General features: G+C 40.5%; 3 protein-coding genes across 3 annotated transcripts in view; 1 reads left to right on the forward strand and 2 right to left on the reverse strand.

Annotated features, from left to right (window-relative positions):
• The window catches only part of ammecr1 (AMMECR nuclear protein 1), a 20,366-nt gene extending 18,758 nt beyond the window's left edge, over nt 1-1,608 (reverse strand). The window contains exon 1 of the mRNA XM_062529018.1: nt 53-1,608. Within this exon, the coding sequence (XP_062385002.1) occupies nt 53-504 (452 nt within the window). The 5' untranslated portion in view covers nt 505-1,608. The remainder of the gene's footprint in view (nt 1-52) is intronic.
• Nucleotides 1,609-7,612: 6,004 nt separating this feature from the next.
• Nucleotides 7,613-16,625, forward strand: fabp3 (fatty acid binding protein 3, muscle and heart). The gene is made up of 4 exons (XM_062529021.1): nt 7,613-7,762; nt 8,853-9,025; nt 14,779-14,880; nt 16,416-16,625. The coding sequence occupies exons 1-4, from the start codon at nt 7,621-7,623 to the stop codon at nt 16,467-16,469; spliced, it is 471 nt and encodes a 156-aa protein (XP_062385005.1). The 5' UTR covers nt 7,613-7,620; the 3' UTR covers nt 16,470-16,625.
• Nucleotides 16,626-22,435: 5,810 nt separating this feature from the next.
• Nucleotides 22,436-51,811, reverse strand: slco2b1 (solute carrier organic anion transporter family, member 2B1). The gene is made up of 15 exons (XM_062529022.1): nt 51,728-51,811; nt 47,633-47,730; nt 45,305-45,442; nt 44,582-44,744; nt 44,099-44,323; nt 43,240-43,338; nt 39,160-39,290; nt 38,609-38,714; nt 36,401-36,565; nt 35,670-35,859; nt 33,525-33,675; nt 31,712-31,881; nt 31,007-31,071; nt 29,582-29,702; nt 22,436-26,443 (listed from the first exon to the last, which is right to left on the reverse strand). Exons 2-15 carry the CDS (start codon nt 47,717-47,719, stop codon nt 26,299-26,301), a joined length of 1,956 nt encoding a protein of 651 aa, XP_062385006.1. The 5' UTR covers nt 47,720-47,730; nt 51,728-51,811; the 3' UTR covers nt 22,436-26,298.
• Nucleotides 51,812-72,089: the final 20,278 nt, after the last annotated feature.

Below are 72,089 nucleotides of genomic sequence, written 5' to 3' on the forward strand. Positions count from 1 at the left end.
ACGTTAGTAAGCCTGCTATACAATTATTAGCTGATAGCTTAACGTTACTTACTAGGGGTCGTTTGTAAACCTGGGTGTCCGTGGAGGTTGGTATCCGTAGAGATGACAATAAAGGACGTCGAAACAGAAGCAACACATCTCAGCTGACACGACCATTTTCCTACCTCCGCTCCCAGATCCACTGGAGCCGGGGCTGAGATGAGGGGAGAGGGCAGTGGAGTTGTAGCTTCCCCCCGAGGAAGGGGACAGAGTGTTGCTGTTACTGCTACTACTACTACTCCCTGGCCCCCCTAGGCCGTTCACTCGGTTCACGTTCCCTGCCGCAACAGCAGCGGACGAGCCAATCCCCAAGTCCGATCCACAATGCCCGCTACCAGCTACCCCACTAGCCGCTCCGCCGGGACCTCCAGACCCAGGGGATCCCGACAACTTCTGCTTCTTCACCCCGCAGCACCCGGCCGCCATCTTGGAACAATCTGCACCGACACACCGCTTCCGACCCATCACCGTCACAGCGGGAAGGGCGGGAGGGAAGGCCGACCAGACGTACAAATCCCACTGCGTCAACACGTTCGACGGACAATGCTCCACCTTCCCCGTTGTGTCAAACACCTAGCTCAGTTTACGTGTTAATTCCAAATGTAGAAATGGGACTGCAGTGTCATCCAAACCAATATGCCCACCATACACGGAAAAATAAGCAATTGTCCTTGAGAGGCAACCGGTTACGAACGGCGAGGAGTCATACGTTTTAATGAATCCAAGATTTCACACTTCTTCAACCAAACTCGGAATCCAAAGGCCATCCGTTGTCATAATATATTTACCACGTAGGCCTTTACATGACCCTAAGATGAATATTTACACATTCTTTGTCAGATGCATTAATGCAAGACATAGGGACATCCGATAGGTAGCTACTCGTTGCAACACAAATCAGTCATCTAGTAAGGGAGTTGCAAACTAAACAACGTCTCAGCCTGCACAGGATGTTGCACCTTTGATAGCAGAGTATTAACGATTGTTGGCTCACATCCGACCTTAGTCAGATACGGAGATTGCTACAATGTCCGATTCTGAAGTCGACGCAGTCAAAATGGCTAGGGGCAATGCGGTTTAATTTTTGAATTACAGCATTTGCAAGTAACAAGTCACTCAAGCAAAGCTTGACAGGCTTTACGCCGCAGGTCGTGCTGTTCTTATTTCAGTCCCAATGCAAAAAGCAGTTCTGAAACTTTGTTGTCGATTTGTTTGGACGTTACCACTCGATAATAGGTAGACATATTTTCACAGTATATTAATCCATCTGTAGAGATCCACCGTTCCCCACCTTCGTTGCTAACTGCTAACATTCAGCTACGTTGGTTGGCGTAAAGACCTGGTTAACCCAAAGTCGCTGCTACCGTGTATCTGCCACGCAAATAGAGAATCCAGGACGCATTTTGTGATCAATTCTTCCCTGGATAACCGGATGATTCTGTGTGCATCCTACGTTAGCATGAGCTGTAGATTGCCCTTCCCAGGCAGTGTAGCCTATCCCGTAATCGCGGGCAGTTGTACTGATTAGTCCTCAGTCTGGAAGAAATAAAAGAGAGCGAATTCACCAACCGGAGGCTGCTGTCCTTTGACACTTCAGCACCACCGCCTTGCCAGGAACTTACAGCTGTCTGCAGATAGATGCTGCTGTACAATCATGCCCGTATGCCTTTAATTTAAGGAAAGATGTATACTATCTCATGACGTGTCACTCAACTCAAACTTATGGCCCTATCTCACACAAACACACACACACACACACAAGATATAATTCCAAAAGTTCCAAGTGTGTGCAAGTTGTCTTTGATGGCAACAAACATGTCTGATGTTTATTGTGATGTCATTAAAACTGTATTTTCATTCATCTATTATCTACCAGTAATTATTGAGGTGGCCATAGGCCTATACCCTAAATTGTTAGCCTATTTTGCAGATTAAACAAAAAGAAACAAAAATAATGCATTGAATGCAAACTAATTTTATTTAGCCAAAGTGTCACCTCGAACTGCAAACCGTACAGCTTTTGGTGATCGTTTGCCTGATTCTGAGGCCTACAGCATGGCTATCTGGTTGACAAGCCCAGTGTGTACAACATGCAAAAAAAAGTAGTAGAAGGAGGCATTTTTCTTGACTTTTCAGTCCATTCACACACAATTCAATGGGATGGGAAGGGTTTTCTGACCACGACATAATGTGTGCACCTTTTTGGGACGTGTGACAGTGAGCGAAGGGGGTCTATTAGAACTATGCTCACTTTACCTGGCAAGCACACTATTTGCTTAGAAGACATTCAAAACACAAACAGCTTGAGCTTCAAACATTTAACATTGCTACATATTTTGAATATAGAATTGCAGGAGAGAACTTTGCACTGTGTGGACTTTTGATTGTTTCCATGTGTAAATGGTGTAAAATGTCAATTAGATGATTTGCCAAAATGTGGCCCAATAGGTCTGTTTTCATTCAATGATAATAATAATACTCATAATAATAATAACTTTTGAGGAAATTACCAGAAAATGCAAAACATATATTAACATAAATTGTTAAACAACCTTTTATTTAGAAACAGTTGTGGGCAGAAGAAACAGTAGGCGGGAGTCGGGAGTCATAATTGATGACAATTGGAATGGCTGAATTTTTGTTGGCTTAAATAGTTGAGTAGTTTAAATACTTAAATTATTTAATAGTGAATTATTGTAGTGAGGACTTTTATTTTGAAACCGTTGTGGACAGAGGAAGTTGAAGAGGATATGTAGTCAAGACCCAGATTGTGTGCTTACAGCCTGAGACAGAGTTTAAAAGTTACATGTAGGTAGTGTAATGGATGTTGCAGGAAGTTTAATAGATGTTGACAGGCAGGCTTAATGGATGTCAATAGATAGTTGAATGGGTGGATAAGTGAGTGGTTTGAAGAAGATGAATGGATAGAAAGTTGGATGGAATGTGCCTTATATCCTTGTAGAATGGAGAGACACAGAGAGCTGACCTAGTTGAGCAGAAAGCAGTTGATACAGGTGCAATCAATTTAACTGGCTCTTTGATGGGGCCTAGTTGAGCAGCTAGTCATTGAAACAGGCGCAGATGAGCTTATTTAGCCCATTGTGATGTCATAGTGTCAATGCAAAGTCTATGGGGAAAAATAAGCTTGTTTTTTTTTTTTGGCAGACATGGGTCAAATGCTGAACAGGATCTGAAGAGTATATCAGACGATTGTTTTCAGAAAAACAAATTCAATTGGCCCCAGCACTGTACACCAGCGACCTGGGTTCAATTCACGCCTTTCCAGATCCCACCCCTGCTCTCTCTCCAGTTCGCTTCCTGTCACTCTCCTCTGTCCTATCATTAAAGGCATAAAACCCCCCGAAAAGCGGATGGAGTGCCTGTTTAATCCATATGGCATGACAAGGTAGTTGTAATGTCCTCTAGAGGTGACAAACTCGTTGCCCTCCCTAATTCTGATCAGATAATAGGTGCTGCGGAGATCAAGTTTTGTGTACAAGATATCTTTGTGTGTCTGCTCGAGTGCAACAGGGATCACAGGGAGCTGAAATACAGTTTTTTTAATTTGCTAACAAGCGCTTTCCCATACTTCAGATACTTTTTCTAAACTCTTAACACAGATTCACACCTACAAAACACAATTGGCCAAATGAATGATTTTCTTCTCAAAAACAAATTTAGTTAAATATACTATTAATACAAATTTCTCTAACTTTACAAAAAAAAACCCTAGAAATTTGACTCAAAATTAAATTCTGTCAAAGAATTAAACAGACAATCAAAGTACATGCAATCCACGTAGGCTACTAAATTTCCTGGTTGGGAACTGTATGTCCACATATTCACATTCAAAAGCATTAGTATTGCTTACAGTGCAAACAATATCCATGAAACACACAAGAGCATTCTGAACAAAAATACAGCAAAACGCCCAGATAAAAAGGGAGAGAAAAAAAACCACACAAAATTACTGTATCTAATCTCTGCACATGCTCCTCTCTCTGCTCTTGCACCTCTCACTGGGCCTGCTCTTCTCCCTGGGCCCCTTGCTCTTCCTCGGACAGACATGACAGTGTTTGTCTTTTTCTGTTTCTGTTTCCAAAAACATCTCTCCTTAAAGTAACTAAGTCTAAGCCACTGAGTCTAAGCCAGACTGGAATCAGCTGTGGTTGGCCCAATTTACCCAACATAAATTAGCGGTGTCAATTATTCAACATTTTTTTTATTATCAGCTGAGATATATTATTTTTGAACTGATATCATTGCAGCAGCAGAGGTTTTTATACTGTATCTAAGGTCTGGAATATTGTGTTTGCTATTGTGGGATGTTGTTAGCCTGATTACCATCGACTTTCAAAGGCTCTGCGAGACTTTAGTCTGACCAACAGCCTGTGCTAACACGGTTTCTTGCCAGCACTGGTTGACCCGCCTCCTTTAAGTGCCTCGATTTGCTACTGGTAGATGTCAGAAAGCGGATTGCCGAGTTTAAACCAATAACAACACTCTTTCCTCTGCCTTGAACACGCCTCTACCCAGAGCCGTTGGAGCTGCTCAAAGTTGATTGGTTCTCGACCAAAGAGGGCAGTTCCGCAGATTTCGGGAACTCAGAAATCAATAGCCGTGTTCAAGTTCAACTCCAAATGACCTTTTGCAGCAACGAGAGCTGCCGGTGGCAGCTGGGGAGGGGATACAAACGCTGCTATGAAGTTGTACACTCTCTACTTCCCGTAGTGTAGACTTGGCTAGACTTGACCATGTGACGAATCACGAGGCACGGACCCGCACGGACCCTTGTGGATATGAGGAGGCATATAAACACCTGCACATACGTCAGGGATGTAAAAGCCAATTAGGGCAAAGACCTGACGTCATGAAGGCAGGGTCTAGGCTCCGCTGCTCTCCGCAGTACCTCCAGACCGGCTGCTCTTTTGCGGAGCAGCCGCCTGGCCACGCCTTGCTCCCGCGATAAGTTGAGGCCATGTGATACCGACTGCCGAGTCGAAAACACGCCCATCTAGACCATCGTGGACAGATTTTTAACCACGTGCATCTTGTGCTGCGCAGTTTTTGTGCTGCGCAGCCAACTTGAACGCGCCTCTTCTCAATGAGCAGTTGACCAGACCAGCAGCAAAAGCCTGAAGGCGTTGCGTCACTGGGAGGGCGTGCCAGGCTAGGATGTTGTGTGGTAAATAATACAAAAATGATCCATCATCGTGTTGGGAGGTATAGCTTGTCTGTTAAGAAAATTATTCAACAGTTATTCAAGCAAATATTGAAATAATTGAACGAAATGTCCTTATTAAAGATGCTTTATTTTCTATAGTCCAGTAGTCTTTGAAAGTAATCGACTTCATGATCAAAGATGAGTTACTGTCATATCAACATACTCTATATTGCCAAAAGTGTTGGGTCACCTGCGATTCAGTCACATCCGTTTCTTAATCTATCGGGTTTATTATGATGTTGGTCCACTCTTTGCAGCTATAACAGCTTCAACTATTCTGGGAAGCCTTTCCACAAGGTTTAGGAGTGTGTTTATGGGAATGTTTGACCATTCTTTCAGAAGCGCATTGGTGAGATCACACTCTGATGTTGGACGAGGCGACTGCACTCAAATTAGAGCGAGTCTGTGCTCTAATTCATCCCAAAGTTGTTCTGTTGGGTTGAGGTCAGGACTCTGTGCAGGCCAGTCAAGTTCATCCACACCAAACTCTGTCACCCATGTCTGTATGGACCTTGCTTGGTGCACTGGTACACAGTCATGATGGAACAGGAAGTGGCTACCCCCCAAACTGTTCCACAAAGTTGGGAGCATGGAATTGTCCAAAATCTTAGTTAATGCTGAAGCATTTTTTAGTGTTCCCTTCACTGGAACTAGGCCAAGCCCAGCTCGGGAATGGGCCCTTCCTGTTCCAACATGACTGAAGGTCCATAAATATGACTTGCAATTGCACTGACCTCATCTAATAGCCTATTATGGTGAAGAAAACATGCTTCCCAAAATATGTAAATGGAAGAGTGAGTTATTATAGGACCATTTAAGGTTTTGGGCCCTATGGTGTCCCCTGTGTTGTTCATTGTGTTGTGCCATCTAAACTCATTAACAAACCACCTCATCAGTTGAAATATATTTAGCAGGATGTAGAGGCCCTGCGTTGTTAGGCTATGGTTAACATAGCTGAGGTGTTTTTTCCCCTGCTCCCACACTCCACAGGAGGATAATCTATCTGAGGGTTAGGCCTACTTCTTTTCTCTCCTCCCTCTCCTCATGTTATATAGGCCTAATGCATTTTCCTTCCTCTGCCCATCTACCTGTCCTGTCTGCCCCTCTTATCATATTATACGGACAGGTTTGGTGCTGAAATTTCGTTGTATGCTAGGCTACTTGAGCAATGACAACACTGTTTTGTCTTTATCACAAATAATATTAGCATGTGGAGTCGCTAACTTTTGCAACTTAGTTGTTTTGTTCTATTTGGTGATGCCAGCGATAGAGTAAGTGCCTAGTGTAGTCTACCCCTCAGTATATACCCACTTAGACAAGGAGACAATATTATAGGCTACCAGAGACACTTACATACCCACTGCACCCACTACAGCTACATCACAGCTAACTAGACAACACCATTGAGTAAGTGCCTTCATAAACGCCTCTTCAGGAATTTCATCCTCAGTCTTCTGGGGTTTCAAAGATAAACTAAATGATCAAATGAATAGAATCATAGCAAATGCCCGAACTGATGTCTGACTGTCTCCGCCATCTTTATTCAATGGGTAAATAACAAATAATAAACGTACTGTAAGGGACAGCAGTTTCCGGATTACCAGCCAATGAAAACAGCCAATGCTAAAGACCAATCATACTCGCGGTTCTGTCCCGTAGCTTCGGCATTTTTAATTTCTCTCTGGATGCGGAGCTCAACGTCGTAGTGTCTCGTTTACATTTTGTTGTCAATTTTGCCCGTAAATCTGCCAGAAATATAATTAATGATGATTACATGAAAGTGAGTGTCTGTGTTATCTGTAGGCTATTTCAGTCGGATTTGAAATACATTACATGCCCTCTAGTGTTCAATGCAATAAACTGCATTGCATTAGAGATTGGAAGCTTGCGGGCACTTGGGTCTCCGAAATTCATTGCAAAAGTTCAATTTTATACCCAAAGCTGAACCGCAAAAAACGGAAGGAGGAGCTTTCAGTGATGCTACAGGGTTCCAGAGGAATGGGTGGCGCGTTTCGGCAAATGCAGAGCACTAACCCAGTAGCCTAAAAAAGGCGTATCCTGAGGTTTTGCATCAAACATGTGTGTGTGTATTTGGGACCCCTCCTCTAGTGTTGCTTATGTGCTTGTATCAATGGATTGTCTGTGAAAAATCACCCCTCCTTCCAATATATGTCTGTGTTACCCTACTCTATTAAGACAACTCTCTGTACCATCCCCCAGTTTAGTGTTCTCCCTCATGCCTCTATCTGTTGTTCCCTTGTTCCTCTCTCTAGCTCCTCCTACTGTCTTACTCTGTGGCTGATGACATCATCAAACAGCCGGTATGAATCAACCAGTGGTGTTCAAGTATCTCTGTGATGCTGTCTACCCCCTCTCTCCTTTTTCTATCTCATTCTCCTCTCTCTGCTCTTGAAGTAAGTCACAACATGGCTGAAGCTTTTGTTGGCACATGGAACCTCAAGGAAAGCAAGAATTTTGATGATTACATGAAAGCCCTGGGTGAGTGTGTGTGTGTTATATGAGTGTGTGTGTGTGTGTGTGTTTGTGAGAGAGAGAGAGAATGAGAGAGGTCATGATAAATGATTGAACATGGGTGTGCCTGCTTGAGCACATGTGCTCAAAGTGTATATCTGCTAGCCAATCCTCTGTACTGTTTCTTATGAGAGAATGCTGAAGGTGAAGGGAGGTTCTCGTATACAAAACAAATTCAGTGCCTGGTAGTCAACATGCAGAACACACACATAGTGATTGCTTTTTGTTCCAGAGTGCCGTACCTACCTACATTGACTTTCGAATGTTTATTATACACCACAATGTTGTGCATGTGTGTATGTATGGACAAAGGCGTCTGCCAAATAGCATAACCATAACCAACCATAAATAAAGGGCAAACCTTAACATAAAGATGAAATGCAGTCAGAGTAAGGGAGCAAGCACTAACCTTCTCACCGGCCCTAATTTAATTTATGACCCACATCACCGAAAAAGTTCACTTTTGTCCGCTTCAAACAACAAGGTCATTTGTTCTATGTATCCACAATCTACATGGTATGCTCGAAGTGGGCCGGTATGACACTTTTGCATTTTACTCTCAAGAGTATCTGCACTTTTTCTTGCATACCGGCAGTTCTCCTAAGTTGCCGGTACTATTTTCTGCCATCTCCAAATCAGGTTCGGTGTGCTCTCTAGGACTAGTGGAGTAAACTACATTTCCCAGGAGTGTGGTGCTACGTAATGCTCACCTGCTCCCCCAAACTGTAGCATTTACTTGTGCAGCTACAGGGGTCTATAGTACTTTGCACATACTACTGTATATGTAGCATTGTTCAGCCCTTCTCATTTTACAGGTCTGTAAATAGGCCTAAGCAGTAAACACACTGTAATTCATCACCTATATCTCCTACCTATATAAAAATGTAGAATATATTAGCCTCTATACCATCTGATACATTCACTGATACCGATACACCATACGATACATGTGAATGATGAATACTGGCACCTTTTTTCCCCTCCACTTCAAGCACTGGTTATCATGTTTAAAAAGACAGCTTAGACAACTATGTGAGCCATTTCTTTTGTGTGTTAGGGGTGGGCTTTGCCACCCGGCAGGTTGGTGGCATGACCAAGCCTACCACCATCATCGCCCTGGAGAATGGCGTTATTACACTGAAGACTGTCAGCACCTTCAAGAACACAGAGATCAACTTTAAATTGGGAGAAGAATTTGATGAAACCACTGCAGATGACCGTAAAGTCAAGGTATGACTATGAACACAACATTATCCATATAGGACATAAATAAAGCAATGTATTCAAATGTTTTCAATTGTGGTAGGGCGTTTATCAGCTTCGGAGTCAAACAAGCCCGAACAGTGATGCGCATTGCAAAAACTGCATATCTAATAAAATCAAATCAAGTGTTATTAATCTTTTATCAAGGTTGAAAAATCTAGTTGGTATTATTTTCAGTATGAAGAGACTCACCTAGCGCTTTCTCATAAAATCATTTGACTTAAATTAAGAAGACTTGACTTCCTTCCAGATGGCCTGAATCATCCTGAAAACAAGCATATTTGTCCGCCCGGGTGTTAATAAATTTGCCCTCAAATCAAGCAAATATGCGTTGAGTAAATTTGTCTAGTTAAGACTTCTTAAAATAAGTCAAAGTCTTCTTAAATTAAGTCAAAATAATCTTTCGAGAGAACACTAGAGAAGTCTCTTAAAATAATACCAAATACCAGTAACTTTTCTGTTCTTAATATAAGATTAATAACACTTGATTAGATTTAATTTTTTTTTGCGGTGTACCTGGCAATAATACGATTACTACTAATGTATAAAGAAAAAAATGGCAAGTGCACTGTAGCAGGTTTGCCTTTTTTGGGTACAGAAATGAATGTGTTAGATTTACTTTTTACTTTTTTATTTTTTTATTTAGCACTTGTTAAAAGACAGAGAGTACAAAGAAGAAAACAAAGACAAATTCAGCGCAGGAAGAGGCAGTAAGCCCAGGCTGGCTTATATGAAGCCTCCACCTAAAAAATGACATGACAAACATAACAAAAGCCCCAACAAAAGTATATGAAAAAAAAAAACATTGTCAATTTAAAGAAATAAAAAAAGTGAAAAAAATAACAAACAGTGAGCACTAGAATAAGCTGCCTTTTTTTGGGTACAGAAATGAATGTGTTAGATAATGTTCCCATTAGTGTAGAATTCAGCACAAGCTCCTGCTGACTATAATAAATGTTGGGACAGAGCAGTGGTGCCTGCAGGTGTATCGCCATGTGGACTGTGCAAGCCAAAGATTCTAGAACAGAGCTCTGTAGATAGGAAGTGGTAGGGGGCCGGGCACCACTGCACTCTGAAACCCATTATTTTCAATGGCTTGTGTGGTTTACTGCTGCACTAGGGCAAAGCTCTGCGGAAATGGGGATTTTACCACTCTTGCATGTGCCGCAGTCAACGTTCAAACTAGCGCAACATACTGTAGCAGCAAGTGCAAGACATGCTGCTTCCTATCTGCAAATCCCTTAGGCTATGACAAGAAACAGAGCTTGAAAGGAAATTCAGAGGAGCTTATCAATCTTTGTACAGTAACAACGCCAGAAAACACTGAAGCTGGAGCAAGAGGAATGTACATATGTACAGTATATACAAGTAGACATTGTTTTCTGGCTGATGAAGTTTGCAAATGGGCTAATTTCATCAGTACTAGTACAGTGCCTGCTCAAACATTATATTCCTGCAGAAAACCCATAGCCCAAGTATGCCTGCAGGTAGGCCTGCTTTAAAAATAGGATGATAAGAGAATAATTCCAGCTAAGCATTCAATAATGAATACTGACTATTATATCATAATACATTATAATGAATGCAGCAAGCAGAATTTAAAGGAACCGTATGTAAGATTTTGACCAAAACTGGTTTTGCAATCACTTTCAAATGACTGTATCCCCTCCCCCCCGACTCGAGGTTGCCAGCTAGGATGCAGGATCCAACAGGAATGTAGGCTGCTACAAGAAGCTTCCCATGACAAGTGCTAATATTGTTTTCCTCAGCATAATGACAGAGAAACTGGCTCTGATAATGCATTGCTAATGTTAGCAATGACGACTCGCAGTTTTTATCTCCCAAACTATTCCTTAACTTTTCAATTCAATGATCCACCTTCTCCATATGCACTAATGTAACGTTACTTTGCACGAACATGCATAACTTTGTTCGACTGTCATGAATATTTGAAATGTCCATTTACATTAAGTACAAGTAAGTTAGTCAAACATAGATGAAACTTACCTGTCTAGGAGAAAATTAGCAACGTTCTTCAAAAAAGCCGTCTCCATCTTTCAAAGGCATCTCCTATACAAATCCTTGTTTTATTTCGGACTTTGTCACAACGTATTTCGGATTCATAATGAGATCTTTTAGGTTTCGTAACGTTAGACATTTTTTCTTATCAGACACGATTGTAGCTGCAGCTGTGGTAACTAGAGCTGGCAACCCGGATGCTGAAACAGCATCCCTGCCCAATATTCTTCTCCCTGGAGAGGGATAGCCCACCATAAGGGACGGACGCTCAAGGCCTGCTGTGTGCCTTTCCCCCTTTCAGCCTTCTCCACAGCCTCTTATGGAGGACCCAGTCCAAGAATGTGGTGGTGATATGTGGTGGTGATCTTGGTGACCCCAAATTGGCCTCACATGCCATGGTTCTCAGAGATCGCATCACTCTTGAACGGGACTCCTTGGGAGCTCCCTATTTGGAGAGCCCTCTTGTTGCAGGAATGAGGCACCTTGTTTCACCCCTTCCCACAAGGTCTGAAACTGTGGCCATGGCCCTTGACCGGGCAGAATTCAGGGCCCTGGGCTTCCTGGAGCCAGTCATCCAAACATTGGAAGTCGCCAAGTGCACCTTCTACCCGTGCAGCATAGACCTTTGCCACACTTGCCACATGCCAAGTATACCTCTTGGTGCGAAGTCCATCAGTTAAACCCCCTCGTTTCCACATCACAGCATATCCTGCAGTTCCTGCAAGAGCAGCTGGGCCAGGGTAAATCCACTGCCACCCCCAGAGGCATATGTAGGGAACTGTAGTCTGTCGGGACACTGCTGTACCCTCATTTTACAATTCTTGAAGGGCGCCCAGCGACAAACGGTGTGACCTACGTCACCAATGGTACCCCCATGGGACTTCTACACAGTGCTGGGGGCACTCCAGCATGCCCCATTCGAGGCAGTTGAGCTGAAGTGGCTACCACTAAGGACTGCTCTACTTCTAGCTCAGCAAGGAGAGTTGGGGAGCTGCATGCCTCATCTGCTCCAAAAGTCCTCTCTCACACCAATCTGAACCATACCATCAAGCTCAGCCCATTGCCCCCCACTCAGGGAGATGACAGAACTGGGTATAAGGCCTCAGCCCTATACCCTGTCAGCACACTGTTGTGTTATATGAAGTGCACAAAGACAGACCAGCTGTTTGTATGCCTCAAAACTTTGCAGTTGTTGATGGTTGTACAGGCCATCCAACAGGCCTACACAGAAACAGATGGACCAGCTCTACCAGGGCTCCATGCTCACTCGACAGGGAACATGGAAACCTCCTGGGCACTATGGTGAGGTGCTTCTTTACAGGAGATACTGCAAAGCAACCACTTGGTCAATGCCCTTAACCTTTGTGAAATACTATTCAATGAACATAACAGCTAGCCCATCCTTTAGAGAGTGGGTGCAAGCCACAACCTGGCCCTGAAAGGAGCCTTATTTTTGTGTTTGTGTTACTCTTGCTTCCAACACTGAGACTCAAGGGTCCCAGTTTATATTTCCTTCAACTCATGCAGCCTTGCTTCTGGCAGGTATCTGAGTTTCTTCACCCCTCCTCTACACCCTTGCATCTTGTGGGGTTGGAAGGCCCAGGTTGGCGTCTTGCCACTGGGCTTCAGGCAGGGAACACTTGTGTCTGGCAGTGCCATCAGGCCTGGGGGTTGTAAATAGCCTGCCTGTCTGCCTGCCTGCCTGCACAGCCTCCTCACTGTCTTAGGGTGCGTTCGTAAATTCAATCTGACACTCTGAAAAATAGAATAACGCTCTGAAGTTCAAAAAAGACGAGCATTCTAACTCCCAGTGAATTTACGAACGTTTATTTGTGTTAACGTTAACTATATGGACGCCACTATGGCACTTTTGAAACAGGGTTTGTGTATTATTCTGAACTCAATTCCACTGATGCAAGAGCTTCTTGACAGTGATGATGAAGAACACTGGGAGAGCAGTTATTTAAACCGTCTACATAATCTTGATAAGCAACGCTCGTAATGTCAACTCGGAGACGTTCATCTAGCACTAGCACTAACATGCTAACCTGTTAACGTTACGTAGGTAACTATTACCGTTAGTAGCTCACTGATTTGACGTCACGCTCTGCTACTCCGTCCTTTCAGCTGGAGTGCCCAGAGTACACTCTGGACGCTCCGAGAGTGTGACGCTCTGAATAAACGAACGATAATTCCATCCACACTCTGAATTTACGAACGGTTAAAAAGTTTCAGAGTGCTCGCCGCGCTCGGAGTGCAATTTACGAACGCACCCTTACAGAGGTTCCCCATACATATGGAATATGTAATGGATGGAGAGATAGAAAATGTTCAGTTATGGGTGTAAAGGCCAGCGCCCACCTGTCCGGCACTGTGGACCTGTTCAGCGGTGTGGGCTTGACGTGCAGGATTTTAGAACAGTTTTCTATCCCTGCGGGCTGCCACGCGGCAGACGTTTCTAGTGGGCTTTGGTCCGTTAGAAACAATGGAGTTCTAATTTTTTTCTTGTCGTGGCGCACCGCGTACGTGTCTGGTGGGCGCTGGCCTTAAAACTTGTTCTCCGAGTGAAGAGACTATCTCTCCATCAGAGGGCCACTCGGAGGCGTTTGTCGGTCAATATGAACCAATAGTCCCATGCTAGCATAGGTGTTTCTTAAACAGTATCCGTGTTGCATGATCCAGTAGATAGATTCCTCATACATATTGTATATGTAATGGGTGTAGAGATAGTCTCTTCCCTCAAGGCTGTTTTCCACCAACAGTGAGCCCGTTCTTGAACTGGTGCCATGCAGAATTCTTTGAACCGTTGTGCTGTGACAAACCGACTAACGGCAATGGCCCGTTTGGCCTGGGCAGGTTGTCAAATGGCAATAAATCAAACTCTGGAGAACTAATAGACCTCCCATCTTTGCCCACGTAAGGAGATCCAGGTGTTAATTGAAGCTAACTACCCATGGCAAGTTGCATCGCAAGTTAGCTCTGGGGTAGCAAAAATCTAAGTTTGCCGTTTTAACGTACTGAAGATCATAGTACCCACTCGAAGGCAGAAGACAGAAGTGTGTTCTGGAAAACGTCAGCATTTCAGACTTTTTCCTTCCCGTCTAGAGTTTAACAGATGTGATAAGTCAAAATCCCCATGTTCTTTTCCAGTAGGTAAAATCGCTAGATACCAGAAGTCAAAGATGGCAGCTTTTTTTGTAGGTGAACTTCAGAGGTCTATAAGACACTTTTCTTGAAATTATACTCAATACTCAATTTTCCACAATTCAAAACGGTCATCACTCAGCTCCCAAAACTTCAAGGTCAACTCCAACTGCAATCAAAAACAAAAAGGCAAAACCTGGTTGGGTAGGCTAGCCCCCTCCCCCTCGCCCTGCCCGCCCACCTCCACAGCAATGTGTTTACATTATATGTTGGTGAGACACTAAACATTTTTAAATTGAAGATATGTTGGTGAAACACTGTACAAAGAGTTGCAGCCTGCTGCCGACTTTTTAGGCCGTCAAAACATTGGGCGAGGCTCAATTTTTTTGTTTCAGTCTTTTTTTTATTGCATTTCAAGCTTTCATTCATTTAGTTCCAACATTCCGTTGAATGCTAGTTTGTAATGATCTGTCTGTACTCTGGCCTCATATGTGAGGTATAATGTCTATATCTGTTTTCTATTCAACCCTTATTCATGTATGTGAATGTGTCTGTAGTCCCTTGTGACAGTAGATGGTGGCAAGATGGTCCATGTTCAGAAATGGGATGGCAAGGAGACGACTTTAGTGAGGGAAGTCAGTGGAAACGCACTAACACTGGTAAGTTTTGAGTCTGTTATCTTGACATATGTCTGTGTGTGTATGGCTCCTGGTCTCTGTTTTTGATGTTGAGTGATTGCGGTTTTTAATCCTCTCAATTGTTTTTGCCTTCAACAGCTGAAAATAAGGCTGAAAAACATACTTCTATTCAAAATACAGTGCTGTGAAAAAGTATTTGCCCCTTTCACGATTTGTTCTGTTTTTGCATATGTGTCACGCTTAAACGTTTCAGATCACCCAACTAATGTTAAGACAAGTTGTTAATTGAAGTTGTTGATGCGCTCTTAGAATTGTGGTTGGCCGGCCACTCCTGGGAAGGGACACTTGTAGATAATGGCTCTCACCATGGTTCATTGGAGTCCCAGAGCCTTAGAAATGGCTTTGTAACTCTTTCCTGACTGACTGACAGCATTATGTGCTTTTTGAGATCTTTAGCCCAGTCTCAAAAAGCAACTTCACATTGTCAGACAGGTTCTATTTAAGTGAGTTAAGATTCAACAGGGTTGGCAGTAGTCATACCTGGGTGTGTCTAGTAAATGTTGACAAGTGTAAACTAAATTTGGTTAATTTGTTAATTTAGTAACTAAGGGAGCAATTGCTTTTTCACACAGGGCCAGGTAGGGTTTGATAGCTTTTTTCCCTAATAACTGAAATCATCATTTAATCATTTGTCTAATATTAAAATTAGTTTGATTGTCTGAAACATTTTAGTGTGACACATATGCAAAAATAAAAGAAATCAGGAAGGGGGCAAATACCTTTTCACAGCACTGTATATATAAACACAGCATCAATAATCACTAGCCGTTTTCAGACACTCACACATATTTCCGTAATGTTCAGACTTTTTACGGTAGTTTCTTTTTTTTCTTTTTGTGCTGTCTGAATTCATATGTCCGTATACACAGTATCTGCTACCGGAACTTTTACTGCTGTTGACCTAGTAATTTTGCCATGTTGCCACAACAGCTGCTATGTGAATCTAGTCACGGAAAAATTCCGCACCTGTCAGTGATGATCAAGGGAAATATTATGCGTATTAAGCCGCCCTAATGTCACTGAACAATTTTGCATCCATGTCTCTACCACGCTGCTGGTAATGCAGCAAGGCTTTAGCAACTCTTTTTGAATCCTCTGTGCTCCCGATGTAAAAACTACACTCTTCCGCTGTCAGGCATGAACAGCTGACAGCGCGGCTGCATTTATTAGGCGTCTTTATCTGCCCAGCGAACCTAACCCCAATTGACAGAAATTCGAAATGAGATGTGAACAACAGGTTCTAATATGCGAACAGCAGTCATGCTTCATGTCTGAATGTCCATTACATCAGAAATTCGGCAAGCAATTAACATAAAATGTGCAGAAAACCTGTCTGAAAACGATGTCAAGAGTAAAAGAAGATTTTCAACCAATGTGTCTGTGCTACTTTGATAAAATAATCATCTGCTGGCCCTTTAAAAAATATTATTGAAATATTCATGTTTTTTGCAGTATAACACATATTCTTACTAATTGCTTTTGTGTTATTCCTGCAGACATTGACACTGGGCGATGTTGTGTGCACACGCTCTTATGAGAAAGGAGAGTAGACGAAGACCTACGTCCCTTCCTACTACTACACTACTGAACAGGCTCTTTATGTTCAGCTGAAAATATGTCTGTTACCTGCATACTTGCTCTGTATACTGTACCTGCCCGTTTATTTTTAATAAATAAGTTACAATGATTTTTACACCAAACTCTAATATTGTCTCTATAGTATTTGTACTTTTAATATACATGTGTGTGTGTTTGTGTAACATATTTACAATATTTGGCAGTCTTCCAGTAATACAAGCTCAAAAGGCTGATAAGGTGTACTTCAGAACAATGTCTGGATGTATGCATAACCACTGATTATTCTTACAAAAATAAAGGTACTGTAAGGCCCAATGCCTATCTGATAATGTAGTGAAGAGTAATTTGTGGATCCACCATGTGATTCTTGGTGTGGTACATCAGTCTATTAACAGTTGGTAGGTGTCTTTCTTGGATATTTCTCTATTTCCGTGAACACGGGGCATTTCAACCTATCTATCAATCATAATATGGGTTGAATAATGTGTTTTTGAATCATTTTTTCTCACCAAAGCATAGTGATTTGACCATATTATTACAGTTTATCAGAGCTTTTTTCAACTGCTTACAAGCCTGCATTGTGTTTGCATTTACATTTTTTAATTTGGCAAATACTTTTATCCAAAGCAACTGACAACCTTGAGTAATAATAGGCAAGTTTTATTTATCTAGCACAGTTCATACACAGAGGCCATTCAATATACACCTTCTTGCCAAAAGTATTGAGTCATCTGCCTTGACCCCCATATGAACTTCAGTCACATCCTATTCTTAATCTATGACGTCTGCCCACTCTTTGTAGCTATAACAGCTTCAACTCCTCTGGGAAGGCTTTCCACAAGGTTTAGGAGTGTGTTTATGGGAATTTTTTTTACCATTCTTCCAGAAGTGCATTTGTGAGGTCACACACTAATGTCGGATGAGGAGACTGGCTCTCAGTCTGCGCTCTAATTCATCTCAAAGGTGTTCTGTTGAGTTGAGGTCAGGACACCAAACTCTCAACCAAAAAGAACACCTTCGGGATGAATTAAAGTGGAGACTGAGAACTAGTCTCCTCATCCAACATCAGTGTATCACTTCACAAATGCGCTTCTAAAAGAATGGTCTTAATTAGTTTAATTGATTAATTAATTAGTTTGATTAATTGCACAGCCCTACTGTTTTTTTAAAAGCTGTAATCATCAAGATTAAAATAACAACTTGCTTGAAATATTTCATTTTCTGTGTGATGAATCTCGAATAAAAGATTGAAGTAAATTACAGAAAAAAACCCTGAACTTTTCCACAGTATTCACATTTTTTGAAATGCACTTGTATGACAACTTGGACTAACGTTACATCTCCCCATTGCACCGTGTAGACATTCATCGTGACCACAGCAACACACAATAGGACTCGAACCCCATTAAAACTTATATCGAACTAGCTAAATGAACTGTCTTGATTTGCATGCGTAAAAGAAGGGGTGTTGGAAACAGGATTCTGAATTGTCTTTCTTTCCCGGTCCATTTAGATCTATGATGACAAACCTTCCTACGTCAGTTTGTTGGTTCATTTAATGTATTTTTCCCCTTTCCCCACCACACTTTTTTTCTTGTATCTCATTACAGTGCATGCAAATGCACTGTACTGTTCTTCCTAGGCTTCTTATTATTATTCCGCTGATCGATTTTTCTAACCGCAATTTCTCTTCAACCGTTTAACTTAGAAACTTCATTCAAACTCTGTAACGTAGGTATTCTAATGGATCGGGTTGCTATGACTTTTCAACTTTGTAACTTTTATACTTTTTGAACTATTAAATAAAAACTATTCAAAATTTCCCCATAGACTTAACATTGGCCTCTATGACATCACAATCGGGTCGTTGAGCAATTAGAATCTTATGCCAGGTGGCCAGCACCACCTGCAGCAGCCCTCTCTCTCTCAGGCTTTAAGCATACAATCTCTCTGTGAAGACTACATATCCTGTTAACTGTTTCCTCTTTCCACAACTGTTTCAAAATAAAAGTCCTCACTGCAATAATACACTATTAAATCATTTAACCACTGAAACTACTCAACTATTTAACTGTTCAACCATTCCAACTGTCAGTTATCATCAACTATGCCTCCAGTCAACTAAATGAAACCTCCATGTACCTAGCAACCAACATAGCAACCATTAAAACTAAGCGTTTTTGACAGTTTCCATAGCAACCAACATGATTATACTACAGTAACTTCTTTATTCCTGATAGTGGGCACCATGGATACCCTAGCAACTACTGTTTCAAAATAAAAGTCCTCACTAGCAAGTTAGCATTGTTAGCATGGTTAGCATTGTTAGCATAGTTAGCATTTTTAGCATAACTGCTAAAAATGATTAGCTTAGTTAGCTAATCAACCTGGTTAGCATTGTTAGCATAGTTAGCATTGTTAGCATTATTAGCATAGTTAGCATTTTTAACACAACTGCTAAAATGATTAGCTAAGTTACCTAATCAACATGGTTAGCATTGTTAAGATAGTTAGCAATGTTAACATAGTTAGCATTTTTAACATTACTGCTAGAAATCATCAGCTAAGTTAACTTATCAACCTGGTTAGCATTGTTAGCATAGTCAACATTTTAGAATACCTGTTAGAAATCATTAGTTAAGTTAGAACAGGAATGTTTAAGCTTTAAAATGTCTACCTTAACACCATCAACTCTCTTTAAACTATGCAACCACCATGTTTACCCTAGCTACACCTTAGTAGCCATATCTAATTTTTTTTGCATTTTCATGCACTGGTAATTCCTTGGAATTGCATTTCTAGTTGTTTATTTTATTTTTGTTTTATTTGTAGGCCTGTACATTTCACTTCAATTATTAAACTATTTATTTAGTTGTTTCATTAATTATTGAAATAATTAACGTTAATGTTATTGAAATCTCAACTTCACTGAAAAGGATTTTCCAAGAATAAAGGATGAATGAATGAATGAATGAATGAATATGGGGAGATCCTTCATGGTTTCAATAAAGATTGTACTTTTCAACTTTTGGCTGATTAACAAGGTCAGATTATTATAGATTTTTTGTGTAGTATTATGTAGTATAGATCATTTAGGCCTATACCAAATTATAAGATTGAGAAATCCCCAGAAGTTGGTTTATTAATTAACACAGTAATGTGTTAGTATTGTGCTGACCCATCCATGTTCACGCTTCGGATCTTGCTCATGTAGTCAATCAAATGTCGTCTTAAATTTGCTTTAGTTCATGCACAACAGACGGGCATTGCCCATCAATGATATCTGGTCTGATGGTGTGTGCAGAATGTGTGTTCTAATTTAAGACTATTCCTGGCCTGAAGAGTCATGTGTCTGCTGTTTTTAGGTGAAGGGCCACGCACACCAACCTACCCACGACCCTGCACTCTCGTGATCCCTTTCAGGTTTCAGACACATTTGTTTCAGATAAAAGTGACTTGAGTGTTGCAATTTTTATATATAAAAAGGAAAGGACTTGCTATTGTCATTCTCTTCACCCCTTTCTCATAAGAAAACATTGTTCATGACTAAAAACTAAACAAATCAGTGCAGAATGTGTGACTGGGTGGGACTAGGTCTCCACCTCCTGTTTGTGAAAAGCTGACTGGCTAGTTTGAGCAACTGCTGTTCATCTGGCAGGAGGCTGTATTGTGGGCTAATCTTGCTGTGGGGTGCTTAAGCATTTCAAACATTCTGATCGTAAAGGATATAGGGTAGTTTCCCAATAAGGGCTTTATAAATATAGCCTGACATAAATTGTATTTAGAATTGCGTTGCACATTGGGACATGATGACAATTCAGAATTGCACTTCACCATTGGAACATACTTCAGGGTGTTTCTACTGAGGGGAAATACACTTCTGCACACAATTGGATAGACCTAATTAATCAGAGCAACGAAATACGTGAGTCCTGTAGGGAGAACAACCAAAATATCCTTTTTCTTGACAAATGGCTTAAGCATTTTTATTATTTTATTTTTTGCAAGTTATTGCACTGTCAATATCTTGGACAACAGATGCAACAGTGAGCCTTTTTGTTTTTGTCTTAACCAAAAGTTAAGTGTACGCCTAGGCCTGGGGTGATCAGAGCAATGGACTGCACCCACATTCCACTCGTTTCCCATGGCACCGTGCGCAAATCCAGCCTTTACAAATCAATGTGTAAGGCTATGTACACAAGTATTTGGTCTGCCTAAACATAACAAATACACTAGGCAAAATGCATCTGTGCAGTGCAGCCTACACGATTAGTGTCACAACTGACTTTAATGCCTTTGAAACATACTTTAATGTGTCAGCTTGTGAAGCAGACGTTTTGCAATAATATAAGTAATAACATTCTTTTTGTAATACCATTTCTAATATTAGCCTACTGCTCTAAACTGTCAGATGGTTTGTGATAGCAACATGTGTATTCACAATGTTGTAGTGAGAGGGCCCGGCAGTGTGCATGATGCACGCATTTTCAACAGCCACCTCAAGGATCAATTTGAAGAGGGGCTTTACCGTGGAGTCCTTCTTGGAGATCGGGCCTACCCTATCCTCAGCAGCGATACCTCATCACACCTGTTCGGTCAGCAGTCCGTGCAGAGGCCCGGGCCAATGAAAGCCACAGGAGGACTCGTTGCTACACTGAGTGAACATTTGGCATGCTGAAGAGTTGCTTTGCTTGCCTAATCCTTTGGTCTACGGACCACACCACAAAGGGCAAGCAACATAATAGTCGCCTATGCAGTCCTCCACAATATGGCAATGAGCCCCGTGCATTCATTTATTTACAAATAGTCTGCTCTTGTCGATTTTTAGTAGACATTTGCCTATTTACTGTAAGCAACTCCTATCCTGTAGCCTTTATTGTACTGTATCTGTTGTAATATGTAGTAGAGATTAATATTAGCCAACAGTGTGTGTGTGTGTGTCTTGGTTATGATGGAGCGTAGACTGTCTCCTATCTACAGTAGCTATCCCATGGTTTAGTCTCTCACTAGACTAACACACACAAAATGTGCCCTCTAGTGGATGATTTGAATTTCCTTCAAGACATAAGAATTGAGATCAAGGTAAAATGCAGATTAAACCACAAGTATAGGACAGAACAATGGAGGCTAAGTCGTCACGTGACATCTTGCATTACCGGCGAGTTTAAAACCATGTTAAACTGCTGTAAGCAACAGAGCAATTGCCCCAGTGTGTTCGGGTGACGTGAATGACTAACAGAAAATGAAATGCGAACATATATGGGCGCAGTGATATCATACCACACCTGAAAATAGCTCCTGTAGGTAACAACCAACTAGTAGTGCTTCTTCTACATCTCCCTGAGATTTTCAGTAAAGATAGGGCCACACAACTACCTTATTGCCCATGGGACTGGACCATCAATCTACTGCAAGTGTCACTACTGCCGTGTCCCAGAGTCTACCTTAAGTTCAGCTAAATATGAAATGTTGGGTGCCAGTAAATAGAAAACAAGGGTATCTATGTGTTTGTGCCAGTTATTACAATTCATAACTTAGTTATTTATAGTAAATTTCAGGTTATTTACCCAAGCCATAATGTGCTTCATGTATGTCACACTAAATGGGTTTCATGTTGTGAACAACTTCACAGTATATTCCAAAGACCGAGTATGTTATTTCACAAACAAAGCAGCTTATTGCATATATGTATTATTAATAGTACATATTATATAACATATTAACATAAACAACAATAATATAAAGTAAAAATGTCTGAAAATATATGAGTACATCAGAAAAAGCCCAAAAAGCCCCCAGATTAAAGGGACGTTACAAAAAACTAGCAGGTAGCACATGTAATTATGTATCCTTAGAGTTCTGGAAGATGTATGCAGATGCAATAAACTTTTGGCAAACTATTTGTTTTTTAATGGGGAATACAAAAAAAATGAATGAATGAATCCAAGAATTTTAATTCCTTGTAAATCAAGTACCAAAACATTCATCATGTAATACATAAAATGACCTAATAAAAATGTCTACAATATATTTAGCAATATTCCATGACTTGGTACTCCTTTCTACAATTTTCCAGACATTTCATGACTCGTGAGTACTTTGTTTGAATGTTAAGACATGACTACTATGAACTATACCTTTGTAATTTTCACATCAACACACATATTTTGCAAACCTATTAACAGGGTTACATTTAAACTTGATGTACAGTAGGTTGAATACAGAAGAGTAAAGGTGGTATATTATGACAGTAAATGACAGTATAGTATGACATCTTAATAAAGCATTTCATCTCAACTTGCTTTGTGAACCCTCTAATATACACCCTAACTGCATTTTAGATTAGCCTTGAGACTGAAAGTTTAAGAAACTCCGGGTTTATAAAACTTTCAATTTCAGGAGAGTATAATTATTGCAAAGGTTTTTTAAAGGTCTCAAAGGCTGTGAAACATGTCCAAATGTTAGCTTGATACACTATGATATTGCTTTCTAAAATACAAATACATAAATTCAACAGATACAAGGTGTTTTTTTAAGCTGCCACTTCAACATTCCTGGACCTTGAGTGTTGCTGTTGTAACAGTTTGGATTATGCTGGGCTGTTTTGTCGATTCAACATAAGACATTAACATATCTTATGAGCTGCAAACACTAGTGCAGCATAGTGAAAAAGGTTTTCTAAAAGGTCTCCTCAGACCATTTTAAAAGCAAATCAATGTTCACTCCTTAATCTCGGAAGAGTCAGTCTTTTTCTAGCCGTACTTTTATGACAATATCAAACGTGTTTGATACTATTACAGGTATTTTGGCTCTTTTGGTCTTGGCTCATAGAATTAGTGATGTGGACATTGGACAACATAAAAAAACAATAGTGTGCTCTTTCAAGCACCAAACAGTAAGGCACAAAGTGGTTACAGCTGCCTATATGATTATGTGCTGTTTTGGTATCACTCTGACACACATTTTCACAGGTATACGCACAAACACATGCATACATACAAACACACAGAGCGTCACAAACATGAATTCAGATGCAAATACATATACTCATACATGCACAGGTATACTCACAGACATACATACAGCACTGCAAAAGCTGCTTATCTAATAAAATCTAACCAAGTGCTATTAATCAAGATCGAGGCAAGGGTGGGGGCAGCCGTGGCCTACTGGTTAGGGCTTCGAGCTTGTAACCGGAGGGTTGCCGGTTTGATCCCTGACCAGTCCACAGCTGAAGTGCCCTTGAGCAAGGCACGAGCGCTGCTGTTGGACAAAGTATATATACTTATACTGTACCATATAGATAAAAAAATCTGCATTGTTTTCAGTATAAAGAGACTCACCTACATGTAGTGCTTTCTCTTAAAATCATTTGACTTTATATAAGAAGAGTTTGACTTGTTTTAAGACGTCTCCTCCTGAAAACGAGCAAATTTGTCTGTCCTTGCGTTAAGTAAATTTGTCCTAAAAATAAGCAAATTTGTCTGCCTGTGTGAGTTGAGTCGCTACACTAAAGACGATACCAAGTGCTGGCACACATGCTGGCACACTTTATAAAAATTTAGGCCCATCACATAGCAGTGTGCAACATGACCGTCTTATACTATAAATGCAGAAGTACACTTACGGTTATAAGCAATACAGACGTGCATTCTGGTGTCACCACACTGAAAAAACGAATACAATCTAACCAAGTGCTATTATATCAAGATATAAAAAACGAGTTGGTATTGTTTTCAGTATAAAGAGAATTACTGAGTGTTTTCTTGTGAAATCATTTGACGAAATAAAATGTAAAAAGAAATCATTTAAGAAAAGTTTGACTTAAAGGTTGGGTACGGAATTCGCAAAACGGACGGCAGAGTTTGAACATATACAACCTCAAGTCCCGCCCTCCATGCACGAGCGACAATTCAAATGCGCAGCGCGAGAGCGAGCCAGGCTTAATGAAATGCCAGCCTGGCGTCTACAGCACTATGAGCTCTAGTCTCCATACAATCACTCATATCAACTTCCCCAATTACATTCTTTATTCACCTCCAAAGGGTTGTAGTACATATGGTTCAGTAGCCATAGGTGTGTATATTTGAACAGAATCTGGTTTGTTCTTACGAGGGCGATTATCTCCTGAAATATCCGAGTTTAGTGCTGGCCCGTTGGTTCGCCTATTCCACTGTAGCTCCAAGCTGTTAAGTTTCGATTTCATGTTTACAACACTCTTCGTGTCACGGTAAAATGTAATTTTTGCTACATAGCTTATTTATTGCGTGGGTGATTGAGTTTCCGTGGGTATCCGCTGCCTTAGTTTGTATAGAAATGAAGTGACACATACAACAAGAGGGGAACATGGACGTGCAGCAGCAGGCAGTTGGTTTCGTTTCAGCACTGACTCGCGGTCACCAGCTTTCGAAAGGGTCGCGCGCGGTGGGGAGGAGGAAGAGGAGTAAGACGTTAGATTGACGAACGAGCTGTGAAATGATGGTATGGGGTGAGGAATACTATTGGCTGGAGTTTTTCGAGCCCTGCCTGTTCCGCAGATGATTGACGTGTTTAATTTCCATTTCAGTGCTTCCAACTTAGTGGCTATAAGTGGGTTAGGAATAGGATTTCAAGTGATTTTGCAAAAATGGCCAACAAAGCTAATTCCATACCCTACCTTTAAGCAAATGTGTCTTGATAAGACTCCTTAAAATAAGCTAAAGACTTCGATTAAGTCAATTGATCTTTTGAGAGAGCGCTATAAGTCTTGTCATACTAAAAGGAATAGCAAATAGATTTGAATATAAGATTAATACCACTTGGTTAGATTTCATTTTTTTTTGCCGTGCAAGGAATACTGTCTGTTGTCTGTTGGTGCATAGTTGTCTGTGAAATATTGCACACAAGTTTGCGTCCTTGTAGAAAATATGAGGATGAATGTGGCTTTACGTTCACAGTTTGTGAAATGTATATGTACATAAACAAGAATTTTAGTTACAACAATCATTGAACAGCCAAGAGGAGAGCATGCAAGACTTGTGGTTTACAAGGAGTTGCAGCAGTAGGGGATTGAGAGAAATTGAGAGCTCTGTGATGTGGAAACAATAGTGTTTCAGCTGGGACTTCAATTTACAGTAGCTGTAGTAACACATACATGCTTAATTAAATATTTTAGGTCAAAGGCCAAATCTCACATTTTCAACCAGGGCATGAACTATGTCAAAGGTAACTCACCTACGTTAGGGATACTGTGTTATATATATTTTTTTACATTCCCTGGGTAATTAGGCGGTAATTTCTGTAGACATGCTGACCATGTTGGCTGATACTACCTGATACTTTGGTCCCAGGACAAAAACAATTGTACCTCACTCTTCAGACCGTGAGTTTAGCTTGGGTAAAAGGCCCATAAACTACTGAGAATCAGTGTCTACTCAGACTATTTTAAAAGCAAATCAATGTTCACTCTAGCCTGGGTGTTCCCATGCTGCCTTGCACACGATTTCAACCATGCTGCTAAGGCAGTCTGGAAACTACCGCCCTAATTTTTGCTTGAGATAGGGGACCAATCACAGAACAGGCGGGGAAGCAAGACGATGATGAGCTATGACAGACACATTTGATGAGCTATCACAGACACATTTGATAGACATCCGTGGCGCCCAATGAACGGATCTGGGCATTTTTTCAAATACGAGAAAATGAGCGTTTGGTTGCCAGACCCCGTCTCATTTGAGAATTGGTAGGCGCTAGCCAGGCTATGTTCACTCTTTAATCTGGGAAGTTATGAAGAATGTTGAACTTCACATAATAGCTGATAGCTTAGATACGTGGATCTTCCTTCTCCATTAGACTTTTTTGTTGATCAATGTGTTGCTGCTTTGGTGCAGTTTTGTTTTGGAAAACAAAAGAGAGGAAGAAGCAGACCAAACCCCCAATTACAAAGATCGTTTGGAGCCCTAAGAATCTGAAACAGAATACAAAAGGTGTAAATTAAACATAATAAGGCACACAAATCTGATATCAATATAAAAAAAAATAGCTGGTATTGTTTTTAGCATATAGAGACTTTCCTGTAAAAATGTTTTGACCTAATTCAAAGAGAAACTAGGCAGTTTGGGCAATTTCTTTTTTCACTCGCAGGTTCTCTGCAAAGCTCCCCCTACAGCTTTAGCGCATATGTATTTTACAACACTCCTCAATCGGTCAGTCTGCTGTTTCGTCTTTCCCTGTCTTTCCCCGTTCCTCTGACGGTTTACTTGCGTTCTGCTTCTTTTTGCTGACTCTGCCATGACGAATGTCTGAGAAACTCCATCATTCCCTTCTAGCTGGTGGCTGGCGTGTGTGCGTAGTGCAGTAAAGGAATTTGTTACATGACAAACATGATCGCGAGGCTGTGACCCAAGCAGCAAAACACGTTATTTGAACCAAAACAAACGTTTTATTTAGGTTGTATTTTGGTTTCAAATAAAACAAACGTGCATAGTATGTTCTTTAAATGTGTTTTCTGGCACCAGTACAAATAACCATGTTAAAAACGTCCATTGCACGTTGTAACCTGGTGCCAAAAGACAAGTGCAATATCCAACGCACCTAGCACTGATTCCAACGTCAACAGAAGATGCAAATTTGGTTTCAATTTACACCAACTATTACCAACTAAAAAACAACGTAAATTACACGTTCAAAAGGGGTGTAAATAAAAACGTTTTATAACAAACGTATCTGACACTTACTTTCAACAATGAATGAAGGTGCTGGTTAACACCAAATACTAACGAGGGGGAAAACGTGTGGAAAACGTGTCAGACACGTCTGAAAATATAAGCTGATATCTGATAACTTCAATTACATTTCGTGTAAGGCTATTGACATTTGCTTCCCAGCATGCATTGTAATTCAGTTGCTTAGTTTATTGGCTATATTATTAGTTTGAAACAACGTGGTTGGGACATTTTAGCTTAGGCTAGCCTACTCAGTTGATGTTGTTATCTCCGGATAAGACCACTGATGTAATTACTTATTAGGAAAAAAATACACCGTAAACATGAAAGTATTATACCTAAACCGGTTTAAATATCCAGCTGACAGTTAGTAATATTATCCGAACGTGGTCGTTGAACTTCAAGACGTATGGAACGGTAAGTTAGCACAACGTAATAATTCAATTCTAATGTCGAATCTGCTATCATGAAGACGTGCGGTTGGTTGTTTCTCTCCCATGGTTACCAAGGTTACAACATCGTGAAATAGACAGTCAACAGCAAAGATTCTAGAGTGGACAAGTGGCATTGTGGTGTTGAACGCAAACAGATATGCATGTTTATTGAATGTTTTTTTCACAACCATTGTGTTTAACACCCTTTTTCAACGTGCCCAAAACGTACATGGACACTTAATATGAACTATTCTGGAACGTGTTAAAAGCGTAATCGGGAACCTACACATTTACCAAAAATGAACGTAATTCTGAACCAATTCTGAACGTGTCTGAAACCAACTGAGCACTGGAAAAAAACGTGTACAACACGTATGTTTGCTGCTTGGGGATGTTGTTTCTCAGTGGCCCAAAGGTGCAAGGGATAGCCTACAGCCATCCTTCAACCCGAAAAGAGACACATAACCATTCAAATGACTCCTAAGCTGTTCAGTTGATGGAAATTAAGCTGTATAAAAAACTGCATAGTTCCCCTTTAAGTAGAATTTTATGGAGTAAAACTTGTTCCACTTCAACCGGAATCTGAATTGGATTTGGAAAGTAGCCTGTCTGACGCTGAGTGGTCAAGAAATTGTGGTGATTGGAATGTTGCTTTTCTCAAACACAATGGCCCTCATTTATGAAACATGCGTACGACCTAAAACAGGCGAAGGCCTACGACAGGCGTACGCTTATTTCCACGCAAAGCATGGCATTTATCAATTTGAACGTGATCTGTGGCCACGCTCGAATCTCACGTCTAGTCTCAACTCGTGTAGGCTACGCAAGTTTTTCAGGCGGCATAGCACCGTGCAGCAGTAAATCGGCGGTGGATTAGAAAGTTGAAGAGTTGGATACATGGAATATCTCGGATATAACACTCTTCCTGCACATGTGTAGTCTATTTGCTGTTATGTTGACACATTTGATGGCTTAGGATAGCAATATAGGAGATGATTACTTTCTCTTTCTCTTTCTCCAAGCGCAACATTAATAAATTATATATTTGTAAATCATTTCAATGGTATGGTTTTGTAACAAATATAAGCCTATTTATAGTATGATGCGTTCTCTTTGAGAAAATAAAGTCTGTTGCGCTTAAATCACTAGTTTCCCGCCTTCCTTGATGACACTTCTAGCTGTCAAAATGAACAAGGTTCAGCTGGACGTTACTATGGCTCGAGATCACAAATGTTTCTCTTTGGACGTATAATGCTCCATCATGTCGTAAATTCTAGGGGCAAGGCCATTAAAACGAGCATATATATAGAGGCGTGATATTTAAATCACACTTGTTTCCAGCCGCCACATTTATCAACATACATTTATTCTTACGCTGGAATTGGAGTGATACAAAAGTTTCATGAATCACACGTGAGCCCCATCGTAAGATGATTTCTGGGCTCAGATCTATGCTGGTTTCTACGCTCGGTTGATAAATGAGGGCCAATGTGAGAGTTTGAAACTACATGACCTTTTATCAATCCAGTTGCAGCAGGTCAAGATTCCAACCACAAATTATGAACTGTGATAAACTCCCCTATTTGTGATTGTTTTTAGAGATTTTAGAAGTTTTAAACCGATGCTACAGATTTTGTGGCTGGTGCTACACATCTTTCAACCTCTGAAGCACCAGTGCTACGTGCAAAAAAGTTAATGTACCACCCTGCTTACACTCAAAATGTATTTATCCTGAAGTTTATGAGTGAAATTGTTTCCAGATTCTACTGTGATGGATAGGTAGCTACCGGCTGCCAAAGTTCATGTGCAAGAACTAAAAATGTCAAACTAGCAACCGAACATTATGATTCCAAACAGTTAATCAGGTGTCCCACTGCAGCCCTTGTTGGATATCAATAACAAATGGATAGCTGTGTTGGCATGTGGACAGGACAGAAAGAAGCTTACCTCAGTCTGAACTTATCCAGATCGTAGTACTGGCATGCCATGCGTTTCCCACACTTTCCCCCCCACCGAATACAAGTTGTGTCTATGGCCTTTCCATACAGGACAGGTGATGGTAAAAATGCTGTAAGGAGACACAGTGTTGTTATTTTACTGTAACTGTCAAGGCAGTCTCTACATCTCTCTCTCTCTCTCTCTCTCTCTCTCTCTCTCTCTCTCTCTCTCTCTCTCTCTCTCTCTCTCTCTCTCTCTCTCTCTCTCTCTCTCTCTCTCTCTCTCTCTCTCTCTCTCTCTTCTCATGTCTCTGCCTGTCTGCCCTTTTCTATCTATCACTCACATAGGGAAGATCTGATGGTGATGGTGTAAAACAAAGATTTGAAGGTATTCAATGCAGTTTTGACTTCATTGAATTCACATTGGGAAGATTTAATTATTATTAAGTAAAACAACGATTTTAAGGTATCCAATGCAGTTTTGAGTATCTTGCCAACTCTAGGGCTCCCTCTAGAGTTGCAGAATATTCAGATTTGACCTTGTCATTGCAAATACTTCTCACAGTTTGAGCACTTCCCCCTGGACATGGTACGCTTGCATTTGTTTTGGAGCACAATGACTAGCAACAGTCAAAGACACAATCTCCAAAGAACTATATTGACATGGGCCCATATTCACAAAGTTATTCACAAAGCCTCTCAGACCTACTCTTAGTAAGGAAAAAGGACAACACCTAAGATAAGATAAGAGCACCGTTGCTATGGTTGACGTCATTACTCATGCACAAGCTTGACTGAAGTGACCACCTTGATTGACTTATGACTATAACGCGAGAATGAGGGCAAAAACCTCCCCTACGATGACGAGCAACAGGTGATGAGTCTTGGCTGGGGAGAATACGTGCGCTATAAGTACTGTCTATGAAGGATTGAGGATGATGAATAAAGCCTAAACGAATAAAGAGTAGGCCTAAGACTAAGCAAATAGCCTGGTATCATAATGAAATACACTACGGATTGAAGCAATATCTATGCAGCATGTTTCAAATGAATCTGTGCAATAAAGTATATTCACAAAGATAGTTTTCATTTAATTTGATTTACAATGATACGTTACATTTAGTTTACATGCAATGATGGTTTTGGTTGTTGGTGGTGTTATTGCATCCCTTACAATGCACAATTATTCCCTCACAATTGGGAGCTCCTACCACATGTTCATTTCAAAACATTGCAGCGTGATTGTTTGAGAATAGGTCTTATTACGTCTTCTAGACTGGCATTTTTGACAGTAATGGTAACAGCGTTATTAAAATGGGAAGAGTAATGAGGTAGATTACAGATTCAGTTATGCACTCTACTAAGTGCCATAGAAGTTTTTGTATATTTCCAGATACAGGGTTTGTGTTTGCAGTAATGCAATAATTTGACTCACCCAGAACACGGAAGAGCATGAACTGGATTCCTAGGGCAAACGATTTGTCCTCAGGGGTGACAGTCCTGAAACGTGAACAATAAACAGTCAAGTCAAGTCAAATCAAGTCAGTTTATTTATATGGCACTTTTTCCACAACAGGGTGGACCCAACGTGCTAAAAATGATTAAATAAATAATACAACCCCAAAACAGAAAAAGTTAGGACGTTTTAAAATGGGAATAAAAACAGAATGTAATAATCTACAAATTTCTTAAACTCATACTTAGTTGCAAAAAAGACACAGACTGTGGAAAACTCCCTGCTGGACTAATGAGCCTACGTCACTCCTTGGACTCATGCATTTGCGCATATGCACAACTTTGCCATCTCCCTTTGTAGTTCGCTGCCAACATGAGTACAGCTGCACCCAGTGTTTCACGTGAGTAATATAAGTTTCTGTTTTGTTGACGTGTGTGTTATTGAGAACACAATACAGTACACACCCATACAATTATACACACACATACTATTGCAAGCAACAAGCACTTTATTCACCTGCTGGACTTCGGATATCAATAAATCTGTTAAACAAAACCAAAGGTTGCAGCGACTCTCTTAGCGGAGTTCATAGCCATTCTGGGTAGCGTCAGTGAATAATGCACACATGGACTTCACAAGTGGTCCTTCAAGCCGGGTTGCCCCTGGCCGGATTGTTGGCCTTACCTCAATATCATCATGAAGGATGGCGTTTGAGAGAGGGAGGCAATGCAGCATGTGAGAGAGGCCATCACCATAAAGGGCAGGAGGAGATGGGTACAGTTGCTGCCACAGTCACCTGGAACTGCATAGCTTGGAATGCTTTGCTGGCCAATACATCCACAGTCTGTGTAGTTCTGTGTAGTTTAATATAAGCATTAGACGTTTTTTACTGGTCTTACTGTATGTCAAGTCAAGCTTATTTATACAGTATAGCGCATTTCAAACACAGAGGTCAGTCAATGTGCTTTACATAAACAAAACAAAACAGTAATAGATAAAAACATAGATGGACAAAGAGTAATTAAAAAGAGATAATAAAGCATAAATCAAGGTGAAATCATAAAAATAAAACATAAATCAAGGTGAAATCATTTAAAAATAAATATTAACAAGAAAACATAAAAGACGAATGGAATAATTAAAAGATAGATACAGAACTCAGTTAGCAGAAAGCATCTGAGCTGAGCAGGTTTTACAAACAGGTTTTCCTCCTGAGACCTGATAGGACGATAAGGTATGTAGGCCTAATGCTGAAGCATGTCTGATAGGTATTTAGGTCCTGTTCCATTTACTGATTTATGAACAAGCAGTAGCCTAGTGCTTTAAAGTCTATTCCATGACTTACTGGAAGCCAGTGCAGAGATTTAAGAATTGGAGTAATGTGATCAGTTCTTTTTGTTTTTGTGAGAACCCTAGCTGCTGCATTAGGATCACCTGAAACTGTTTGTGAGTCTTTTTAGGAAGGCCAGTGAAAAGTCCATTGCAGTAATCACCCCTGCTAGAGATAAATGCATGAATGAGTTTTTCTAAATCATGTCTGACATCATGTTAGTGACGATGGAGAATATTTTGATGAAATTCCAAGGGTTATCATGGGTAAAATTCTTTACATTTTCTGAGATGAGACACTTTTTTGCTTTTTCGGAAGGTCATACATCGGTTCTGACAGCCCTGTCAGACATCTTGACTTTTTAAATGACAACGAGACGACAGCGGACGACAGCCGCGGGAAAAGTTGACAGGTTTTGTTTGGGATTGCCATGGCAACGGCGATCTCTACCAATCAATGGCTCTGATTTCACCAGTTTTACACGTTAGGATGATGGATAGTGCAGTACTCTCTCGTTAAATCGCAAATACATATATTTTTTTTCTCAAAACAAGGTTGATGCCCCGTTAACTTTTGGCATCAGTATGAGCAGGTACAATCGCTTAGTTACGCCGTACGGGTTTTAGGTCTACCATGGACGGTTATGATGTTATGGCTTATTCTATTGGATTCTTACATACGGAGTCGGCTGTGGGCGGGACTGTCAAGCTCTATTGAAACTCTAGATGCGCATCTCATCCATCGGTGATTGGCTGGAACAGTTTGTTATGTTTTTTATGGTCCAAGCTGGACCAGGTTATTTTTGGACATTTTTGGAGCCTGTGCTGTCCACAGAGACTGTATGTGACAAAAAAATGTTTTAGCTTGGTGAAAGCTAACATTGCTTAGAGCTCCTTTAATGTAGCCTACTAATTGACAAATTGCACCAGTGGTTACCTCCTTTGATAATCAAAAGTGAACTGAGATGTATTGGCGTCAGCAGGGCTTGGGGTCAGACCTAATCATTGGTAGAGTAGACTTTAACTTAAACTTTAACCCACCATTTATGCCTTTCTGAAAATATCAATATAATATAAATAGTTTAAACACTGCTAACTGCTATTTCCTAACTTAACTTGCCTGGGAAATGACCCGTGTGCGCTGAAAGGAAAGAAAGTATATACTTACTATCACATTATTGGTTGTGCCATTAAATACTGCTGTTTTGCAGCCTGCATGGCATGGAGACCTAAATTCCACACCATCCGATCCACAGACTGGATTAAAGGCGTCGTCTGAGCAAGAGCAGGGTCCACTGCAGTCACTGAAGTTATTTTCTCTGTAAAAATGACATAAGGCAGTAGATAGCTAATTTTAGTGATAAACATACTGTACCTAGCCTGGTAAACCAAACCCTTTCACAAATAGAAGAGTCTGGTCACTTACAATTGGGAAAAGCGGTACGAAATATGACAGCGACTCAGTCCTGCACATTCTCTCCTCAAAAATAAATTGCGCATGTCAATATGTTTCCATATCCTACTCCATCCTCTACTGCAACTTTTATGCATGTAAATGAGTGTCTGCGTGTATGCGCCTGCTTTTGTGTATCTGTGCTTCTCTGTTTGTGAATTTTCGCTTGTCAGTGTGTGTGGTGGGGGTAATGGTGTGCGTGTGTGTGTGTGTGTGTGTGTGTGTGTGTGTGTGTGTGTGTGTGTGTGTGTGTGTGTGTGTGTGTGTGTGTGTGTTGGCCCCTCAAGGTCTAGTTCTTCATTTTATGGAGTCAGATTAATCGTGATTTCTCGTAATATTACCAGGACCAGTCTGTATATTGTTAAATACACACTTAAACCCGCAATTCTCATCCTTGAGGAACGTTCTGTGCTGTCTTATCTCAAGACTCCAGATGCAAGGTTTAAAAAGGTTATTTTCAAGTTTCATAATTAAGCAAGCAAGGGGCGCATAAGAGCAGGTCACGGTCTGTGTCTTTAATTTCACTGTTTTGGGACTTGCATTTCCTTCCTGTGTCACTTCCTAGTTTTCAAGTTCCATGTGTTTCCTTGTCACATCCTGTTTCTTAGCTCCAGTGAATTGTGTCATTACTCCCGCCTGTCTCTTTATGTTAGAACTGCCAAAACTGCCTACTAATGAATTTAAATGTAAACAAAAACATAAGCAAACACAATTTACAGCACCTTACTGACTGGATATTTAAGAAATCGTGCTCATTTCAAATACTTATATCACTGACAACAGCAGTGCGCCCAGGATATTGTCATTCAAAAAAGTGAAGTTGCAGCCCTCAACTGATGTTAATGTTTACATTGTTGCGTTTTGGCCTGATGCGCCACCCTCCACCTATCTACTAATCACAAAGTCAGTCGTGTTTCAGCATCCAGGTTGCCAGCTCTGCTCTAGTTACCACAGATGTGTTGTACACCGCTCTACAGTATTTTGAAAGTGACCAGTTTTGGCCAAAATCCTCTGATTATTTTGTTTATACAATTTTGCAGGAGTGTCAACAAATGTGGCATGTGTGTTTTTGTTAAAACTATACTTCTATATAACCATTTTTTTCCCTTTTCAATAAATTGTCTTCCCTTGGATTCTCCCTAATGGTTTAGTTGTGAAACAAAGATGATACATCATGCCTCTTCTTACTCAATACATGGATGTCACTGTATTAGCCTTGAAGGTATATTTTATAATCTTAGATTAAACAATGATTTTAGTGTCACTTTTCCCTTTTCTGTACAATCTACAATACTGAATACAGCAAATTGCTACCTAGTCAGACAAGTTGTGGGATCAGTACCCATCTGCCCAGCATTATGCCCTTGAGAAATAGACTGGGTGAACCCTGCCTGACAGTCGGACAATTTGGATTTTGCCTGGCAGCTCAAGCTGGAAACATGCACATCCGTCTCCTCTGTTCCCTGCCAGAACCTTTGGCTCCAATCACAAACTATAGCTTATCCAAAAGATGCACCGGATCGTTGGTGTGATTGGTTGAAGGAATATCCAAGTGTATGGAGTCATGGTTTGAACGATGCCAATAGAGCTTGACAGTCTCGCCCCTCCTCTGAGAGAGCACACCTCTCTTGCAGTAGAAATAAAACGCATACTAATGTTCAGTCTTAAAAGATTGAGCTTAGTATGATAGCCAGACTACTTGAGACAGGGCACTTAACCCCAAGTTGCTCCGAGGACAATGATCCTTGTAATGTAAAAAAGCAACAATGACAAAGAAAAAAAACCTGTAAATACCATAAAGATACCATTTGAAATGTAATTATGATTTTGATTTTATGCCAATATCATTGATATACTTACTTGGATATATTTAGTCCAGCAACTGATTGGGTGGAACAGCCAAGGAAAAGTAGGGGCACAGCAAAAAATATGCAAACAAGGATAGCAACTGTGCACATCAAGGCCGATCCTCTTACAGAAAGACCAAGTCTGCGCATAATTATCCCTCCAGTCATTATGCCCAGAGTAGCTGAGGGAATAATCACACCTCCTGAAACAGAAGATGCTTAGCATTACAACTGAGAGAGAGAAAAGAAAGATTGGAGAAGAAAGGAAGTATAAAGTCTAAAGTTGTGTTCATAAGTTTATGAACCCACGCTAAAGTTGACTGAAAAAGGAATAAAAAAAGAATCATGTTTTGGAAATTGATCTTAATGTTTTAATCCAACCCTTCTGGACACAGGTTCTATCTGGCTCTCTATTAAGAATGGGATGTCACTTACGTTCATGTGTGAGTCAAGGCATGACCAATACTTTTGGCAATAACAATAACCAACAAGGTCCAACAAATCCCTCAGTCATAAATTAGAAACATTTCTCAGTTTCAACATTTTATATGTTGCCTATATCCTATCTTCAATTAAATATGTGTTCATGTGATTCCTCACATTCCATTTTTATTTACATTTCACACAATGTCAAAACTTTTTTGGAAACAAGGTGGTTAATGTAAATGCAAATACTGTATACACTGACTAATTTTTATGTGCAAAGATGCATACAAATACACTCTTTTGCTATTTTGGACTTACCAATCATTATGTTGGAGAAGGAGGCTGTTAAAGTGAACTGCTTTTCAATGAACTTAGGCATAAAAGTAGCCAGGCCAGCCAACATAGCAGCAAGGTTGATTTGACCGAAAACCACAAGAAAGTAGGTGGGGTTTCTCAGTGTTCTCATCATAGTATAGGGGAAACCTAAAGAATCCAGAATAAAGAATATTGAAGACATTTGTGTTGAATTGCAGAGTTAAAATATAACTAGCTAATGTCAACAGACATGCCATGACATTATCAGCAACAGCAACATTAGCACAGAGAAAAGCTTGTGTGAAAGGTAAATATTTTTAACAGATGCTTTCATACAAATTGACTTGAAGAGACTCACAACATCCAGATACCAAACCCAGGTCAAAGACTTGGATGTCATAAAGAATTTTGTAGATAGAGTTGGGGAGAAGCCACAACATTTACACTTCTAACATAAACTATTATTATTATTTACTTACTATTATTTTGCTTGACGTCACCCACAAGAATAAAGTGGAGTGTGGCACAACATGTTGCATGGACAGGTGGATCTGCACCGTGTCAATCATCTCATTTTGCAATTAGCCTGTGCCTCACTGTCTCTCTGTCACATGGCCAACTTACTGATTAGGTTGGTATATTTAAACTCTGCTCTGTGTCTGTGAAACTCTGTTCCTAATGCTGCGTTCGAGTGCAATGGGACGTCGGACGTGGGACGTGGGACGTGGGACGTGGGATGCGGGACGTGGGACTTGTCCTACCTGAAGCCTACTAGCTCCTACTTTAAAGCGTTCCAGGTAATTGAAGTGGAATGTTAACAGAAAGCATGGACGCACTGGGTAACACTGGTTGACACATAGCGGTCTTCTAACTAAAACATCTTCACCAACTGTTCTGGAGCTGTAAAAGCGCTGCCTATCGCTATGTAGGGTAACTAGGTATACTTTTACCCATATATTTTCTTTCTAATAGGTAATAATGACAACATTTCACGCCATAATATGAAAAAAAAAAGTTGTGTTAAAATTGCAGTTTCTAAAACAACCCTACACATAGAGAAGTAACGTTTATAGCCTATTCGTTGAAGTTTTATCTCTCTCTCACGATGTGTGACTCCATGGACGCTGCCATTAAAGAGAAACTATGCAGGATTGGCGATTTCATCTCTGGTTTCGGTTTCGCTTTTCGTTTTCGCTCGTTTTATGCTTGCATATTTCTCTGCAGAGCTTCCCCTACAGCTTTAGCATGTACGTATATTTAGACATATAGGCTATATATATATAAATAAATTGCAAGCATGGTTCTTTTTGTTCCTTACGAACAGGAGCGATCGCCTCCTGCACTAACTGCAAGGTTGCAATAGCGGATATATAGGGACACTGGGGGCGGGAGGAAATATTACTGTTTTCGATCAAACTGGTCAGTCAAGCAAAACAACGATTTCTAAGCGATTTTATGACTATGAAAAAGTTGCATAGGGTCTCTTTAATCTCTGATTTAATTTGATGAGGTTGGGGTAGGTCGAGCTCCCCCGACTTCGCCGGTAGGAGGTTCCACTTCGACAGGCATTCCAGTGCACTTTTCTTATTTGGAGGTAGAATAAGTCCTACGTCCCATTGCACTGGTACGCAACATAAGCCCAAGCCCAAGCCTTGTTACCCTGCTGTGATCTTTCCTTTGGACTGTGTATGGACAGTTCGAAGGTATCAGTTCTCTGTGCCCCTGACCCTGGCTTGCATTCTCCTGGACAGTGATATTGGATTCCCTGCTTTTGGATATTTGACTTCACAATTTTTCCCTTTTTGTTAAAACATTTTCCTGTTTGGATCTTCTGAGTGTTGAATGTTTGATTACTGATCTGCAATGAATTTCAGTTAACTTATCACTGCTTTTCGGTTTTCAACTACTCAGTAGTCTAGTGGTTAGAGCTTCAGACTTGCGCTACAGTGACCTTGGGTCGAGACCTGAGTGACATACTCAAAGACGATAAAGCTGAATCCAATCTAAAAAGATTTGGCCTTTTATTCACTTTTTTTTTTAACACAGTTATATATTTTGCAACAGGAACTGGGAGTAAGAAACGGTTAAATTACATTGCAGCAAGCTTGATAGAACCTGTAGGTTGTGTTTACAGTTACAGCATCTTTATGGTCACAGTGTACTTGCAACCAGTGCAGTGAATTATTTTTTCTTACAACAGCCAAAACTTACTTTTAATGAACTGCATGAGGGTGAGTTCCTGCATCTGGTCAGGTTTTGGTTTTTCAACGTTGATTGGTTTCTCCAGTTTGGGGTTGTGTTTAGTCGTTGTGGTTTCCTGTTAAGTCAAAATAGAGTATTGCTACGAAGTTGTAGTTGTAAGTTAGTTGTAAAATCAGTAAAAGTCGTTCCAGGCCAACTCATCATTAGAAACTAAAGGTGATGTACTGTAACTGTCATGACAATTCAGGTGATTTGTTAGCCTGGATGTCAGCCGAACTACATGTAGCCCTGCCCACAACATTTGAGGTCGGGAATATCGGTCTGGAATTGTTCCGTTGAGGAGCGACTGTGCCCGAATCAGAATTCATGTACACGAAAACAATTAATCACTGAAAACAATTGTTTCTGAAAACCCTGGCCAAAGTGGAGATGTGAGAGAAAACTCTGTTGCATGGTCTATCTGACATATGGGGAATTTGATGACAATTTCATTGCACACTGACATATGCAAGTCACTTTGGATAAAAGTGTCTGCTAAAGGAATAAATGTCTTTAGCTACCTGTTTTGGCATTGTCCTTGGGAAGAAAAGGTAAGGCATGGAGCTGAGAAAGAGGAATGAAGCAGCCACTAGGAATCCCAACCACCAGGCGCCGATCCATCTTGGGTCACCTCTATCTATTCTGATTTCATCTGCATAGAGAAAATAATTTCACAATGATGATGGTATACTTTGAACTAATGTCATGAGTGAAGACCAACAATTAAACACTGACAAACAGCTTTCTGTTCACAGATTAAACCTAGATCTTGACAAAAAGCTTTTTCATCGTCACATCCGAGCGCACCCCTCCTTAAATGTATTCTTTTAGCTCTCCTTAGCCTTTGTTGTCTCTGTGTCTAAAGCCTACCTTACATTGCCAGACTTTGCAAAGATTTGGAAAAGATTTTTGAAAAACTACAGTCTCAGACCCTCTCACATCTAAAGACAATTCATTGAGGTTTTAGTCACAGTCTAGTCACAGGCCAGTCTCAGATTAGGATTTTGCAAAGACTGTGGGTCACTATTTACAAGACTGCTGCTAGATTCCTTCAAATTATTTCCATCGTGCAATAGGCTACACGTCATCATTCACAGGAAATCACATGATAGCCTACTCATATCAAAGTAATTTTTTCGCGTTTCTGCAGCATTGTTTGATGTGTGACATCACTAACAGATATAGAGCTGTTCTGTCACCTAGAACAACCGACTAATAAATTATAAGAAATGAAATAACAAATAATCATAAAGGCTACAGCTGTCGCCTATTTTGCCCCTTCCTGTTTCATGTTCGCGCAAGGTTACTATTGGTTTTTAATGTTCACGTCACTATTTGCATGAGCCACGACTGAAAAGACTTCCGATAATATCAAACATGTTTGATATTGTCGTAACGGCAAAACTAGAAAAAGACTGCCTCCGACGGACTTAAAACCGCTAAGATTGGCACCTTACACTAAACGATTTAGATGACAGGAGCGCGCTGCGATTTCAGTACAACTCCCAAGATTTCCGCCCGATTTTGGAAATTTAGTCGCCGACTGTTAAAACAGACCAAAATCGTGCAATGTAAGCCAGCCTTTAGGCGTATTCATTCCAGGAAGATCCGTTAGTTCACTTGCTTTGGTCCGGACCATTTTTTTTTTTCTTAGTGCGGTTTGCTCTCACACTGTGATTAATTGCAACCGGACCAGAATTTATAAACAAAAGCACATGTGCTAAGGTCGTTCAACCATTGGCCGGTAAACGTGTAGGCGGGGTAAAGAATAGCCTAAGGAAGCCAAAAGGCGAGTTCAAGATGGCTGCGCAGCACAAAAACTGCGCAGCACAAGATGCACGTGGTTAAAAATCTGTCCACGATGGTCTAGATGGGTGTGTTTTCGACTCGGCAGTCGGTATCACATGGCCTCAACTTATCACGGGAGCAAGGCGTGGCAAGGCGGCTGCTCAGCAGCAGCACAGCTGCCCTTTAGGTACTGCGGAGCGCTGCGGAGCCTAGACCCTGCCTTCATGACGTCAGGTCTTTGCCCTAATTGGCTTTTACATCCCTGACGTATGTGCAGGTGTTTAGATGCCTCTTCATATCCATAAGGGTCCATGCGGGTCCGTGCCTCATGTTTCGTCACATGGTCAAGTCTAGACTACGGGAAGTATAGAGTGTACAACTTCATAGCAGCGTTTGTATCCCCTCCCCTGCTGTCACCGGCAGCTCTCGTTGCTGCAATAGGTCATTTGGAGTTGAACTTGAACGCGCCTATTGTCAAAGTAGGCCCATGTAAATACTATGGAAACTTTGCGTAGCCTACTGTAGCCTACTCGTTATTATCCTAGCAATATAGTTTATACAGTTACAGCTTTGCAGAAGTGCTCGAGCGTCAAGACCGTTTGATGCAACATGAGTTTAACAGTATTATGCTCGTAAGACGTGCAGCAAAACAGCTGAGAAGGAGCTCTCTCGTGTGTGTCCAACATGCTACACTAACAGCAGGCCTACGGAAGACGGAACAGGTAGGAGATGTAAAATCAAATTATTGTTGCCAAAAAAGTGTTGGCCTACGGCAGCATAGCCTACAGCTGTTGTGTGTCACTGATCCATCCTACATTTCCCATAATGCGCGAAAACTACGGGAGCTCGTCAAATCCAAAAAGGTAGATTTCTGCAACTGGGTCGGATCGAGGTCGGCCTGCTTTCACACCATAAAGGAACCGCACCAGGGTTCGATAGGAACCGCTCCGAGACCACCTCCTCAGCTGGGTCTCGGTCCGCTTATTTGGTCCGCACCAGCGTTCGAGTGATTGTACACCAGTCAAAAAGGTCCGAACCAAGCAAGAAACGAACTTGAGTTCGTTTTAATCGAACTAAACAAGGCAGGTGTGAATACGCCTGTGTTATTGGTGTCTCTGGCCCAGGGATGGTCTGGGATTTTCAAGAAAGGCCCTGGACTTTCTTCCAAGTAGACCCACTACCCTACGCAGTACATGCGCACTCACACCCTTGCTCTCTCACATACTTTGTCAGTCAAGGCAGCACATTCAAAAATAGGTGGTCACATTTTACAAACTAGAAAAGCACTCAGAGAGCGCAGACCTCCGCCTCCTGGATCCAGACGGTGATACGAATCACTCCCAAATCTAATCGTTTCTTTCTTGGGTCATTTCAGACGTTCCCTGAAAATTTCATCAAAATCCATCCATAACTTTTTGAGATATCTTGCGAACAAACAGACAAACAAACAAACAGACAGACAAACAAACAAACCCTGATGAAAACATAACCTCCTTGGCGGAGGTATAAAGCTAATTATTGATTTGGTGCTGCTGGAGAATTTGGGGCAATGACATACAAATACTCTTGGGCCTCCCAAAGAGGTTCAGGGGCATATGCTCCCATGCGACAACAATTGTCAAAAATAACCCCCTATATGATGACTTCTGCATGGTGAATTTTGTGGAAACAAATTGATACAATGTATCAATACTGTATATTACATGCATTGATAGCATACTAAAATACAGCCATACAAATCTACACAGGTTGTTATATTCAACTCATTTGAAGCAAGTATATTGGGAGTTTAATCTCATCACATGAGGTCAACCAGTTACCAGTTGCCACCACCTGTAAAGCCATTCCTGTTTTGGGTGTTGTCTCATAGTTGGCCCTCTAGTAGCCTACAGCTCTAGTAAATCTCGTTGACATCAAAGCAGGTGAACCTGATTCACAACCACATCTGTTACATAACTGGCCAGATCAATATCCCACAAGTGTGACTGACTTAATGCTATGAAGTGTTCCCTTTTTGAGCAGTGTATATCATCCTTATTTTAGGCAAACTCTATACCACAACCAAGCAAAATAACGTGACTGCACCATGGTAGCAACTTAAGCCTACCTTACATTGACAGACTTTGCAAAGATTTGGAATTTAGCCTAGGCTACTAGTAAGATTTAGCCTACTAGTCATTTTTTCATGTTTCTGCAGCATTGTTTCATGTGTGACATCCCTAACAGATAGCCTATAGAGCTGTTCTGTCACCTCTAATAATTAGACTAATAATTTATAAGAAATGAAATAACAAATAATCATATAGGCTACAGCTGTCGCCTATTTTGCCCCTTCCTATTTGGTGTTCGAGCGAGGTCACTATTGTTTTTTAATGTTCAAGTCACTATTTGCATAAGCCACGACTGAAAAGACTTCCAATAATATCGAACATGTTTGATATTGTCGTAACGGCAAAACTAGAAAAAGACTGACTCCGACGCTAAGATTGGCACCTTACACTAAAAGATTTAGTTGACGGGAGCGCGCGACGCGATTCCAGTACGACTCCCATGATTTTGGAAATTTAGTCGCCGACTGTTAAAACAGACCAAAATCATACAATGTAAGCCAGCCTTTATGGACTTCCTGCCCATGGGCACTTACTCTCTTGGAATTGGAAAGGGGATTTTCTCTCTTCTATCAGCATGTTTTCTATAATTTTCTATAGTTTTTCCATAGTTGTTAGTAGGCTACATGTTACTATAAGAAATCAACTAATAGCATTATCTTACTAAAACATATACTTACTATTATTTCTATAGTGCAGACTTACCTTGAGAAAGCTTGTCAATATCCACATTGAAACGTAGCAAGAATGCACTCAAAATGTACCCGAAAGCGGGGCCAATCACAGTCACAGCGAAAAGGATGCCTAAAAACAAGGGAGCAAATAACACTGATGTTAACTAATCCATGCCTAAACTCTATATTTATGTAAGTGCAGGCATGCAAACTGGTCAGGGGTGAAAAAGGTGAGACTCTTCTCCTACATTGTTAAGATATTATAAGATCTGTCTTTATGGAAATCTTTACATTTTGCTAGCTCTCCCTGTGACCAGGAGCGTTAACTTCCTCTTAACCCCTGATGGTAGACACCAGGACCTTTTGACCGCTCTTGAACTATAGTGACAAACCAACTTCTGCAAATGCAGCTCTGAATTCCCTTCATGAGCGAACCATATTATATATGAGCATAGGTAATAAGGACTCTCGCCCTCTCCTTATCACCTATCTATCTAAATGTGCTATACAAATTAAATTGATTTGATTTGACAAGCAACACCCTAGCAACCATCTCAATTACCCTATCAACACCCTAGCAACCACAATATCACCCAAACAAGTGTCATAGCAACCATCATCACAACCACTGTATTGATCATAGCAACCACCATATCTACTGTACCCTTGCAACGGCCTAGTAACCACTACCATAATGTCAACGTAGCAACCACCATAGCATCCAACATGATTAACATAGCAGTAACCCTAGCAACATTCTACTTTTTCCGTGCACTGGTAATTCCTTATTTAATTACATCTTTGTATTTGTCATTCTGAATGAACATATTAAACAAATATAACACAATGTAACAGTACATTTAACAAAGTGAATAAATTGGCACTCTTACCAAGGTAAAAAGGTGAGTTTCTCTTACTGGCAAAATCATCTATATATGAAATCCCAAAGGGTTGAATTGGAACACCACCAATTCCCAAGAGTAACTGGCCCAGAAGTAGTATGGGAAAAACTTCTTCATAGACAATTGTGTCTTGTTGGCTGCAGTTCTGACCTTGCCAGTCAGAATTGAAAAGGTCCTTCGTTTGGCACATTTCAGAGCTGTTGTTTTTTGTGCCTATACAAATAGAATTAGTATTCAGTCAAGTCAAGTTTATTTAGCGCATTTCATACACAGAGGTCATTCAATGTGCTTTACTGAAACAAAAAACAAACAGTAATAGCAGATAAAAGCATAGATGAACAAAGAGTAATACTGCTAATAATAATAATTAAAAAATCATCATTTTTTTTTATAGCATAAATCAAGGTAACGGCAGGATATTGTGCAGAATTGTTTGTTGATATAAAATATAGCACTTTGTGTACCACTCACTGTTCATGAATCCAGAGTATTTGTATGGACCACTAAGAAAGTGAGGTAGTGCAATGACAAAAACACCTGCACTTGCTACCATTGCCCCAATACCAATGAAACGAGGTCTGTGCACACGGCTGCCGAAGAAACTCACAAACACAATGAGAACTGTGTTCCCCACCTAGAAAAAAAACAGAGGACTACACATTAGACCTTAATTTTACAAAGTATTGTCTATAATTAAATGGTGTGGTTCCTAAATTTTGCTGAAATGTTTGGTGACTAAACCTGGTAGGTCTTTTATTCTGTATCTGCTGCAGCTGGTCAACTGGTAGTGCCCAGAGTAAAATCCAAACAGTGTAAACTGGCATGTAGCAATTATATTGCAGAACCATTATTAATTTAACTAAATATAACTATTTAAAAAAACTCAATAATAATAGTTATATCTCCCCCTTGTAGTTTCCAAGAGCTATTATTCCAGACTACATTACAAGCCAACGAATAAACACATATATCTTATCTTAATGTTGGCTACTACGTTAATACTGTACATGTATTACACATACATTTATGAAATAAGATGCAAGCAAATTATAAAATAACACATTAGCTTAATTATTTTCACCTTTGGCAAATAATCTGTTTTTTGAATAATTGTCTTACATTTGGGACACGTTTAAGAAAACTACTCGGTAGATTCATGTTATGTACAGTATAAGGATCATCAAAAATGCTTACCTCATTAAAAGCGGCAAAAAGTCCTGATTTCTGACTAGTAAAACCATATCTTCTTTCAATTGTTGATATTGAGGCTTTTAGATATCCAGAGACCAGAAGCTGAGATAGTTGTAGTATTCCGTGACAAAGTACAAACAACTGTAAAATAATCACAACACACAAGCTTGTCAAAACAAAGATTAAATTGCCACAAAAGTTTTGCATTTGTTATCAGTAAATTACATGTACATATAGAACACATTTGACACTCTTATATAACCTAGAATTTTCTTTTATTGTTTTTACAAAGCGCCATCCAACACAGAGGTGATTGTTTTTAAAAAAGTCAACAGTGGCAGTATTTTCTCAGGAGAGTATACTCCTTTGGAGTGAGCAGGAAGATTCTCAAAAAAAAATGTATTGAAAGTATACTGACTTTTTCATCAATATGCTGGTTTCACTCAACAAGAAACACCTCCAGAGCATTGTGCACACATGCTCTAAAATCATTGGCAGGGCAACACTAAGAAAAGCCAACTCCATTTTAGAAGAGTCTACCCATGTTTTACACAGAGTTTTTGAATGGCTGCCAAAATACTTTTGAGGCTATTCACCTTCTGAACTTAAATATGCTCCCAGCCCCCTCCTCCTCTCTCTCCTGAGACTGACACACACACACACACACACACACACACACACACACACACGCACACCCCTGTCTATCCTGTTCTTCCTTTTGTCTTGTCTTATACAGTATGTCTGTATGTTGTGCGTCTTATATGTCACTATGGCTACATGGAGAAATTGCCCTAGGGATAAATAACGTTTTTTTTTTAATTTAATTGAATTGAATTGATACATTTCCAGGGTAGGATTTAGACTCCGGGGGTTAATCTGCATTGCTATTTGTACTCGTGAAGATGAGCACAACAGTACAACATGTTGGAACAGGCCCTCTCCTGTGTAATCATGACTGTGTACCAGTACACAAAGCAAGGTTTATAAAGCCATGGATGACAGAGTTTGGTGTGGATGAGCTTGACTGGACTGCACAGAGTTCTGACCTCACCCCAATAGAACACCTTTGGGATGAATTAGAGCGGAGACTGAAAGCCAAGCTCCTCCTCCTCCTTTTGGGCCACAAATTCTCATACTGTATGACAACATGTTCAACCATTTTGCATGTAAAAACTTGCCATGAACTGATAAATAAATCTTGTGGGGGTGAGACTATTCAGCAGAGAATTGTTCATAATAATTTGCATGGATGTATCAAACCATTTGCAACTTGCTCAAATAAATGAGAAACTGCTTTTTTGATGATGTGAAGATTGAACAGGTAGTTTTGAGAACTCTAAGAAATGTACCAAAGCGACTGAAAATAAAACTGCAATCTTAAACCTCAGTCTATACTGATGTTGTACTATTCCCACCCTCTTTTCAATTGTATATTGCATCTTGCTTGTGTCTGTTGAGGTGTCCACGACCATGGCAACCCTGACAGGGACATAGCGCACAAAATGCAAGGGTCAAGGCAGAGTCCAGTGTGTGTGTGTGTGTGTGTGTGTGTGTGTGTGTGTGTGTGTGTCTGTGTTCAGAACACAGCTGATCAACCGTCTGCTTTCACTTTTGAATGAAGTTCCATTGAATAAACGGACTAATTCACGGATTGATATAAATGCAGAGACCGAATTTCCCTCACAGGATCAAAAGAGTACTGTAAGACGTCAGGGTTCACGTGTACCACTTCTTGTTGTCTGTTTTACATCAAAAACATTATCATTGATTAGGGTAGACTGGATGGCTCTTGACTTGTCCACTGTTACTGTACGATTATCTATCATTTGTAGCCTACTAGTCTGACTGGGTCTTCATTCATCTGTGGTGTCAAAATTACCATACTTTATGGAAGTGCACGTCAGGTGACTAGCCTGGGTGTTGTTCCCATGCTGCCTTGCGCGCGATTTGAGTCACACTTTTAAGGCAGCCTGGAAACTACACTGTAGGCCTATGGCCCTAATTTTTGCCTGAGATAGGGGACTAATCACAGAACAGGGGGGAAAGCAAGACGATGATGAGCTATACTCAGACACATTTGATAGACATCCGTGATGCCCAATAAATGGATCTTCAAATTCGAGAAAATGACCAGACCACGTCTCTTTGAGAAGTGGCGGCGCTAGCCAGGCTATCAGGTGACAGCGTAGCGCTTCAAGGGGATACACAGCGATGCAGTGGGCTCTACAGTATGTGCTCTGTGTGCTACACTATTCATTTGACACAGAAGCATAAATAGGCTCAAGTAGTCCATGCATTACTGCATTATCTTGCAGCTTGTTCTTGCTTTACCTTTATGTTGTAGAAGCAACCCAGTGGTGGAGAGGGAGCCCTTCCAACCTGTCTTGGTGGATTCTGTTCAATCTTGTCAATGGCCATTATCTCACATCCTAAACAAATCAAATATGACAATTATTCAATGGAAAGAGAAAAGAGTGCTTCGCTGCATGGCCCAAATAATAAGAAAATGTAGAAACACAAGCAACTTTGCTCCAAATGAGCTGGCTCCAAATTAACCAAATATAGTTGTTAATGGGCTTGCAAAATGGAATCTGAGCACGCATTTTGACAGACCAACTGTTGCATTACTTCTAAATTAACACTAGAAAAAGAGAATAATATGTTCATCCATTCTTTTGCAATATACCATTTCACCGCTAGAAGTGAGAATTTCCCCTAGAATTAACGCAAGAATAACACAATGTAGCTTTAACCCAGGGATATTCCGCCATTTTTGGAAATACGCTCATTTTCCACCTCCCCTCGAGCAAAACAATCGATATTTACCTTGTTCCCGATCATCCAGCCATTCTGTGAGTCTGGCGATACAACTTTTAGCTTCAGCCTAGCATAGATCATTGAATCGGATTAGACCATTAGCTTCTCGCCTGCTAGCTTCATGTTTAAAAGTGACTAAGATTTCTGGTAATTTTCCCATTTAAAACGTGTCTCCTCTCAAGTTAAAAAGTGCAGTAAGACCAACTGAAAATGAAACCTGGCGTTTTTCTAGGCTGATTTGACATGGAACTACACTCTCATCTGGCGTAATAATCAAGGCAACTTGCAGACTACTGGCACTACTACTGCTTGTTGTCTATGGGGACTATTTTCAGGTGCTGCGTACGATATTACTGCGCCTATGGTACGTTTGCAAGTTGCCTTGATTATTACGCCAGATGAGAGTGTTAGTTCCATGTCAAATCAGCCTAGAAAAACACCAGGTTTCATTTTCAGTTGGTCTTATTGCACTTTCTAACTTGAGAGGAGACACATTTTAAATGGGAAAATTACCAGAAATCTTAGTCACTTTTAAACATGAAGCTAGCAGGCGAGAAGCTAATGGTCTAATCCGATTCAATGATCTATGCTAGGCTGAAGCTAAAAGTTGTATCGCCAGACTCACAGAATGGCTGGATGAACAGGAACAAGGTAAATATCGATTGTTTTGCTTGAGGGAAGGTGGAAAATGAGCGTATTTCCAAAAATGGCGGAATATCCCTTTAAGTGCTCGACTATTATAATTTCGTTACAAAAGTAACAATGACCAATCATATCTCAGCAGTATAATGACTGATTTTATTTCTGAAATCTGGCAACATAAGCCTAAATTTGATATGATTGGTCAAGAGGTTTATTTATTATTTTCCGTAAAAGTCTACTGGGGCTACATGCCCACCAAGTTTCATGTGCCCCGGTGTTACGGTGTCCCGGGAATCGACCAAAAAATAGACCTCTTTGTACTTTGTAATGATGCCTTGCACAGCTGTTCTAGAGACTGTGAAGCATCTAGAAATTACAGTATAGCCTTCCCCCATAGTATAGGCCTCTTCAGCATGCCTGTAAAGGCTGTCCCCTCTCAGACAGGTGTTCAAGTGCCTGTATAGGCCTGTTTCTTGGAGTCTTTAGGTAAACAATCAATACTGATTGGTTGTTCAGGTGTTGTCTGGGCACTAACTGACTGCAAAGGTGTGGCTTGAAAGGTGACTGGCTGGTCATGTGTGTTTAAAAGCAAATAAATCATATGGGGGCTAATCATTTTGACCACTCCACTTTTCACACAGTTTGAGATTAAGCATTCTTAATATGAACACTTCAAAATGCACCAAATGATACTACTACATGAATAACACTGGTGAATGTTTGATTTTTATTTGATTTGATTATTTGATTTTTTATTTCATTTTGGCCTAAACTGTAGGTTTAGTCAGATTTTTGTCTTTTTTTTTCACATGAGCAATTTTCTGTCAAGGATTCCCGGGACACTGAAAGACCGGGGTGCACGAAACTTGGTTGGCACCTTTTTGTTGAATGTTGGTACACCTTTTTGTATGTTGGTCTTAAGGGGCCATATCAACCCATCCTTTAACCACTCATTTCATGTATTGGGCCACTTACAGTAGTTAAAAGGAAAAAGCAAAAATGAGGTGTTGTTATCGCAGATATCTCTGACCTGTAATCTGACCTGATAGTCAAAACTGCTTGAAATTGGCAGTGTATATCATTATGGCATCCTCTGAATGCACACCAAGTTTCGTGGAATTCCGTTTATGGGGGGCCATAAAATAATTCATGTTACTGTGCGTGTGCACCAACTGGCCTGTACAGTAGGTGTCTGGTCTCAATTTTCTGTGAATATCTCGAGGACTGTATAGGGTCCAGGAGGACCACCTTTTTTGCATGTTGTTGTAAGAGGCCATGTCAACTCATTTCACTTTTGAATATTTGTTTACCAGGCATTATTTCCACTCAGGCTGTTATTTTGCAAAACTATGCCATAATTACTAAAAATAGGATATTTATGTGTATTTTGGATATACTGGCTAAACTAAAAAAGTGACTGAGCATAATGAAGGTATTATGTTTATAGGGCAGAAGACTATGCCTTTTCCACCAGTCATTTCAAACACAGAATGTGCTAACAATGAGCAAACAAATGGTTTTCATATCATTTCCACCATAAAATGATCATCCCAACATATGTCTTAACTGAATAAAACATAATTTCAAATGACCAACACTTGTTTTATTTTCCCCTCGAGGATGGACCCATGGAATTCTGCATTGGATCTAAATCATGCTGTGGATCCACACAAATTTAGTTTCACTTTTGCTTTCAGTGCGACAGTGTTGCAACATCTGGCCTGGGTGGAGATGTCCACACCTCTTCAGTATCATAATTAGCGTTTTTGGTTTTGTCCCATGAGTTTTTCTCATTTTCAACTGACAGCTAAAGGACTGCGGAAATATTTTATGATATAACTATTCTTTCACATCATGTCATATACACATACAATAGTAATTGTCTGTGGTTTCAGTGTGTGGAGGTTGAGCAGAGAGTTAATGTCAGTAGATGAACAGGATACATTTTCATTTTAAATTTGAAGTGACTCCAACAAACTCCAGACCACAACAAACCACAACCACAAAGAATTCTCCATTTCTCCATGTCAGTCAAGGCTAACCACTTTCTCTAAGTGTTTTCTTCAAAGAAAATGGGGGAATATAATATACTGTAGCCTCCATATCAATAATATAAATTATTATTAATTTCATTCATCATATCTTTGACCATTATCTTTGGCATGCTCATTACTCCAACACTGTCTCAGAGACTCCTCATTGACAGCATTAAAAAGACACACAGTGTAGTAACAGCCTAAATGTTACATATGAAACAAGATAAAAGAGTTTGCTTGTACAGATTATAGAGAAAAAAAGGTTTAAATGAGAAGACACAACAAAAAGATTAAGAACACATTGTACTGAACCTATTTGTTTGACAAAGTTTTAACAAGCCTCATTAAATGTGCGTGCGCATTGTGTCAGATCGACATAGTTACTTGTAGCAACATGCAGATTGTAATGGGAAAGCTGCCAAGGTATTCACAAACCTGTCAGTTCACTAATAGCAATATAAAATATACACCAACACAGCAAATGAAGGCACACAGATTTGTTGAACAACCTTAAGGACTGTAAACAAATCTTATCGCCCCAAATGAATACCAGTAAGTAGTTTCAAATCAAAACAATGTTCTTTACTAAAGATGACATATTTTCTATCCAATCCTCAAAGACTTTCACTATTCAACATTTTCAGTGATATCCATATTAGGCTGTATTATTTTCTTTCATCAAACATGCTTGTGCATCTATTACAAACAGAAGGTTTGAAGAGGAGTTTGACCATAGTGTTTGTAATTCAAATGCTAGTATGTTACATTCCAAGTTCCCCATTAGCTTGAAAATAGACTGGGATACAGGATATGCCTACTTAACCATTTGTCATGTTAGTTTCTGAATGTATAGATGAATAGATGAACAGTGAGGATAACTACAATAGCAGTATAATGTATGAAGATATGAAAACATCTACTTTTAACTTACAGTTCTGTAGGCTCAGTTCACGCAAGGACATTTACAGAAAAGTGCCTGTCTTATCTGGCAAGCTCAGAGAGGCTGTGTTTTAGCCTGCACAAACTTTTCACGAGGAGCACAAGGAAGTGGGCGGGATTATTGTTCCTGGACAGTTGTTGCACAACTTCAACTTTGTCCATACTTCCACTAGTGTGCTGCCTACTTCACTGGAGTTCTCAAAACTACCCAAAAGTGTGTGAACAAACAGAGTTAACAGTTATATTTCTGTAAATGTAGCTCAACAGTTAAGCATCTCTGTCCTCTTTCTCATTAGCCAAACGATACCATCATACTTCACATAATTTGATAGGAAAGATTTTGTGTTTGTGTTCTCCATCAGGAAATACTGTGTGTTTTTTGTATTGTGCTTTTAATCTGATGCATACTCAAATAAAAACTAAATATACACCAACACCCAGTAAAAGTAGTTTATTATTATGACCGGTGTGCGGCGAAGATTTTTTTTTTTTTTTTCCGTCAAGGAGTCCCGGGACACTGAAAGACCGGGGTGCACACAACTTGTTGGGCATGCAGCCGTACAAGGACAGTATGGAACCATGCTATCCTTGCTATGCATGCTATACCCCCCCCCCCCTCCCCGGACTGGAAAGGAGGGTAGAGTGGACAGTTTTTAGTGAATATCTCGAGAACTGAGGACCTTGTTTTATTGTATGTTGGTCTTAAGGGGCCACATCAACCCAACCCATAACCACTCATTTCATGTATAGCGCCACCTAGTTAAAAAAGCAAAAAGCAAAATATGAGGTGTTGTAATCGCAGGTATCTCTGACCTGACATGGTCAAAACTGTATGAAATTGGCAGTGTACGATCATTATGACACCCTCTGAATGCGCGCCAAGTTTCGTGGAATTCGGTTCATGGGGGGCCATACAATAAAATAATGTATGTTTCTATACACCAACTGGCCTGGACACGGTTTGTTGTGAATATAGCGCCACCTAGTTAAAAATGAAAAAGCTAAACTGAAGTGTTGTAATCGCAGGTATCTCTGGCTGACATGGGCAAAACTGCACAAAATTGGAAGTGTAAGTTCATTATGACACCCTCTGAATGCATGCCAAAGTTTTGTGGAGCTGTTTATGGGGGGCCATACAATAAATATATTTATGTGTACATTTAGTGACTGTACACCAACTGGCCTGCAGATGGCCAGACACAGTTTTCTGTGAATATCTTGAGAACTGTAGGGCCTAGGGGCCATGTCAACCCATCTCATAACCACTCATTTAACATATTATGTTATATTTCTATCATATTTCTTGAATTTCCCCTTGGGGATCAATAAAGTATCTATCTATCTATCTATCTATTGAGTGCACTTCCCTTTCAAACAAGCTATCCTGTGTGTTCATAGCTATAACATAGAATATACTGTGGCTGTACAAAAATGTTGTCAACAATGATCTAGATTCCTGCCCCAGCCGTGGCGCGACTGGCTGGGGCACCTGCACCGTACGCCGGCGACCCGGGTTCGATTCCCGCCCCGTGGTCCTTTCCGGATCCAGGGGCGTAGCCAGAGGGGTGGCTCCGGGTGGCACAGGCCACCCTTGAGATTCAATTGGCCACCCCAGGCGCCACCCCAAAATCCTAGTCTACGATTCGCCATTAACATTCAAAGGCGAGACCTTTCTTGATGCACTTGCAGCGCACTATGATATCAGGGTTCAGATTAAGCAATCTAGCAAACAAGCTTGCAATTATAGGCTACTGTACATGGCTTATTGTTTTTAGCATGTGAGTTTACAATAGGCCTACAGGCTACTGCTTGTGCTAACAGTAAAACATATATTTACCTATCGCATCTGCCAGTGCCCATTTATCTTACACACTCAAAACCCAGTATTGTAATTGTGGAATCATCTGCCTATTCTACCTACTCAGCCACTGTTGTATTGTTATGTTGTATTGTAAATAGTCTACTGCCCTAACGTAATATTGACATTGTGGAAAGTTTACATATTAGGCCAGTGTTTCTTAACTGGTGGGTCGGAACCCAAAAGTGGGTTGTGGTATGATCTGAGTGATCTGAGCTTGTGGCTAAAAAGAAATAAAAAATCGCCAATTTAAAAAACCTGATCAGATCTATCATTGGCCCGTTATTTTTGATAAACTTTATTCGTAGCCTATATCAGTCATTGCCATGGCAAGGACAAAGGCAAGGTCATGTGACAGGTCATGTTAGATATAATGTTAGGGAGCTAATTTGATAAAAGTATGCATCATTTTAAGATATCATGTGAAACGCAAGTTGGCTGCAACCCTTAATACTTGAAGTAAGATAGAATATGATTCACTTAAATTGAGGACGTAATAAGACAGTGTGGGGTGCACATGAGCGCATTAAACCATCCGAACTAAAATGCCACATGGAAACAAAGCACCCCTGCCAAAGACAAACCTGTCGAGTAGTACTTTGAAAGATATCAGCAGTTAAAGACTTCCCAAATGTAATGCCAAATATTTGCATTTTCCAAACAAGTAGGCCAGGCACTTTGCGTGTCTTATGTAGGCTACCTCACCATATTCGTTGGCCTGAACGCTAAACATATATATATAGTTGGTCACAACTTTATGAACATGTGAAATTATGGGCTCCAAAACCAGACCAGTTAAGAACCACTGGCAAAAAAAACATTTCACACTTCCACTTCTGCTCAAATGGCCTAATTTCTGAACGGGTTTTGTTCAGAGCTGAAAATGAGCTGAAAAGTGTATTTGACATTTTATCCAATTACAAAGACATTTGATGTTAGAGTATGGTCTTTGTCCTTCTTTGTCCTTCGATTTATGAGTATGGTGCTTGGTGCTTGGTGCATGGTTTTACTCATGCATGTGTGCTAATTTAACAACTTGAGCCTGTTGCTGTTTATCTAGATGCCACCCTTTAATTAACCGGTGCCCCACTAGGGCCACCCTTGTTACAAATCTCTAGAATCGCCACTGTCCGGATCCCACCCCTACTCTCTTCTCCTGCTCGTTTCCTGTCATACTCTCTACTGTCCTGTCCAATTAAAGGCATAAAAAGCCCCCCAAAAAAACAATGATCTAGATTCCTGGCACTCTGGGACAAAGCTTCCAAAAACAGCATGGCATTCAATGTGTTGCACCACCTAATCAAAAATGAAAAAGCAAAAATGTGGCATTGTAATCGCAGGTATCTTTGGTTGACAAGTTCAAAACTGCACAACATTTGAAGTGTAAGTGGGGGACCATACAATAAATGTGTACTGTACATTTAGTGACTTATGCACACATGCATGCACAAACACATATAAAGATACATGCACACACACACACACACAGACAAGCACAGACACACGTACACACACACACACACACAAGCACAGACATACACAAATAAATATAGAGGTTATTAGAAGAATGCCTGCGTCATCTCGGAAATGCAGTTAACACTGCCCCTTGGAGGTAGAAATGCAATGTTTAAGGTGGAATCTAAACTTAACTCCACCGCATTTTAAATCTGGGACCAACTTCAGCCTCTTGAAATCGTGTTTTCACATAGACTGCCATTTCTAAAGGTCACCGAGTACTGTTGTGGATGAAAAACGAAAACAATCGGCTGCTACTACACTCAAGTTGCTACAGCCATCAGCTACAGCTCTATATAAATCTAAAAATGTCAAATAGTGATTTATTGTCCCCCACCAGACTCCCTACAAAAGCCGAAAGTGCAAGTGATCTCATCCTCAGTGCAAGTTATATCAGGAGTTCGCAGAGTATCAAATTGCACTATTTACCGGACAAGTAGCATATTCAAATGGACCGATCACAATTCCACTTGACAATCAATCAATCAAACAATTAAATAATCATACAAAGTTGAAAGTTTGAGAAGCATCAATAGCCTAACATTGTGTAGAAATGGCAGATTACACAGAAATGTCCGTAGCTACAAAAAAGGTGAAATCATAGCCTTCCAAGGGGCTTCACTTTGTAATAATTTCCTATCCAAGTCACAGCTTCAACAGCTGGGTGATAGATGTGCGATTGCAGCTATCTCCAGCACGCCCACTGGTGTGCCCAACCATGGTGAAGTGTCTACCCACTAGTAATTTTGCATCTTTCCAGTAGATGGCACTCCTGTGCTTGTTGATCCGGACTCTTAGTTGCCTGTTGGTCTTGCCGATCTATTGTAATCCACAGGGGCATGTTATTTAGGACGTTCCAATGCTTCTTGATAATCTATTGAATCTGGTTGCTCGGAGAGGTATATGATACAGCATGTCATAGAATGGTCATTTGTCCTTTTCTTACTCGCTCCTGTCTTGTTTGTCTAATGTCTACAGTTTTTATTTGGAACCTACACACCAAAACTGACGATAGCCACTGTGTAAGGCACAGTTTCTTTTTCTGGATATTTTTTTTATGTCTTTGTTGAAAATATTTAGCAGCTGCTTTTGTCGAATGTGACTGACAAAAGCAATCAATAATCATTACAGTACATTAACATAGAAATTACATTACGAGTTTATAGTACTCTTTTTAGTAGTGTATAGTTTGTAGTACACATTTTCACCTAAATCCATAAAATATCATTCATTTCACGTTTTCAATTTATTTCAATTTACTGTGAGTTTGGAAAGTCCATCACACATTTTTGTGACATGGGGTCATAGACAGATAAAGTAAAACATGGTTTAATTTGGTGCTATCTCGTGACACCAACATCTACGCTGACTCATGGACTGTTACAGTTTTTCTCAGTCGCTTTTGTACATTTCTCAGATCAGAATTGAAATTCTCAAAACTACCTGTTCAATTTTCACATCATTGTGTCACTTGTGCACATCAAAAAAGCAGTTTCTCATTCCTTTGATTAAGTTGCAAATGATTTGGTACATCCATGCAAATTATCATGTGCAATTCTCGGCTAAATAGTCTGACCCCCACAATATTTAGGCATTAGTTCATATAAGTCTTTAGATGCAAAATGGTTGAACATGTTGTCATAAGAGTTTTTTTGGCACAAAAGACAGGAACGTCAGTAGGTGTAGGAAGACTGCACTGTAATTCCTACAGTACATCCAGTTTTCCCTAAGGAGATTGTCCTATGGTCAAATTTCTACTTTATTTCATTTTTTTGTCCTTTGTATGCAGTGCTGTCTTTTCCTTTCTGTATCACAATGACAGGGTCTGTCAACAAATTACAGTAAAAAATAGTAAAAGCGTAAATGTGAATATTGTTGATCAAACTCCCACATACACTAAGGTGTAACCTACAATTTACAAATTGTCATAAGAATTTTAGCCATTGTTTACATCAGAACATCCCTTCAGAGTACAGTCATACTGACAACATGACTAAGCCATTTCTTATTGGTACACATTGACACTATGACTTGTCATTCTGATGCACTGACATGTTCATTGACACAAATATTTAGTTTTGAGAGATGGACTAAGGATTTTGAGCAAGAAACTGGCCTTTGCATGTAATCCATGGTATTTTGCTATTTGTACAAATAGTTTTGAGAAATGCACTTACTGTTTAGCAAATCTCAAGGATGATTCGAGAAATGTACCAAAGCGACTGAGAAAAACTGTATTTTTACTCATATTTGAACACGCAGGCTCATCTTGAGACTGTATTTCCTAATGTACACATATGCAAAATTCACCCTTCACCTTGAACTTCAGGGTTCTATTACTCCATATATTCACACAGTGTATTAGGAGTCTATGAACAGTGTTTTGATCAATAATACACCAGTGACCAACTAGTTGCTTTTTTAATCCACGGAGGAAAAACATTAGCCTACCTTGAAACTTAAACACATGTGGTGTTTGTAATATGAATAGTATAATATATATTGTTTTTAATCTGATTAATCGATCGATAAAATGCTAGATTACAGTAATCGAATACAAAAACAATCCATAGCTGCAGCCCTAGAAGCAGGCTCCCACAGCTATTGAGATATGTAAAGCTATTTGCAATATTTGTGCTAAATATGGAGCTGGATCCAAGAGACAACACTATAATATTGTTAATAAAGTAAAACATTTAATAACAACACAGGAAAATAAAGCTATTTCATTGTACCAAAACTCTATTATTTTTATATACGATACAATGACAGTAGAATTCAATGTCAATGATAGTATGATACAGTGCAGCCTATACCTCTTACTCTGCATTTTTATTTGACCTATTATTTTTATACAGCCTGGTTCTTGAACAGTGTAAAGCAAAGCAAAAAACTCTGAAGATAACAAATCAGTAGACATATTTGTGAAGACCTGTATCGGCAATGTCCTTTAGATGGTCAATCCTCCAGAGTCCTGAGTGCTGGTCTCTCTTCTCTCTGCTTTTGCAAAAAGTTGTCTGAATGTGCAAGTGTAAAGAAACGGGTTCACACAGCTATTTATAAATGAAATGCTAATCCCAGTACCTCTGCTTAATATGGAAAAGTTATGACGTTTTTCAGAGACCAATGGGTTCGCTGATTTCAGGGCAATGGCTAGTATCTTTACAATATTATGCACATGAAGAGGTAACCAGAAGATCACAAAAGTCACTACAATGGCAGTCACCAGTTTGGTCAGTCTGTGGTCGTTGAAGAAGGCTGTCTGATTGACCTTCTTATGGAGGCGGTAGTAAGAGCTCACTATGATGGATAACGGAAGAACAAACCCCAGCAGAGTCTCACACAAGAGAATGGCTAGCATATTCTGATCTAGCACCAAGAACCTCCCGCAGTAGTGGCCCTGTACTTTCTCACCCATGTGTGCTGTGGCAGCTGAAGGACTGGAGAGAATAAATGCAAATATCCACAGACAGAAGAGCAGAATTCGTTCTCCTTTCCTGCCCAGCTTGGCCCACTGGTTCTGATAAAGAACCACCAGGTACCTTTGGACACTCATCACAGTCACGATAAATACACCAGAGTACCTACTGGTGATGACGAGGAAGTAAATACACTGGCAGAGAGCTGTGCTGAAGATCCAATCACCCTTCAAATAGTAGTAGAAGATCCATGCAAGACTGGAGATAAAACGTAAGATGTCAGAGACAGCCAGATTCAGTATCAGATGCAGGGTGAAGTTGTCCTTTTTAAAGTGGCGAAGGAGGACCACTATGACTGCAATGTTCCCAGGAATGCCTATCAGACAACAGAAGCTCAGCAACGTAATGTTAATTTGGTCAACTACTGATGTGCTGATGTTGTTTGAGTTTGAGTTGTTCAGAACCTGCATGTTGCCCCAGTGTGAGGTGTGCATCTAATGAGAAATAGTGCTGTAGTTACTGAACGTCTGTGAACAGCAAGTAAGAGCAAACTTGCTGCAAGTGCTTAAGTAAGTCTCTTAAGGTGGTGGTTTCCTGTGAAAACCATAGTTTCCAGATGCTGAACTTAAATTTCAACATAATTCTGTGCATTTACAGCTAAAAGTTGAGAAACAAAATGTTTCACACGCCTCAAACAGAGATAGAAAAGCCATGAGATTAACATCTTGCTCCAGCTTAAGGAACAAGAAATTAGCAATGAGCTATGTACCAACCAACCCCTCTGGCTCGAAGTACTGTGCACTCTGAAAAGGTATGAAAAATCAAAAATCCAAATTATGCTATAAAACAAAAAAACAAAAGTATATCAAGAACAGATCACATGATATAGGTGAACATTTGCCATTTCTACAAATTACAATAAAAAATGGTTTTATTTATCACTTAGAATCATCAACAGAACATGCGGAACATAAAATCATCTTTTGGAATTGATCTTAAAAATGAGGAAATATCCAACCTGGAATGACATCAATTTTCTTTGTGAATTAATAATGTACCGTAAATAAATAAATGCTTTCCTTAAAATACACAGGGGTCATAAGTATTGGATCACCTATGTTAACCCTGTTAAAATTCCCATAGAGGCAGGCAGATTTTTCTTTTTTCTTTTTTAAATGCCAATTATTTCAAGGATCCAGGACACTATGCACACTGATAAAGTCCCCCTGGTCTTTGGAATTAAAACTAGATGTACCGCAAAGCGATACACAATATGACCGCCGCTCAGTCCTGCATATTCTCTCCGCAAATATCAATCACGCATTTGTTTCCATTGCCTACTCCGTCCCCAATTGCAACTTTTATGTATGTAAATGAGTGTGTGCATGTGTGCACTTGCTTTTGTGTATGAGTGCTTCTCTGTCTATGAGTATGAGTGTCTCTCTATGTGTATATGTTCACTGTGTTCTCTGCCGTTACTGTCACTCCAATATCAGATCACACATCACACACGCAGGCACACACTCACACACACATGCGTGCGAGTGCACACACACACATACGCAGGCACACACTCACTCACGCACACACACACACACACACACACACACACACACACATACACACACACACACACACACACACAGGCACACACACAGATAACCCACAGAGAGAGAGAGAGAAAGAGAGAACACACACAGAATACACACAGATAACACAGAACACACACAGACACAGAGAGAGAGAGAAAGAAAGAGAACACACACAGAATACACACAGAACTACACATACAGTACACACATACACACATGCAAACACACACACAGGCACACAGAAACGCACCCATGTGTAGGTGTGTGTGTGTGCACTGTGCATCTGTGTGTGTGTGTGTGTGTGTGTGTGTGTGTGTGTTTGTGAGGGTGTGTGTGTGGGCGTGTTTGTGCATGTGTTTGTGTAATTTGTTATGTACATGTGTGTGCTGGTGCGTGTGTGTGTAGGTATGTGTCTGTGTGTGTGTATTTGTGTGTGTGTGTGTGTGTGTGTGTGCCTGTGCTTGTCTGTGTTTGTGTGTGTGTGTGTGTGTGTGTGTGTGTGTGTGTGTGTGTGTGTGTGTGTGTGTGTGTGTGTGTGTGTGTGTGTATGACCGTAGCATCCAGCACCCAGAGCAACCATTCTCTTTTAAAACATATATATTTGGAAACTAGTTCATTAAAGGTTTCTAATAGTGTCACTTATATGTGAAATTTGGTGCAGTTCATAACATCTCATCTGAAAATAGGGGCAATTAAAGCAATATCACATTGCATTTTCAATTTTTACCGTGGGGGTGCAAATCACAAATGACTGGTTATAAGCTAAGTTGATGCAAGCTCTTGAGATCAACATACCATAAACATTTTGTCATCCTCGGCGCCACGGTTCAGGTAGTTATGTTGGAAAAACTGTCATTTTTGGGCTTCGGGCGGGGGCAGCGCGGGGGTGGAGTGACCCCCGGGGACGAAACGAAAATTTTCCGCAGAAGTCTACTGGGGTTACATGCCCACCAAGTTTTATGTGCTCCGGTGTTGCGGTGTCCCGGGAATCGTTGACGAAAAATTCAGGTTCGCACACAAATTTAAATTCACATTCGTGTGCATCTAATGAGAATTGGTAAGCATGTAAGAGCAAACTTGCCACAAGTGCTTAAATAAGTCTCTTAAGGTGGTACTTCCTGTGCAAACCCTACAGTTTCCTTATTCTGACATTTCAAACAGATATAGAAAAAAAGCCATGAGAGTAACATTTTGTCAAGCACACATCTGAAAACAGGAACAAGAAAGCTACAGTACATGTATGTACAGACCAACCCCTATGGCTCAAAGAGTACTGTGCACTATATAGCATTTCAGGAATTTCAGGAAAAACATTTCTTACGTCTCCAAAAATGAAAAACAAAAAGAAGATTTTTTAATTCTTCTGTGGAGGATTTCAATAGATAATCTAACAACAAAGTTCTAACAAACATATATGCATTGAATACCCATGAGTAAGCGCACATCATGCTAGTGTTGCCAACTGTTCTGTAAAATTATTCATCCGTGAACTGATACGGAACACATTTTGTTCCATGTTTTTGAATTGACTCAGTGTAAATCCATGACAGATCAGTATAATAAGATAGACTATGAACGAAAAATGCACGATTCAATAAAGGTTTGATAATTAGTACATGAGAATCCAATGTCTTCTTCTTATTACAGTGCATGCAAATGCACTGTTCTGTTCTTCCTAGGCATCTTCTTCTTCTTATTATTATTCTCCTAACCAGGTCCTAATTAGCTTCAACCGTTTAACGTAGAAACTTGGTTCAAACTTTGTTACGTAGGTCTTGAAAATAAGACTAAGTCTATGTATATTTCAGTTCTGTAAACTTGATACTTTTTGAAATATTAGCAAAATATTTTTCCCCATTGACTTTTCATAGACCTCTGAAGCTGCCCTGTTGGCCATATAAGGAGATCCGGGAGTTAATTGAAGCCAACTGCCCATAGACCTCTGAAGTTCGCCTACAAAAAAGCTACCATCTTTGCCCATATTTGGAGTTACGGTATCTGGCGATTTTTCCTATGGGAAATTAACATGGGGATTTGGAATTATCACACCTGTTAAACTCTCGCGGGGATGACAAAATCGGAAATTCAGGTGTTTTCCTGAACACACTTTTGTCCTCTGCCTTCGAGAGGAATCTGTGATCTCCGGTATGCGAAGGCGGCAGACTTTGATTTTTGCTACCCCAGAGCTAACTTGCGATGCAACTTGCCATTAAGTTAGTTAGCCAGTTAGCTCTGGGGTAGCAAAAATGAAAGTGTGCCGACTTCACGTACCGGAGATCGCAGTATGCACAAGAAGGCAGAGGACAAAAGTGTGTTCAGGAAAACGTCTGCATTTAAGACTTTATCGTCCCCGCGAGAGTTCAACAGGTGCGATAATTCAAAATCCCCATGTTATTTTCCCATAGGAAAAATCGCCAGATACCGAATTTCAAAGATGGCAGCTTTTTTGTAGGCGAACTTCAGAGGTCTATATATGGCAAGCTTTTTTGTAGGCGAACTTCAGAGGTCTATCGCACTGCACTGCTGATTAAGCTGATTTGCACCTGTGTCAAGATGCAGCTGCTCAAGGCCCTATCAAGTTTAATTGACAGCCAGTTAAATTGAACCTGCATTATCAGCTCTCTCTGTCTACCCATCCACTCACACACACACACGCACGCACGCACACTCACACGCACTCACACTCAGAGGTGGAAAAGTCAAACTTCAGAGAGTAAAAGTCCAATCACATATTGGTTCTATCTGTGCACTTAAACACAGGTGATCTCACCAATTAGCTGCTCTGCCTGGCTGAAGAGTTACTACTGAGAATCAGCTGGTTGGTTGGACTTTTCCACCTCTGCCCCTAAGCCACATACATACAACACACTGCCCCCCCCCCCCCCTCACCTTCCTCTGTCCACAACTGTTTGTAAATTTAAGTTTGTTTCACATTTTATCTTATGTCTTGCTTTTGCATGCACTGGTAATTTCCTCGAAATTACGTTTTCTAGTTATTCTTATTCTCTTAACCAACATTTCTGCATCTAATTCAGCTTCAACTGTTTAACGTAGTAACTTGGTTCAAACTGTAATGTAGGTCTTGAAAAGGACACATGAGCAATGTATATTTCAGTTCTGTAAGCTTTATACTTTCTGAGATAATAACAAAAAACAAGCTTTTTTCTCCCCATGGACTTTGCATTGGCACTATGACATAACAATGGACTAACTAGAAAATGTGCATAGTAGAGTGCGTAAGTGAAAGTGTCACGTTGTGCCGGTAACGCGATTTCCTGTTCTAAACAAACGACCTGCAAGTGGCATTTTCCATTGCCTCACCGTGTTGTTTCTTTCAAAATGAAAATAAAATCATTTCAAGCGCTAAAAATCACTACAATGTCAAGGCGTTTATGTATGCATCTGGTGTACTAAAGGAGACTTTCATGTTGGCATGAAAAAAAAAAGTTTATAATGTAACGGCAAGCTGGGCTAATCTATGATTACATGAAGTTAGCTAATGTCTACCGATGTCAACTCGTAAATTAATTTGCGCAAAAACGTGGCTTTTTCTGTAAAACAATCATCTGGCATAGGATTTCACACTGTGAATTTGGTTTGTTTAGAACAGAAATTTTGGTTGCTAAGGAAAAGTGACATCACACTTACTGTACGCACTCTATTTCAAGGAAATTACTATGAAAATGCAAAACATTTATCAACATGAATAGAAATGCAAAGCAAACTTATATTTGGAAACATAAATAACCATTTATTCCACCATTCCAGCTGTCAGTTGTCATCAACTACGACTCCTGCCAACTGTTTCCGCTGTTTCAAAATAAAAGTTCTCATTAATCTACTAAGGGATAATGGATGACATGTGTAGTGTTTTGAGTAACCTGTTGGTGTCACTATACTATAGTGAGTTCTGTAGGATGTAATGCCTATTCAATGGGATTCAATGTTGATTGGTTGCCTGTTTGCTTCCTCCGCTCTGCTCTCATTAAATTAAGTTACTAGTTACAAGCAAGCCGTGCCTCCATGCATCTTATTGAGAAAGTAGTAACAAACACAACAGTGGCGACGAGGATAAAAACGGATTATATAGGAAATGTCAACGTCTGTGACTGAATCACAAAATACAGACATTCTGTGACTTCGGGAAAGAATTTACACACGAAAAGTTTGGAAAGTAGGCCTACAGAACGGCTCCGGGGTGAGTTCAGCTAACATGGCGTAGACTACTACATAGGGAGGCTTGATGCATTTGATAGCTCCACGGAGGATTGGAACACTTATGTCGAACGACTTGAACAATTCTTTGCTGCCAACAAAGTAGAGGCGGATAAGTATGTTCCTGTCTTGCTAAGTGCTATGGGAGGAAAAGCGTAGCCTACAGCCTTCTCCGCAACTTAATAGCCCCAGATTCTGCAAACAAGAAGTATGACGACATTGTGGAGGTAATGCGGGCACATTTATCGCCTAAACTGCGGGTAATTGCGGAACGTTAGGCCTATAGGTTTCACAAGCGGAATCAAGCTCAGGAAGAAACTGTGGTGGCATACTGTACGTCACCGAGCTAAAAAGACTGTCAGAACATTGTCAATTTAGGACTGGTTTGAATGACGCATTACACGACCGTTTAGTCTGTGGCATTCGTCATGAAGGAATTCAGAAAAGACTGTTGACGGAGGCGGATCTCACATTCAAAAGGGCACTAGAAATTTCAGTGTCGATGGAAACGGCGGCAAAGGATGCGCTCGAACTACAGGTTGGTGTGAAAAGTGAAACCGAAAATGTGAATCAGCTGGCCATGATAGAAACTGTGCAAAGGTAGTCAGAACAATGCTACAGGTGCGGCGGCTATCATTTATCATCTCAATGTAGGTTCAGAAATGAACAATGCAGGAAATGTGGGAAAACCGGACATATTCAGCGAGTTTGCCGCAGTGACAAGGCCAAGACTGACACCGAAGACTATCGTAGGGGCAACAGACACGTGCATAATGTAACTGAAATATCTGATAGTGAAAGTGAGGATGCATTGGCTAGTCTGCAATTGCACAGCATACATGGAAGAGATAAACAAATGATTTGGATCACATCAAAAATAAATGGACAGGTGATAAAAATGGAACTGGACAACAGCTCAGCTGTTTCAGTAATATCAAAAAAAGACTATGAGACACTTTTTTGACAAAACAAAGCTGAAACTAACGTCTGTCCTTCTCAAAACGTATATAGGAGAGAAAGTTGTTCCTGTTGGTTTGCAATCTGTACAAGTGGAGTATAATGGCCAGGAAGAGATGTTGGACCTGTATGTTCTAGAGAGAGGAAGTGCGCCGCTCTGGGGACGTGAATGGCTGAGAAAGCTGAGGCTCGATTGGAGTGCCATAAAAAGCCTGCATGTGTTGTCCAAAACACCACAATCAACTGAGGCCAAGCTGGAACAGGTGTTGGAAGAAGCTGCACCAGTGTTCAAAGAGGGAATCGGAACACTTCGACACATCAAGGGGAAAATCACACTCAAAGATGGAGCTCAGGCAACATTTCATAAGGCACGACCTGTCCCCTATGCCATACGGCCTGTAGTAGAGAGGGAACTTGACCGGCTAGAAGCCGATGGAATACTTTCTAGAGTCGACTGGAGTCCCTGGGCAACCCCGGTGCTTCCAGTCGTTAAGAAAAACGGCACTGTCAGGCTTTGTGGTGACTTTAAAGTCATGGTGCTCCAGGTTGAGCAATACCCACGGATTGAGGATATTTTTGCCAAATTGTCCTGTGGAACCTGAGACGGGTCCTGAAGAGACTGGAAGACTATGGACTTTGTGCACGGAGAGACAAATGTGAATTCCTCAAGTCCAGCGTCACGTATTGTGGACACACCATTGTTGCGAATGGGCTACACAAGTGTCAAGAGAAGGTCCAGGCAGTGTTAAAGGCCCCTCGACCCCAAGATGTTTCACAGTTGAGATCCTTTCTGGGATGTGTGAACTATTATCACAGATTCTTTCCCAACTTAGCAATGGTGCTCCATCCCCTGAACGAGCTGCTCCAGGCTGGACGGAAGTGGGTGTGGACCAGAGACTGTGAGCATGCTTTCAAAGAAGCAAAGACCCTTGTGACCTCAGACACAGTCTTGACCCACTACAACCCTTCTCTACCAGTTAGGCTAGCCTGCGATGCTTCACCATACGGCATTGGGGCAGTAATGTCTCACATAATGGATGACCGTAGTGAACGGCCAATAGCTTTTGCATCTCGATCGCTAACGAAAGCAGAGAAAAACTATGCCCAGATTGACAAAGACTAAGAGGCACTGGTGTGGGGCGTAAAAAGATTGAATCAGTATTTGTTTGGCAGAGAATTTACTCTCATTACTGACCATCAGCCACTCATGTCCATCTTCAGTCCTCAAAAAGGGGTTCCAGTGACTGCTGCTGCCCGTTTGCAACGCTGGGCATTGTTTCTTGGGGGACATCAGTACAACTTATTGAAAAACCAGTTTGAGAAAGTAGTAACAAACACAACAACATGGTGGTCAGTTCAAAGAAATAAATGCACGATCAAGGTTGTAATACGGCCCGACGCACATTTATTTGTCAAGTGGGCATATCCCAGGATTCTGATGAACTGTAGCTTTGAAATCATTGTTATTTTACTTTGCGTACTGCCATCCAATAGCTAAAAGCCACTTCCGTCATATGCTAAATGTTACTATGCTCTAAACGTCTGTATTTTACAGCTTGAATGCATCATGACCGTTCATTTGAAGTTTACAACAAGTTTGGTGAATTAATATAGAAGTGTGATAAGGCCAAAAAAAATGATCTACTTATGAACAGTGAACAGTGTTCAAATTACATACGGTTAATGCACCCTTATAGAACGCAGGACAATGGGCAATTAAACCAAGCAGTGGAAAAATAAATTATTTAACCCTTTCATGCGCAACGTCCACATGCGTGGACAGTAACTTTAACTCTGTTTTCTACTTATTTATCATGTTGATATACACCAATCCACTTCAGGGCAGTTTTAGTAGGTCCTTGGCAATATATTAACAATATGTATCATCTTATATTTGGAATATTGACTGCTTGATGACATCATCAATTCAACATGAGTGACAGTAATGGCCATATGCTGAATGCTCCAGGCATATCTGTAAAAAGCTAGTACTCAAGAAGGCAAAATCATGTAAAAAAAATATTATGCTGTACAGGAGAGTGTGTTGAACAACTCTATGTTTTCAGAAATTAAATCGGATGTAAAATAGAGTTTGTAGACCCTAAAAAGCAACTTACTGTCCACGTATGTGGACGTTGCGCAACAGAGGAGTTAAATGGCCAAAAATTAGATTTTGTATTTTTTTTTTTTTTTTTTTAATTGCTTTAAATTACAAAGAAACAAACATTTGGTAAACATATTTATAAATAATGACCTAATTACATGTGGTAATGCCAAGGTGGTATGGTAATATGGGGGTAGTAGAGGGGTGGGTGGGTAGTAGAGGGGTGGGTATGAGAGTACTAGAGGGGTAGGTGGATTAGTAGTAGAGGGGTGGGTAGTAGGGATGTAGTAGAGGGGTGGTTGGGTAGTGGTGGTAGTAGAGGTGGGTAATATGGGGATAGTAGAGGGGTGGGTGAGGGTCGGTGAGCAATAATGGGGGTAGTAGAGGGGTTGGGTGGGTAGTATGGAGGTAGTAGAGAGGTGGGTGGGTAGTATGGGGGTAGTAGAGGGCTGGGTGGGTAGTATGAAGGAAGTAGAGGGCCATAGTTTCCACATTTTCTGTCATTACATTTTATTCTTTTTTACCCCTTTGTTGCGCACTGTCCACATACGTGGACAATAACATAACTTCTATATAAAAGCATATTTTTTAAAAATTCCATAAAGTTGATAACATGCCACTGATACTTTGAGATAAACCATGCCATGAATGCAGAGCATGCACAAAGCATAACATACTGGTGTCGGCACAGTCCTCTTTAAGAAACTCAAGTGAAAACTTTTGGCAACACTGTTAGCTCAAAGAGTACTGTGCAGTCTGAAAAGGTGTGGAAAATCCAGATTGTGCTATAGGACAAAAAGACAAAAGTAAGGAAAGGTAACAGAACAGATCACATGATACATGACTGAAGAACTAAGACGAAGGTTACAACTTTTACATAATACATATATATCTCTTTGTTATTCATACTTGCATAATGTAATTCTAACAATAACAGAACACCCCTTCTTACTGAAAATAAATATAAATAAGTAAATAAATACATGATAAATAAATGTTCTTCCTTAAAATATAGGGTTCACAAGTATTGGCACCCCTATGATACATTCCCATAGAGGCAGGCAGATTTTTATCTTGAAAGGCCTGTTATTTCATGGATCCAGGATACTATGCATCCTGATAGTTCCCTTGGCCTTTGCAAAAAAATAAGCCTACTATACATCATCACGTACCCTTCACCATACCTAGAGACTGGTAGGGTGTTTTTTCAGTTAGCCTATTAGCTGGTTTGATTTTTAGTCCTTTAGCATGTGTTCAAATGCGTTTGAAGGTCACTGTACAGTATATGTATATATCTTGGGATGCATTTAGCGCTTACACAGTACCCAGATATCTATGATCTATTAAAGCAAGGAACGTCTGTCTGTGTGTCACTCTGTCTGTCTGTCTGTCCCACGCATAACTCTCGAACCGCTCATCCGACTGACCTAAAATTTGACACGGGTATTGCTAATGCCATGCGTGAGTGCAGTGCGAAGTTTGGTCGTTGTTGGACAACAAATGACAAAGATATCGTTAAATTAAGCGAAATACAACTCTACCGCAATCCCACAATTCTACCGCTCTCGCACTAGCCACTCCCCCTCACTCTCACATAGGCTACTCCAGCATAGAAACAAAAAAGCCCATTTCGCTGACACTCACGTTGCCAATCATGGAAATTACTATGTCTCACGTAAACAACGGACCGTTTCAAGATTGTTCATGTTGGATAAACATGCTGAGTCTGACACACATGCACCCGGCTGTTACAGTCACATGCACCAGGCTGTTACAGTCACGTAACTTTAGGCTACTCAACAACCGCGGTTGCCTAGCGCTTCTGTTGCCTGATCAGGCCGACACACACGTCGGTACCATTCTGTTAAAATTTGCATTTAAAACAGCGGCTCTTCACTCTATCTGGACATCGGCTACAGGCTTAACATTCATTCAAACATCACTCCGAGTTCATAGCACTGGCATATGGCCATGGTCATGCGGTTAACTTTAGACTATAATTTCCCAACAACAGCAAAAACGCACGGGTATGTAACATGTGTCTAATATTGCATTAACTGCAACTCAAACGCCTTTCCCCTTCACTTTTTTACTTTGCAAAGACAGTAAAAAGCTCTAACTGCATGGGCCTGATTCTACATCATCACCAATCCAGTGCTTGAAGTGGGCCGGAACGCAGCGGAACGCAGTTCCGGAACTTCTGTATTTTCGTCTTTTGGGTTCCGCCACTTTTTTTCAGCGTTCCGGTACTTATTGAAACTGATCCGACGCAGTGACAGTCACAGTGACCCGAGAATAGACAATATCACAAGACCGATGAAAGACTACATTACCCACGAGCCACAACAGTGCCCTATCACAGTGTTTCTCGACCGGGCCGCGAGAAGATTACCATCGGGCCGCCGGCAGACCCTCTCTGCCCTCTTCGAGAGACGCACCATGCGGCCGCGGCCGCACCCATTCTTCTCGGTCTTATTGCTGCGCGAGAAAATCGCACAGAAATAACATGCATATCATATGAAACTGCAGAACCCGACCTTTCCAATGGTACTAGCCGCTAGTTTCTGTGATTAACGGTTCGCGAGATAATTAGCGTTGAAAATTACAGTTACCTACAAAAATGAATGGCACATTCAGTTCTGCGTCATACCCATTCGTCTCTGTGAAATATCTGACGATTTCGTTACTGCCCTATGGAAAACTAAATGTCAAAATAAACAGGAGATCCTACTGATTCCAACGGCGTATAGAATGCCTCTGTGTAATTAGCTATAATCACGAGAAATCCTTTTTGGAAATCACATCAAATTTCTGCATTTTTTCATACCTCTCCATATCCCCCACTTCAAAATAATTTATTTTTCATATCAGAAGTTGTATTCAGACCCCTGTTTGTCATATAGCCATGGCAGATGCTTGAAATGCCATTTCAGGACCCAAAATAGCAATAGAAAGAACACTTACAGTCACACTTACCCACTTTCTGACTTTTGACCTAATCTCTGTTCTTGGCCAGTTATTGTTAATTAAATCAATGTAACAAGTAGGCCTACAGCCTATTTCACAGTTTTCTTCATCTGGGCCTTTAGCCCAAAGGTTTCTGGTTCTAGGGCCCTTATTAGCCCAGTCTATTGTTAGGCCTACAAGTGGCTATACTGTACTGGTCTGGTTCGTGTTGTTTTAATGGTTTTCCATATTCTATTTGTTAATTAGAAAAAAGTAACCTAGGCCTATAGGTTAGTGCTTGAAAAAAATATTAAATAAAAAAAGTTTTTCAACCAACACATCCTAAAGACTTGATTTTTTTTTTCACCGCACAAATGTCAAATGTCAGAAAATTAGAGTTCCTGCACTTATTTTTTCCCACTTCAAGCACTGCACCAATCTAACATGATCTACCTGCATCAACGTCATTGGGTAACATGTTTCTTGGAAAACAGTTTGCACGGGCACTGCCCTAGTAGATATAAACCAAAGGATCATGATCCTTATCTGATCAACAGCTTTACACAGTGTATTCTTAGCGTGTATTGTCAGAGACCTCATTCTCTGTATTGTATGTCAGTGTACCATGAGTTTGAAGCTGTTATTTTACAGTAAGTAACTGTATTGGGTTGTTTTAAGCCCACATTCTGTGGCCCGCAGTAGATTCGGTGGTTAGTAGGGGTGTGAATCTCTCCCTTTTAAGACGATTCGATTCGTATCGATTCATAAAGCTACGATACGATTCACAGACGATGCGGTTTAATACAGAACGATTCAGTGCGATTCGATACGATGCGATACGATTCGATACGATGCAGTAATAGGCCCCAAAATGCAATATAGTTCTTAATCTCATTTTATTTTCCATACTGCAGATTTTTTTTTTTGCTACTTTTGCTACTTTTTTTTGCTACTTTAAATGGCATGAGAAAAGTTAGGCTACAATTGCATGTCATTAATTACATTTTTTCCAAAAGACTTGATTGACTGGATTGAAAGACTGAACAAACATTTTGATAATAAGAACGTGGCCAAATGCCTCTAAACGAAATCACTCGGCCAATTAATAGAGATACATTCATATCACCCTATACTTAGCTGCTGAACCAATCACAATAGTTTAGAAATATGTGATGTAGCTGTAGCTCTTGGGAAAGAGTGTCTGTCTGGATTACCTTTCATAAATAAGGAGGCTTCTAACGCACGTTGTGAGAACCGCGTTCAACACATGACAGGTAGGCACTACCCTCCCTCCTCCTCAGTCAACTTTCAGACGTGCACCGAACATACAGTAAGGCACCGAAGCATTTGGGGAGACACGGGGAAAGGGGAATGCAGGAGGATGACAAGGGGTGTTTGTTGTAGCCTATGAAGCTAGTTTTAAAGCTTGTGCTTACGACTGAATGTCTTCGTTCAGGATACTGCAACACACGTTCACGTCAGCGTTATCTGCGTTTCACTAAACTTGACAACTAGTTTGTTGCTGCCACTGTCTAGCAATGACGCTACTTAGCCTACCCTCGTTGGAGAAGGCTAGGCGCTCTGGTGTGTAGGTCTCACGGTTGGTCTTACGATTTTGAAAGCCTATCATAACTTGTAACGTTAGTTTTCCGATTCGTCATTTTAAAATCGATTTATCTATCGATTCATAGTACATTTAAACCGATCCAGGGGTTTGCCTACCGATGCACTCGCGTTGTTAACGTTCC

The sequence above is a fragment of the Sardina pilchardus genome, chromosome 24 (genome assembly GCF_963854185.1).
Source record: "Sardina pilchardus chromosome 24, fSarPil1.1, whole genome shotgun sequence".
Classification (NCBI taxonomy): domain Eukaryota; kingdom Metazoa; phylum Chordata; class Actinopteri; order Clupeiformes; family Clupeidae; genus Sardina; species Sardina pilchardus.

Coding starts and splice junctions, on each gene's coding strand:
- fabp3 (XM_062529021.1), top strand. CDS start 7,621: ATGCTGTCTACCCCCTCTCTCCTTTTTCTATCTCATTCTCCTCTCTCT. Junction 9,026..14,778: donor CAGATGACCGTAAAGTCAAG/GTATGACTATGA, acceptor ATGTGTCTGTAG/TCCCTTGTGACAGTAGATGG. Junction 14,881..16,415: donor GTGGAAACGCACTAACACTG/GTAAGTTTTGAG, acceptor TTATTCCTGCAG/ACATTGACACTGGGCGATGT.
- slco2b1 (XM_062529022.1), bottom strand. CDS start 47,719: ATGGCCATTGACAAGATTGAACAGAATCCACCAAGACAGGTTGGAAGG. Junction 36,566..38,608: donor CCTCATGCAGTTCATTAAAA/GTAAGTTTTGGC, acceptor TGGATTCTTTAG/GTTTCCCCTATACTATGATG. Junction 29,703..31,006: donor CATGCTCTTCCGTGTTCTGG/GTGAGTCAAATT, acceptor GTCTCCTTACAG/CATTTTTACCATCACCTGTC.